The 66,806-nt window shown below is 35.5% G+C and overlaps 2 protein-coding genes and 2 long non-coding RNA genes across 7 annotated transcripts; 2 read left to right on the forward strand and 2 right to left on the reverse strand.

Moving 5' to 3' along the window:
* Positions 1 to 4,468: 4,468 nt before the first annotated feature.
* On the forward strand, positions 4,469 to 20,016 carry LOC132603987 (uncharacterized). Its single transcript, XR_009568605.1, has 2 exons — positions 4,469 to 4,852; positions 19,482 to 20,016. It is a non-coding gene; the product is annotated as an uncharacterized LOC132603987 (long non-coding RNA).
* LOC132603986 (agamous-like MADS-box protein AGL27) lies at positions 5,345 to 24,315 on the reverse strand. Of its 4 annotated transcripts, none has more exons than XM_060317289.1 (7): positions 23,978 to 24,315; positions 8,002 to 8,080; positions 7,338 to 7,393; positions 7,169 to 7,268; positions 6,791 to 6,832; positions 5,782 to 5,883; positions 5,345 to 5,689 (listed from the first exon to the last, which is right to left on the reverse strand). In XM_060317289.1, exons 1-7 carry the CDS (start codon positions 24,160 to 24,162, stop codon positions 5,588 to 5,590), a joined length of 666 nt encoding a protein of 221 aa, XP_060173272.1. In that variant the 5' UTR covers positions 24,163 to 24,315; the 3' UTR covers positions 5,345 to 5,587. The 4 variants fall into 4 exon arrangements, with proteins under 4 accessions (XP_060173272.1, XP_060173273.1, XP_060173275.1 ...); XM_060317290.1 differs by having other exon boundaries at positions 5,782 to 5,823; positions 23,978 to 24,311; XM_060317292.1 differs by lacking the exon at positions 6,791 to 6,832 and having other exon boundaries at positions 5,782 to 5,823; positions 23,978 to 24,313.
* Positions 24,316 to 40,775: 16,460 nt separating this feature from the next.
* LOC132603988 (agamous-like MADS-box protein AGL70) lies at positions 40,776 to 59,227 on the reverse strand. Its single transcript, XM_060317294.1, has 7 exons — positions 58,881 to 59,227; positions 43,741 to 43,819; positions 42,858 to 42,913; positions 42,686 to 42,785; positions 42,134 to 42,175; positions 41,329 to 41,370; positions 40,776 to 41,255 (listed from the first exon to the last, which is right to left on the reverse strand). Exons 1-7 carry the CDS (start codon positions 59,063 to 59,065, stop codon positions 41,145 to 41,147), a joined length of 615 nt encoding a protein of 204 aa, XP_060173277.1. The 5' UTR covers positions 59,066 to 59,227; the 3' UTR covers positions 40,776 to 41,144.
* On the forward strand, positions 53,165 to 56,304 carry LOC132603990 (uncharacterized). Its single transcript, XR_009568606.1, has 3 exons — positions 53,165 to 53,927; positions 54,833 to 54,883; positions 55,950 to 56,304. It is a non-coding gene; the product is annotated as an uncharacterized LOC132603990 (long non-coding RNA).
* Positions 59,228 to 66,806: the final 7,579 nt, after the last annotated feature.

A 66,806-nucleotide genomic window follows, 5' to 3' on the forward strand; every position in this document is an offset into this window, starting at 1 on the left:
GGTAAAAGCTTGTGCAGCCCATTCCTCCGGAACCGGAGGGAGCTCCATTCGTTCCCTTTAAAATCGATTGACAAATTCACGCAATAGCTCGTCATCCCTTTGGGCTATACAGAAAATATCCGCCTTACGAGCCTGCACCTTTTTGGCTCCAGCGTGTGCTTTTAAGAACGCATCGGCGAGCATTTTGAAAGAAGTGATTGAATGCTCGGGCAGATGATCGTACCACGTCAATGCTCCTTTTGACAGAGTTTCCCCGAACTCTTTCAGCAACACGGATTCAATTTCATCTTCCTTCATATCATTGCCTTTTATAGCGCAGGTGTATGAGGTCATGTGTTCGTGAAGTTCCGTTATGCCGTCATATTTCTGGATGTCCGGCATTTTGAACCTCTTCGGGATCAATTTTGAAGCCGCACTCGGAGGAAAAGGCCTTTGGATGTACCTCTTCGAATCCGGCCCTTTCAGAATAGGCGGAGCCCCCGGGATTTGGTCCACCCGAGAGTTGTATGTTTCCACCCTCTTTTCGGTCGAGTCTACCCGCTTTGCCAAAGTTTCGAGCATTCTCAGAACTTCGGTGGATGAGCCAGCTCCAGACCCATTGCTCTCAACCATCTGCGGCTTGTCCCTTCGGGGTTCAACAACACCTTTAGCCCTCTCCGGGGTTGCTTTATCACTTTTATTCTGCAGTCGGGCTATCGCAATTCCTTGTTCGGCAATCGCTGCTCTCTGTTCCTGCAACATTTCAAAAATTAAACGTAAGTCAATATTATCATCCGGTATATCCTGTTCTTTCCGGCCCTGTGTCCGAGACAAAGTAATTGAATTGTGAGTGTTTAAAGGATCGATGGTCGGCAGAGCGGCATTCTCCTGATTCACGGTGTTTTGCTGGTTAAGGCCCTCCCTCGAATTAACGGGGTTCGGGTCAGCAAGATTTGGTAATCCTCGTGGCCTGCTGTCTTCATTTTCGGCCACGATCTCGTTGTTGTTGACGTGACCAGATTGTTCACTATTAGCCATTTGGTCCGTTTTTACAGAGACGAACAAAAGATATTTTTTATTTTGACGGGTAAGATAGAGATCAAGATCAAAGACCACTATTATCCTACCCCCACGGTGGGCGCCAAACTGTTTACCCCAAATTTGGATAATCAATTAAATTTATGAGTGAGGTATAAGATATGTGGTTGAATTTTAATCTATTTAGTAGAAAAAGATTTATAAGGATATGCTATGAAAAAGCTAATAATAATCGATGATTTACTATAGATATATGTATATAATAATATATGAATATTGCTTGATTGAACAGATCTAAAAGATGAACACAATAATCTGGACCAAAATCAGATGTTGAGAGGGAGAGATTTATATATATGCTATTACAAATGTTCCAGAACTCAATTAGCCAACCCCTAAAAGTAGGGTAATGACCCCTATTTATAGTTTTGCCTCATGGGCTTCATACAATATAAGGCCCTAAAGAATAAAGAAAAACCCTAAAATGGATAAGGTTGGTCGTACGGTCTGACACCCGTACGATTGGCAGTACAATATGGCAGAACGGTATTGACGCGTGACAATTGTGTAACGGATCACCCAGACCAACGGCCACGATCAACTCGGCTATGGAGAAACCGGACCAAATGATATTCTTCCCTTTATTCGGTCTAAGCATTCCTCCGGTCCAGAAAGAAAGTCTTCGTGCACGTGCTTGTCCCTTTCTTCCTTCGGTCTCCGGTCTTACCGGTTTAACATATATCCGATTTTTACCGTATACACATAATATCAAATAATCATTTTAGTCTTTGATAAACTTGCCAAAAGCTATAGTCATGGCGATCCTCTTATTCAACTACTTCGACCATTCCTAGCACCTTATATCTTTTTCGGGGCGTGTTATTTTTCCTCCTATTTTTTCCTTCTATCTTATTTTAAAAAATTCCAAGAGACATTGCTTTTTTGTTATAGCTTTTTTGTTATAACGTATGGTGCCTTTTGAATTCCAAATTAATGTTATCATTTTCTTTTTATTTATTATTACATATATATTATGACCCAAGAGTTATAAGAGATATCCATACATTTCCTTTCTCCACTTAAATAGTATGCCTTCTCAACTTCCTTGTGAGTTATATAAAATAGGGGAGCATTCATACAAACGAGTCTTTGAAATGATCATCACTTACACTAGGGGTTTACAAAGTAAACCGACAAACCGCATCAAACCGATAAACCGAGTCAAACCGAGAAAAAAAACCCGACTAGTGGTTTGGTTTGACTTGGTTTGGTGTTGAAAAAAAAAACCCGACCATAATTGGTTTGGTTTGGTTTTAGCTAAAAAAAATCAAACCGAACCAAACCAAACCAACCCGACATTACATTTATTCAATTTTTAAAATATTTATTTGTAATGTAATTTATAAATATTTCTTAAATTTTTTCGTAGTTTTTAATCTATTATCATATTATTAAAGCTTGAACTTAGAATTTTGAATGCGAATCCTATGGATGTTAGTACCTCATATAAAGTCTAAACCAAAACCAAGTCAACACTAATAATAACAAAAGAAATTCAATTTACCACTAGGAATGACAATAATGTTGGATATCTATTCTTTAGTTTTGCATAATTGGTTTAGAGGGTGAAAATACATAACTTAAGTTTTTTTTTCTTGTCATGTAAATAATACTTATTAGCCGTACTTATTTTAGTATGACTTAGTATTTTTGGATTATGGTCATTTTCTTTATGGTTTATTAATTAGCAATATTTATTTTAACCGATTTTATTATCTTTTGTTGAATATTTTAATACAACGTCATCACTCTTCTCACATTTTGTGTTATTTTCTTATGAAACACCTTAATTACATAGTTGTATCTTACTAGGACTAAAGAAATATTTGAAGTAAAAGTTATATGTTTTATATCAAGAATATTCCGGAAAAAAAAACCCGAATAACCCGAGACAACCCGAGGTTGAAAAACCCGAATCTTATTGGTTTGATTTGGTGTATAAATTAAAAAACCCGACGCAATTGGTTTGGTTTGGTTTTTAAAAAATCTGAACCAACCCGATTCATATACACCCCTAACTTACACATAGGACGGTGTATAGAAAAAATCGTGGATCCTTAGTGACGAATACAAAATTTGTTTCGTGGTTCATACAATACTATGCATGAAACATATTTTAATTTTTCTTCATAATTAGTGTTACCGTTAGGAGAAATAATTTTAGATTTTGTTAACCGGTCTTTCTTAATTAGGTACCAACAGTTACACTTAAATTGAAGGTTTGTGACATCTTAAAATGGGAGAAAAGCTATAAAACAAAAAACAAATTCAAGGAAACAAAATCAAATGTCAAATAATTAATTGTAAGAGAAACAAAACAATCTAATTTTTTGGTAACTTTTAATATTCACAAATTCGATAAAACTATTTTACAGATTTAATGAGATCTTTCTCTACCGCGTGAATAGCGGTTAAAATCACTAGTTTAAAATAAAAAAGATCCATTAATTTCCTACTTAATTGCTGACCTTTAGTCTTCATCAGTTTCTTGACAAACTAATTAAAGATCTTAAATAAGGGTGGAAAAGTTTTAATTGTTGAAGATTCGTATGAAGAAGAACTGGAGAAGCCAAAGGGCTGATCATAATTATGAGCTTCTTATCTACTCACCCATTATGTAATTTAAATGTTATTTTTTAATTGGATATTTAGTTAGCATTTCATTAAATGCAGAAATTCCATTAATGGTCCTGAACGTGTATTGAGCTTTCATGTATTTGAATTATTACTATTTAATATTATTAAGATGTTTTATGTTTTATTACATTTTAATTTAGGACAAAATGATAATCTAACTTTGAAAGTTGAAGTTTTCCACCTTTAATATAATATGATGAAACTATATTAAACTATAATTTGTCAAGACTAATAAGGATGAACCCTCATCCCTCATGGAAAACGTGAATGATAGTATCAGTATGTTCGGTCAAATTGAGGTCAAAAACGAAAATGGTATATATAGTTGTCCTCCAGGGACAAAATTGATCGTATTTTTCAGAGCTGACAAAATTAGCCCATAAAAAATATGACTCGCCTAATTCTTGCAAGTTTGAGAGGTTAATGACCTTCATTTATTAACTCAGTCTATTTTGATTTGTCCAATTCAGTGCATCTAAAAGTTTAGCTAACCTATATTGACTACCTATGAAAAATCTTATCAAAATAATATTGAAAAGACATTTTTTCTTTAATGTATGTCATATATAGCCATTATTAAGAAAATAATTATAATCATTTAAATAAATAATTAAAAAAATTAAAGCTTAGTAAGAATTGAACGGACGAATTTCAACTCATGTCAACCAAATAAGTTTTGGATGAGTTAATATTTATTTATTAATTCAGTTCATTTCAATTTTAAAACTAAAAATTAAGGAACGAAAGGTGGACATATCCACATTGTGAACCAACATAATCGAGTTTCAAAAATTTTTGCCTTTCGTCCACGTAGTAATTAGGTGGCTTGTACGTAGCAGCTTTATCTCTATGTGAGTTGTTTTTTGCGGCCATTGGTCATTTAACACTTGTTTCTTTCTCAACATTCCCTCCACATGCAACTGGGGCTTAAAATTAAAAAAAAAAAAAATGCAACTGGGGCCCATATACACACCATCTGAGTATATCGCTTAAACTAACAGAATGGTTTCCACTTAAATACCAATATTGGAGTAGTATTCTCTTTGAGTTGCATATACAGAACCAAAACTTAAATATGTGGAAAGCTTCAGTGAGAGGAAAGTTAGCAGCTGCCTTATATTAATTTCTTCATCAATCTGTAAGTACCACTAGCACAATACTTTCTGTTTTCTGGATTTTTTGTTTGGATTTTGGTTTTGTGTGTTCAAATATATTTGATCTCATATTGATTCTACTGTTCTTAAAAATGTGATTTTCATCTGTTTAATCTTCTCCGTCTTTTTTTGTTCCTCCTACCCCACTGGTCTAATAGGACATTCTTCAACCATTGTTAGCTCTGACATGAATATATATTTCAAAGCAAGATATGTATAGATCAAATTCCCAACAATGAATGTTAATTCTTAGCATCAGAATTTCAAATAATTAAGCAGCTATAGCATATAGTGTCAAGAGTATTTCACAGGAATGAATTGTTATTCTTAAAAACTTCAAGAGAAAGTAGTTATAAGTTAGTAATGTTCAAATAATTGAGTTTTTGAGCATTGTACAACTTCAGAAAAAATAAAAGCATAAGCTCATATAACTCACCCTGTTTCTTCTGTCAAGTACAAAATAAATTAATAAGGGAGGCAATGAAAACGCTGAATATATAAAACACAAACCTGAGGATCAAAGCTCATTTTCACCTTTTATATTACACGATGAACAATTAATTTTACTGAAACTGCACAATATTGTTAATTATTTTTTCAAGACACCTTGACTTTGCTAATTTCATGTAAAACATGATACTAAACACAGGAACCACATAACCTTTGCAGGTTATTCCCTGGTGCCTCTTGCAAGGCTATTTGACAGATACAAACGATAATCACCAGAGAAAATTGAGGGTCACTCTCTGTTGTCCACAAATTTTGTGGGGTGGTGACATCTCATTCACTGTTCCGTTTTTCTTGATCCTAGCTATCTGTATCTGTATGGGCATAATGGATATTAATTAGTTAGTTAGAAGAACATAAAAGAGGTCTAATTTGTGATAGCAGATTTTGTGAGGTGAAGATTTACGTTGTCCTCCAAAAGTTTGTTTTCCTCTCGCAGCAGTTTTTGCTGCAAAAACGGGCTTGTCATGTGCAGTCTAATGGAAAATTTAAATGATCTTAATTCATCCTAAAACAATTAAGGATATCTGAGAACTGTTGATTATAAAGCTACACACAGCTGTAGAAAGCAGGGATGGCTATTAACTCCGCCGACTTAAAAGAGCAAAAACAATTCTATGAGGTTTGATCAAATGAGAAGTGTAGAGTATTAAATCTGGTAATCAATTAAGTCATACCACTTTTACCAGCCTATCAAGAAACTGACAAGGACAAGTGGATGTTTTATGCCTCTTTATACTCCTTTTCCACCATCTATATTGTTCAGACTTGCCAAAAAAGTTGTTGCACCCGTGGTGGATCCTCGAAAAGTGTTCTACTTTTGGAGAGGTCCAACCTGCACCTAACGGTATGTCTGAAGACTCAAAGCAACATAGTCCCCAATAAGCTACTGCCAGGATTTGATTGACTTTATTAAGCTTATGCATTTTTTTGACATTAACATAGCACTCAAGCACTAGTCCTCAGTTGAAACCAATGATGATTTGTTCAACCCCGGAAAAGAGGATCAGTTCAACCAGAATTGTACAGCTCTAGGAGATGAAAAGATGTTACTCCATGTGTTTCAATTTGTTTGTTTTACTTTCCTTTATAGTCCATTTTTTAAAAAGAATATCTCTTTTCTTTTTTACACCTCTTTAAATCCAACTTTCTACATGACATATTTAAGACCACGAGATTAAAGAGCATTTGGGTGCATTCTACATATCTTTAATTTAAGACCATAAGATTCAAAAGTCTTCTTTACTTTCTTAAATTCCGTACCAAGTCAAACTAGACAAGTGAATTGAAATGGAGGGAGTAGTTTTTTCTTACATATGAATGTTTGAATAAGCTAAAACCTAAATGAAACCCCTGTTGGTAGACAGATAGACTAAACTCGTGATTTCAGGATGCAATGGGAAATGAAAACCTACCTTCTCATGAAGACCCTTAACAGATTCAAGCATCAAATGTGTCTGCACAAAACAAAACTACTTAGATTTGCTTCGTTCTGAGGTACTAACTGGAAGGGAAACATCATTTAAAAAATAAATGCAAATGCTTATAACAAGCAAAGCAAAAGTAAACAAGAATAAAAGGTATAGCTGGAGGAATTCACTAACAACTACGGTTTCTCACCATTTGGAATGAGCAAGTAAATCATGAAACAAAGCATTAGAACGTATAGAGTTACGAGAGAGGTGAATGAAAACAACATTGAGGTACTCTGGAAAACGCATGACTTTGTGACAGCTTCTAGTATTAGTAAAGCAATTCCGAGAGGGCAAGGTTACAAAGGAGTATAGAAAGACCTTTCTAGATCTGGCTTGTATTAGAGCAGTTTGAAGTTCGTTTTCCAAATGGACAAGATCAGTCACTGCGAGACCATCAGCATTAGTTTCCTCCAGTTGCCTGTCGAATTGAGACGAGGATCAGTGGTATAAGCTTTAAGAAATGAAAATGAAAATATAAAATCAGTACCTTTCTGTTGTTTGTAACAGTTCTCCCATTTTCATGAACCTTGAGCATTTAGAGTGCTACAAAAAATGTTGGTATGATTATTCCAGATAACATTGAATAACACCCAAAAACGCAATGAGTAGATGATGAGTTACTAATCAACTGTATTAGCTACATGAATGAACAACTACTCAGAGCATGCTTCCAGGAGCTGATGAAAATATTATGTGTCTACATTACTCATTTTAGTAGAGCAACAAGAAGATTTTTTAGATAGGTACATTTTCGTGGAATAGCAACATGACTTTGATGCACTATGATGAAAGAGTAAGCATCATTAATAATCTTGACCTCAAAGCCCGGGAGGTGGCACACCAAAGCTATGTGGCACAACAAAGCTAACATGTATATTTAGTATCTTCGGACCTATTAAAAATGCAGGAAGTTTCATGTATTTCACAGTTCATCTAGAAATAGTTCCGGCTAGATATTGATCTCTGAGTAGTTCAGGGGGATTTTTTTTTTTTCTTGAAGGATGCAAGTTCGGAGTTACTTAATACTGAAGCAAAGAGTATCCAAACTCATTGAGAACCTAAATATATGCACAGACAGTCCACTTATTTCAAGTATCCACAGTGGATTCTAATTCACTATATAACTAGTTAGCAGTTAACTAATCCAATACCTCTTCGAGCAGGATTTCTGCAGAGATCTCTTTTTCTGCTTCGATGTGGCTTTCATATTGTTGAAGGATCCCTGTTAGACTGAAACATATAATGTCAGATATGATTGTTGTTGCTTTCACTAGATATGATTGTTGGTGGGCAAATCAGTTTGTGTAGGTTTAAACTTAAGAGTGCTTCAGAAAATTCTCAACATATTTGATGATGGTCAATCTCTTTGGGCATTAGGCACTAAACCATGGAAAATATCCACTGCATGGATAACAAAAGGGATGCCCCCTTTTAATTATTAAGGTATAGTTTGTTGTCGTGGTGGAGGAGGGAGGGGGTGCTCCAAAACTAGGGGTCCTAAAAGCAAACCCTATATTATAGACAGGTTTGAGAAAAGGGCAACCCCACTATACCGCTAGACTACATGTTAGCGCATCGACTGAAGAGCCGTTGTTGCTTGCAGGTCAAAAGTCTTTCTTTTGCTTCTCCGACCTGTCTCAATTCTGATTGACTGGTATCTCCCTTTGAGCAAGCTCTTGGTTTGCAGTTGTTTGTGTTGTATCTCACACTTCAGTTTGCATTTTCCAGATAGCTGAAACTATTGATTTTTTATTTAAATGTCGGCTCCTATTTATTCATTCATATGAGATAACTTTGTGAGCAATAGTTTGGCATGCATTGCAGTAAAGTTGATCACTATGTTTTTCTTTTTCTTTTTTTAAATATATTTATAGTGACAAACGGATATTCTTGATTGCTATGTTGATGACATTGATATAACAACTGATGATGATGGGAGAGACATTCGTCATCTATTAAGTGTTAATTAATGACTTTAGGAGCGTTAAAATAGATCGGGGCTTCACATTCCCCCCCCCTCCCCCCTCTCTCTCTCTCTAGGCACATTCGTCCTTGAATATAGAATCTAGTCATCTTTGATATAAGAGAAAGATCTTGAGCCTTGTACTACTCTCCCTTATTCCTTTGGACCCCAAAATTTAACCAAGTGCAAAAATTCCTAAAATTTTTGGAAGAGTTTCCTTTGTAACTGGAGCTATCCAAAAAATTTCAATATGTCCAAATATCACAATAGCAACATTTTGCATATCCAGATACTCAATGCAACAACACACAACATCACGATAATCCAACATCAATGCAACAACACACAACATCACGATAATCCAACATACACAATAAAGCTACTTCATATTATTATCAATACAAATATCATATAAATTCACAAACTATATTTTTTAAAGCATAAAATGAGCTATGTACCTTGAATCTCCAATATATGTGGATACTATGTCATCATGTCCTTCTCGGGCTGATAAGTAGCTTCCTCAATTGAATAATGGCTCCAACATACCTTTACCGAAATATTGTTCTTGGTTCAAACGAAACCTCCAAACCTGTTTGTCACGTATAGCTATAGGCACCTCATTATAGGATAGAGCGTTATCAACCACTACCTCCCAAACTGGTATCACATGCCTCGAGTCATGTGGGTACTTCCTCAACATGAAAATATGAAGTACTAGATGCATAGCCTTGAGTTCTGGTGGCAGAGGTAGTGCATAATTACGAGCCCAATTCTCTTATTGATATCACCAGGCCCAATATATCTCGGACTGAGTTTATATTTCTTTCCAAAACATATAACCCATTTCATGGGTGGCAATTCTAAAAATACATTGTCCCTACATTAAACTCGAGCTCCCGGTATCGCTTATTTGAATACTTTGAGCTGTTTTGAGCTTTTCCTGAATTAACCTTACCTTTTTCACAGCATCCTAAACTCATTCTGGACCGGTGAGTTTTATCTCATAACCAATATGCAAGCGACACCGCCTACCATATAAAGCTTCAAAGGGTGCCTTTTGAATACTTGTCTGATAACTACTTGATCAAAGATAATTGCTCACCCTAATTTTCTTTAAACTTAAGCACACAAGCTCGTAGCATATCTTCTAAAGTCTAAATCGTCCTCTTGGCCGTCCCGTCTATCTGTGGGTGAAAAGTCGTGCTCAACTTGAGTACCAAGACCTTCCTGGAAACTTTTTCGAAACTTTATCGTGTTTGAGCACCTTCGTTTGAGATGATGGGTGATGGTGTTCCGTGTAGTTGGGGCTATTCCCTTTAATAAATAACAGGGTATACTGAAAACCATGTAAGTAGTCTAACTAATAATAAGTGTGTGCACTTAATAGGTCAGTTAATTATCATATCACCCAACTACGGTCATATTTTCTCAGTGTCCATTGTATCCCAATCTCGAAGTCCGTATAACTTTGTTTCCATTTGCATTGTAGAAATTCATGTGTTCTAAGCTAAACCACCAAGTGGTAGTTGCTTAAATGACTCTTCTGTGAAATTTTACTTTTGCGGCACTTAGTCTAAATTTAGCTATATCCTGTTACATAGTTTCCCAACCCTGAAAGTTATGTATATCCTCTTATGTACTTCCCCAACTACTCTTTCCGGTTCTGGTATATTTTGGTGGTTCCTGAACGTATACAATCTTGAAACTATGAAACTATGGACTATCATGATCACATCTCTAAATCAATCTTACATTTACGATAGTGAGTGAGATGGTGACATCTCTGGACTCATTTTATGAACTTAGTTGAGTACAGACCTTTATACTATTTTTCTTTCGCCCTCTCGACTAATATAGCTCATCGTTCTGTAAATACATGGAGGACTTTCCAGGCAACTCTATACTATTATGCCTTAGCGATATATTAGAACTTTGACTTGATTTAGCGCCCAAAGGCATCAATAGATATTCACTTGAATCCTAATGTACTGAAATTGCAAGTAAGTAATTGAATAACTAGGTGCTAGTAATACTGAATATCTGGAAATTGAAATCTGAAAGGTTGTATATTGGTAACTGAGGAAAACTGATAATTGTACCGCAACATGTAAAAGTTGATATATGTTTCTGGTACTTCCTACTAGGGGGTTATACTTTAGTTTGTAATAAATGCATCCAATAGCAAGGACTGTTGTGGGGGTAAACTCATAGTGTCTCATTCTAAAACTTCAATGTCATCGGCCTCATACTGGATTGCACATATGTAATGATCCATAGTGTTTTACTGCGTTTACCTTCCACATTCTTACATGACCACACATAACTTCCTTGACTTAGCTCAATTGTTTTGCTTTTCTACCTCCCCTATGGGTTGTTTACACACAATCAAGTCATGGACTTATTTAAAAATTTAGACCTTCGTTCTACATATCCAAAGTCCTCACGTGCAGTCACAACAACAACATACCCAGTGAAATCCCACAAGTGGGGTCTGGGGAGGTTAGAGTGTATCCAGACCTTACTCCTATCTTGGGAGGTAGAGAGGATGTTTTGGATAGACCCTCGGCTCAAAATACAGCAAGAACACATCAGGTCAAATACGAAAAAGGAGCAGTGGCTATAATAAAACAGCATGCTAAGCAAAAAAAAAAAGACAATACTGAAGAAGCTTAAGTCATGTGTTCTTTAAAAGAAGCTTCAGGTTGGGTTATTGAAGTTTGGCCCAAAAAATAAAAGTTGGGCCTCTACTTGCATCTTTTGAATGTTCCGTGTCTAGCTGGAGCCACAGGATTTGTAAATTCCAGGCTGTTGTGCTCCGCTTCTTTACCCTTTATGTTTTTCTTGATATTTGTTGACCAAAACTTGGTCCCTTTTCTCTGGTCCGATATGAAATCTTATCGGAGAGCTAGTCCATATCTGAGTTGTGAAGAAAAGTCCTTCGTTCTCAATAGGTACTTCCTTCGGGATAGATGTTCCGTCTCCATGATTTTGATTCTGGCCCATTTGAGATGATTTATTAGTTGCGTCCTTCCTCTGTTTCTAACTAGCCACTGCAAAAGTCTCTTATGGCCTTGAAGTTCTTTTGTGACCAAAAATAAAGTGGGGAGCCAACATTTCTAGCCCATGTCGAATTAGCTTTTTTTCTTCAATGGCTCCAACTGTAGGGTTCCACCATTGGAACTTGATGCGCAGGTGCTTCCGGAGCCATTCACCATTATCATTTGCTCTACTACAACTTTCGAAGCAAACTAAAATAAGAACGGGCTATTTCCCATTTCATAAAATATTCAGCCAAAGGTTTGCCTCCAAAGGTTAGAAACATCTTCTAATCTCTGAGAGGTTGGTGTTTTGACAGCCTTGAAATTGACGACCAAACTCCTATTAAGAACTTCATTGTGGTTGTTAGAACCATCATTAATGCAGATTACTCCCCCCTTCAATGTGGCTGTATTAAATGAGCTCTCCTCTTTCTTAGACCATTTAATAGTGCGAAGAGCTTCAGTCTAAGGAATGTTCTTGTCAGTTAATTTAGGTTCCATTTCTCATTCTTGTGGGCGTTAATAGAGTTTTCCCATTTTTCATTCTTGTGGGCGTTAATAAAGTTTTTCACCTTTTCTGTAATGGACTTCCAGCCTGAGTTGAAGGCTATCTCAGGGATTATCATCATTGATCTCCTTGAGCCTTAAGATTACTGATGTTAATGTACCGGCCAATCTTATTGAAATTCCTTCCACAATAAGTTTGAGAGAAGCTTTCACTCATCTTCCACCTTCTCACCGAATTCCCTTTGGACAGAGAGGCTTTTTTCAGTCTTGGGACCAACCATACCATCTTCCTCCTGGTAAATTGAGTTCTTGTGATGGGGTTCCCACTCTTTTTAGTCAACTCATACTAGTCGTCGGTGCAATTGAAGCTCTTGAAACATCAATAGATTCGAAACCTATAGAAAAATAAATGATGTCTTCTTCCATCAGATTTATGGAAAATGGGTGTCAAACGAAAAAGAAGAAAGAAATAGAGAAGAGAAGCGAGGGAGAGAGAAGATAAAGAAAGGAGAGGGCTTAATTCCGATGATCAGAAGGGGGAGAAGGGATCGACAAAGGAGTTAGGTCATATTCTCGAGAATGTGCCTGGGAGCAGTGGCGGAGCCGGGATTTCCGCCAAGGGGTTCAAAATATAAAAAAGTAAAAATATGAAGAAGCCTAAGGGGGTTCAACATCTACTATATATACATGAAAAATAATTTTTACCTTGTAAAAATAGTATTTTTTTCCGCCGAAGGGGTTCGGATAAACCCTCTCGGCTATATGTGGCTCCGCCACTGCCTGGGAGAATTTTGGATCACTTTTTTGTTTTATTGTGTTTTATGTCCTCATGCAAAACCTAGCCTCATAACCTCTATATTCTCATTTAAAATATAGTGCTCATGGCTCAGTGTCCATCGGCTTTAAGCATGCCTGCTATTGGCCTTAACACATGCAAGACATCTCATTTAATATAAGTCTTAGGATACTCACCACAACCTTGAATGATTTTCTTGTATTTGGCCAATTGGTCCTTGTTCATTCTTGAAATCCCATTTTAGAACTTTGGGGGTACAAACTTTCTCATTCATCCCTTAACCTTTGTGTTCCATGGTTTATATCCTGTTTGATAATATTCGCGGTGATGCCACAATGATTATCCACCTTATGCAACCAACATTTAACATCCTATCCATCCTCATGTCGAGAGTATACCGAAAACAGCCTCTCTATCTTCCAAGGTAGGGGTAAGGTTTGCGTACACTCTACCCTTCTAGACCCCACTTTATGGGATATCATCAGGTATGTTGTTGTTCATGGTTATCAACTCTTCTTGAGTCGAGATACAATTCTTACAGAATTCGGTGATATCATCATCTCATCTTCCTTTACAACAAGCCTGTGGCATTTAACTGAGGATTTTAGGTTGTCACAACCTTATTTCAGGGCGCATATCATCTAGTTCTCATTTTGAGGTTCAATTGAGATCACTTTAATTATATTTCAAGCAGTTTACAACTTACACGTTTAGCCTTCTGATTGATTTGTGTATGCCAATATTCGTGAGACTAAAAGGAATAGGATACAGATTCACACTTTCAAGCTTTAGCGCATGATTTAAGAATTAAAAAAAAGGAGAACTTGCCCAAAAACCTCCCAAATATTAGTATGCATAACACGTAAGACTCTACTAGACATGACTTATGACTTCCTATTTATAGATATACTTCAGTACATACTACACATTTTTCATTGGACACTTAATATAATTCCATATACATGAACTATCAAACACCAGGACAAGGCATGAGATAACAAGGTCTCACTCATTAGGTTGAGATGTCAAGATAGCACCTCATGTTATGTTTTACAAATGATTTATAAATGTGATTCAAGAATGATGATCATGTCTATGTTAGAAATCATGATTTTAGCTTATGATTACAAACCCTAAGTTGCTATGTCATGTTAAATGCGCTATAATTTGGCCATAACTACCCATATTGATTTAAAAATGATGTTTGAGGGCCGCAAGGGCCAAGCTATAAGATGAAAACTATATAGCGCACACCATACATTAACTGCTTCTGTTGGATGATATAAGGCTACATAATGGTAATACACATACTTTGAAACGAAAGCTGGCACATGCCAAACATTAATTGGTTTCCCAATTATATAAGGCCAACATAACGGTAATACACATATTCTTGCACTATTGAAGTGAGGTATGACCAACTAGCTTGTTACAATTAGTTTGTCATATAAACATAAAGGATGCCATTCAATAAGCTTGGAAAATGTCAACTCAAAGGTGTGTTCATAGAATACAAAGTCCGATATGTAAACTATTGTTGATCATTCACGGGAAATTTGGTCTCTATAACTCTTATCGAGACACAAGATCTAATAGTTTGTACTAGTGAAGATTTGTGGTGCATTCAATGAAAGACTATTGTTTGCCAAGTGATGTCCCCGGACCTACACCTACACCTAGAAGGTCATTCACTAGCAGCAAAGCAAATGAGCTATAAGTAGTTGGAATACCTTTGATGAAGTGAAAAGCGTTGATCCTTTAGAGAATTCCATCTTATGCTACACATTATTGAAATAGAAGATCGGGAAACAGAGCTTGTAGTTGATCCAGGAAGCCTTGGACATCAAGCTTTAGCTGCATATTTTGTGCTTCAAGTAGATTACCATGATTGCGGGATGCAAACCGCCATCACGACGAATTGGGAGCTCGTAGGGCATCACAATTGCAATGTTACTATCGTGAATGAGGAGGACTCCTAGTTGACTTTCCTATACTAGAGCATTGCGAATGAAGAACACTAAGCACGAATGCAGAGGACCTTCCAGCAACATATCGCAATAGCGATACATTTGACCGCAATAACCCTAAATTAAAGGAATAAGTCATGTTCGTTCAGTTTGAAGGAAAATTACATGGTTAAATTTTGTAGTTTATCCTTAATAGCAGGACGTTCCTTGTGTGAAACTTAAATGTTGAAAAACGCATGCTATGGTTAAGGAATAGTGAAGATTGTGTTGCATCTAGGGGTGGCAAATGGCAAACAATGATACATTTAACCGCAATAGCCCTTAACTAAAGTAGTAGGTCAAGTTCGTTCAGCTTGAGGGCGTAGCGTCAATCAAATATCGTAGTTTATCCTTAGAGCTGGAGGTTCCTTGTGTGAAACTTAAATGTTGAAGAACGCATGCTTTGGATAAGGAATAGTGAAGATTGTGCTATATCTAAGGGTTACAAATTGGCTATTTGGACTTTATTTGAGCAGGTTAAAATAAACTGACTTAATAAATATGTCAATATCAAACCCTACGTTGAGTTTACTTGGGCTAAACTGGGTTGGGTCAAAATGAGCTAATCAATATGTTGTAACCCAACCCACCCAACTGACCCAAATATTTTCAATATTCTCAACTTTTACACAAAGCATAGATAAATATTCTCACATATATCAGTGATTTTTATTTTTAGTTTTGTAATCCTCATTCTTGGATGTTTTATGATGATGAAATTTTTTCTCCTTCTTTCCCTGTTACTTGTTGTATTATGTTTTGAAATAAATTCCAATTCATGCCTAAAGATTTCTTATGTCAATTTAGATTTAGAACTTTATCTGGTAGTTCTTTATCTCATAATACTAACAAAAATCAGGAAAATAAAAAGTAATAGAAAATTAGAACTCTTGGTAAAATTGCGTAAGAATTTTAGCTTGAAATAATTAGGCAACACGACATAGAAAAATTATCTGAACAAAATGAATAATTGGGAAGTGTCAATGAACATTTAGAAAATGTAAAAGGGCAATTGCTATTCATGAGGTTAGTTTGGGCTTAAAATATGGCCTGATTTGGGCTATTGCAAATAAACGGCTTTAGTTGGGTTTTGCACAAACTTGATCATTAATGTATACCATGCTCAACCCATTTAAACCTGAAGGATTGGGCGGATAAAATGGGTTTGGATTGATTTTGTCACCTCTAACAACAACATAACTTTTCAAAAGTGGCTAATGACACTCTGGGCCCTATCTTATGGTTATTTAACACTTTATGTAATAATTTAGCCTTAGTCTAGCTTATTTTGATCAACTTGTTATGAATTTGGAGTTTCAACTTATGAGATTTGAGAGTGATCTTAGATTTTCAAGAAGTTAGCTTTAGGTGCTTATTTGATTGTATTGTAAGTGATTCAGGTTTCTAATTCAAATTATTACTACTATTTATTAGATACTGTATCAAGCCTTCTAGCTTTTACTTGCTTTTTTAGATTAGTCGTTCAGTTTCGATCATTTATGTTCTCACTTTGGTATCAGAGCTTGGATTAGTATATATCTTTACACACGTTGTCTAGTTCGAATTCAATAATCACAAATATTAGTTGGAAACATTTGTAAGAGTTAATGTTTAGAGTTGATTAAAGTCCATCTTGAATCGAATTTGGGTTGAAAATTTGTAAATGCACTTTCCCACAACGAATTGAAGTTGATACCTGGGTGAACTTCCCCAATCGATTGCAACTGTGAAAGTTCAACCTTCAAGGGTGGTTTGAAGCATTTGCTATGAAAAATTTGTAGCCAAAACCAGTATTTAACATTGTTTTAAAAGGCAGTGTCAGGTTTCACCCCGGGCTCGCCTTGGGGCAGGGCAGTGGCAAAACGCCGTGGGCTAACGTGCGGGGCTTAGTACCTATGAGGCTTACGCCCTAAGCGCCCAACCGTACGCCCTAAACACGCCTAACACTCAACGCTCAGGGCTCGCCTAACAGTTCTTACACAAATTATATTTTAAATTCCTTAATTAAAATCATTCACCCTCATAATTGTTTAACAAAATAATGATACTTAATAGTTTTTCATCTATAGAAATAGAAGATTGGGTGTAACTCATATAACAAGTCATTGGATATTTACTATTTGAGAACGTCGTGAGGGTGAATATCACTTAATTTTAAAAAAAAAAACACATAGCGGAATTGTACATTTTCACTTGTCATTGGTCATAAGTCCTATGTATCAGAATTATCATATAATTTTATTTTTTGTTCATGAAGAAGTTATGCTTTAATTGTAATATTGATAAATTTTATTGATTATTTGCTTATAGGGAGATAAAATGAATAGTATGATAGTAATAGTGTTTTAAGAAACTCTGTTTTTTTCCGTGTTTGAAAGTTAAAATGTTAGAATTGTTTTGCATTTCATAATAGCTTTTATTTCATTGTATTGTTTATACTTGTAAAATTATGTTATATATAATTACAAGTTATAAGCGGTGTATAATGGATTGCTTTGATCATTTTTTTGTGTGGATCAAGCGCGCGCGCTCACACACACACACACACACACACATATACATGCATGCATACATCCATCCATCCATACATACATACATACATACATATATATATATATATATATATATATATATATATACAGTTTTCTTTATTTAAAACGCCCCCGCCTTTTAAAACACTGGTATTTAAGTTTGGGCAACCGAATCCAACCATGATGACGAAAATCCACTTATGGCCACGACGCAATAGAGATCCCCAATCATAACGAACATTCCACAATCATAACGAACATTCCACAATAGCAAAAAGATAACTACAACAAATTTTGTGATCACAACAGGCGAACCAGGATAGCGCAAGGCACATCAAATAACCTACACTAGAAATTTGCAATTCAACACATTGTCTTGTTTTCAAATTTAGGATTTATCGCTCCTTTTCAGTTTCTTTAGTTATTCTAAGGTAGTTAACACTTAATAATTTGTTCTAGATATCTTTTAACTAGTTCTTGAGTGTTATTGCTCTTTTTCGTATTAATTTTACTTAATATTTTTTATGTTTATTTTTGTTTGGATTTATTGTTTCAAGTCGGATTCAGCTTTAAATTTTCCATTCTTGCTTAAACGTGAACTCAATCCATCCCAAATATGGAAGGAACTTAATGTGAAGCTTGGGGCTTGGATTTGGAGGCAATTTTGAGATTTTACCATTTGAGCGGAAAAAGACTTACGTGAATGAGATCAAAAGAGTGAACAAAAGTCAAAACTTCAAGAATAATACACTAGTAATTGAGTGGTTATTGAATTGGAGTATATACACTAAGAAGAGATTGGTAAGAATTTGTTATTAATAATTTGCTTGCTCGTTTTCAAGTATAACTGAGGTGGAGAACAAAAATCAACTTCTAGTGGTGAACAATTAAGTGATGTTATGGGAGCTCTTATAAAATTGAATAGCAAATTTGACAACATGAACCAAAGGATGAACCATTTGGAGGAGAGAGAAGTTACTCCTTGGGTTGGCACCACTACTCTTCAACTAAACCAAGGAGTTGACACAAGACCCCACCAACGAGTGTTGCAACAAGGTCAAATCCCCCATGTTCAAAAAGATGACCTCTTCCAAGGCTACCTAGACCTTCATCCACCATCACCACACCATCCACAACCACAACCTACGAACAACCTACGAACAAGCTCCTTATCAAAAACCCACAACAACCACAATGCCAACAACAGTACCAACAAGGCTTCATTTGCTTCTAGGCTTACATTGACAATATCATAGAGAAGCAAAGCATGATGGAAAGATTAACCAGCATTCTCTTGTTAAAGATGAGCGAAAATTCATTCTTTTAACTTTGACTCAATTAGAATTTAGTGAGGATTACAAGAAAATAAGGGAATTAGAGAAGAGCAAAAAGTGAACAAGAGAGAAAAAAGTGAGAAAAGTGGCGCATGAGAAGAGGTAAAAAGTAAGAATATGAGGGATAATTTTCACCTTGAAGACACGATGGTGAATTTAGAGGAAAATAAAAGGTGACTTTGTTGGTTAGTCATTGACCTGAATGAGGTTGAGACAAACATTTTATTATACTTCTTATGTATAAAGTTTTTTTTTTTTTTTACTATTTTGAACCTACCCTTTCTTTGTCTTATATTTCTTTACCATTTTGCAAGAATATGAGTTTTTTTTTTCTATTTTGAACCTACCCTTTCTTTGCCTTATATTGCTTTACCATTTTGCAAGAATATGAGATTTTTTATTTTTTATTTTGAAAACTAATTACGAAGTTAACTTTCCTGGTGCGTTGCCTAGGAAGCTATCACCTTTGAGGGGAATATAGCATCAAATTGACATTGTTCCGGGCTCTAAACTTCCAAATCAAGCTACATATAGGAGCACCCCGGAAGCTACAACAAAGTTGCAAAAGCAAGTTGACGATCTACTTAAGATGGAGCTAGTGAGAGAAAGCTTAAGTCGTTGTGTCATGCTCGTGATCCTAGTGCCAAAGAAGGATGGAATTTGGCTAATGTGTGTTGATCATATAACTATAACCAAAATCATACTAAAGTATCGTCACCCTATAACTAAGATTAATAGTTTACTTGATAAGTCGAGTTGTTCTAATCTCTTCAAAAAATTGACTTGACAAGTGGAACCTCGTGATGAGTGGAAAATTGCCTTCAAAATAAAATTTGATATGTATAAAAAGTTGGTGATGTATTTTTGACTTTGTAGTGTACCTTGCACTTTTATTCGTCTTATGAACCATGTGATGAAACTTTTTATTGGCTAGTTTGTTATTGTGCACCTTGATGATATTTTGATGTATTCTAGATCAATTGCAGAACATGTTGAGCATAATAGGTATTTTTTTTATGTTCTTAGGAATGAGAAGTTTTATGCTAATTTGAAAAAAGAGTACCTTTTGTATGGATAAAGTGATATTTCTTGTGGCTTTATTGTTACTGCTACAAGGTCAAAAATGGATGAACCCAAGATTAAAGCTATTTGGGTTTGGCCTACACCTAAGTCCATAGGTGACATAAGGATTCATAGTTTAGCAAGTTTCTATAGGAGATTTATAAAGAATTCTAATACTATTACTCTCCTTTGACTCAAGTGATAAAAAAGAATAAACCTTTTTATTAGTATGAAATGAAAGAACAAGCTTTTAAGGCTTTGAAGGGTAAGCTAAGTAAAACACCACTTCAATTACAAATACCATACTTGGAGAATGTGGTATATAGACTTAATTTCTTAATAAACTTCTAATTTTATCAATTCCAATAAATTAATCAAATTCAAAGTCTTTGAATTGAGTGTGATGCTAGTGAAGTAGGCATATGACCTGTATTAATTCAAGAAGAAAAGCTTTTAGCCTACTTTAGTGAGAAGCCTAAAGGGATCCGTTGGAAATATACTAATCATGATAAAAAAAAATTATTTGCTTTGGTGAGGCTATATATAATTGGCAAGATTATCTTTGGTATAGGAAGTTTATTGTAAAAATTGATCATGATGCTTTGGAGTTTCTTAGAAGCCAAGCTAAGTTGAACCATAGGCAAAGTCGATTGGGTTGAATTTTGAGAACAAGTTCCTTATATACAAGAAGGACAAGGAAAATGTAGTTGGCAATGCTCTTTATAGAAGATATGCTTTGATGTTGATTTCAAGGTTGGTGGGATCTAATAGTTTAAAGGAACTTTATCCCAATGATATCAATTTTGGAGAACAATATACCAAATAGGTAATGATGAAAAAGGTTATTTTTTCTCTGCGACCCCATCTCGTTATGCACTGCAGGGACAAAATGTCTGATGAATAATTTCAAGGAAGACATAAATTGTTGAAATTGAGATGATAAATATTCAGGTGCATTATCACTATACAAAATGAATAGAAACACCAATTGCTTTTTTTTTTCTTTTTTTTTTTTTACATAAAAAGTAGTCTGATTGTGCTTCCCAAATTGACACGGCTCACAAATCTAACTTAGACGTAAAAATTTTAACGATGGAATTTTCTCTTCCTATCATTGTTGGCTTTACCAGAATCTGATACCACGTGAAACGGAAACTAAGAGAAAGCTCAGTTTGATTATTCCTCAAGCAATTGAGATTTAAATAACTATATTTTGCATGATCTAAAAAGAAAGGAAATAACCACCTAATTAAATATGAACAAATTAAGCCACCTATATTTACATATATTCTAGAATATTCACAAGAATTCTAATAGTTTGTTTACTCTCGTTCTTATTCCCAATGCATCTTGGTTTTGACATTTTCATGCTTTATTGCTTATCTACCTAGAACAAAATGGGAAGAGAGAAAAATTTTGTGTTAGTTGATATATTTTTCAAGATAGCTCATTTCATACCATGTCATAAATGTGATGATATAACCAATGCTCTTGATTTATTCGATAAGTTTGTGCTTAAATTGCATAGCGACTACCAAAGCAAATAAAGAAAGATGTTGGACTCGGAGATTGAGTTTGAATTCACTTAAGGAAGAAAAGTTCCTATAAAGAAGAAAAAAAAGGATATTTTAATGTTAAACTATTAAAAAAAAACAAGCTTCTACCAAGGGAAGAAGGCCTCTTCCAAATTCTTGAGCACATTAATTACAAGGCTTAAAGGATTGATCGTCCTAATGATTTTCTCGTACATGATATGTTAAATGTCAATGATTTGTCTACTTTTGTTGTAAATAATAAGAAATTTAAGAATGAATTTCTAATGAAGGGAGGATGATGACCCCAAACCTACACCCACAACGCCATTCACTTGTACCTAAGCAAAGGAGCTACAATTTATTGGAACGGTAGGAAGATCGAGAAATAAAGCTTGGAGCTAATTGGGAAGCCTTGGACAACAAGCTTCAACTGCAGAGTTTGTGCTTCAGTTACTACTGCGTCATGGGACACGGGTCGTGATCGCAAGCAACTGGGAGCTTTGAGGCATCGGAGCATTACAGCCGCGGACGCGGAGAAGGACTTTCGGGTTAACTTTCTAGCACAACAACATTGCGAATGTGAAACACTGAGTGTGAACGTGGAGGACCTTCCTACACCATCTCGCGATAAAGGTGAAGACTGGCCAGCAATTGAACTTTCCAACAGTGGATAATGACACTTTGGTATTTTTAGAGTTACTTTGGGTACAACAAGAAAATACCCAGTGTATCTCACAAATGGGGTCTGGGAAGAGTAGAGTCTGCGCTGAGCTTACCCTACTTTGGGAGGTAGAGTTGTTTTCAAAAGACCCTTGGCTCAAGAAAAAACATGAAAAAAAAATATCAGATAATAATACTTTTAATACGAAAGTAAAGAAGCCACGATAAAATACTACATATAAGCATTATGAAGAAAAGTAATAGCTACAGCAGAAAACTAATATGATAATCGAAGTATAAGAGACAATATATAGTAACAGAAAATCGAAGGACCAGAAACTACAAAGATAGTATTACACCTACTAGAATGGAAGGATACACGAGACGACGCTCTACTACCTATTAACCTTCTATGATAATCCGCATCTTCGATAACCTCCTATCTAATGTTATGTCCTCGGTAAACTGCAACTGTCATGTCCTATTTAATCACTCCTTCCAAATACTTCTTCGCCTTACCTCTACTCTCCTGAAACCATTAATAGCAAACCTCTCACACTTCTATACTGGAGCCTCCGCCATCTCCTCTGTACACGCTCTTAATATTTTAACCTCGCTTCCCGCATCTTGTCCTCCATTGATGTCATTCCCACCTTGTCCCGGACAACTTCGTTTCCAATTCTATCTTTCCTAGTGTACCCACACATATATCGCAACATCTTTATTTCCTCAACCTTCATCTTCTGGACGTTCTTGACTGGCCTAACACTTCGCACCATACAACATAATAGGTCTAACTACCGCTCTATAGAGCTTGCCTTTGTTTTGGCAGCACCTTCTTATCACATAGGATTCCATAGGCGAGCTTTCATTTCACCCACCCTGCTCCAATACGGTGTGTGACATCATCATCGATCACCAATTTCCTTGGATAATGGATCTAAGGTACTTAAAACTTCCTCGCTTTTGTATGTCCTGTGTCTGAAGCCCCACTTTCACGCCCACCTCATGCTCTACATCACTAGATTTGCACTCCAAGCATTCCATCTTGGTTCTGCTCAACTTAAATCATTTGGTCGCCAAACCTCCAGCTTAGCATTAACTCCGCCGTGGATCTATTTATGTAATAACTTAGCCTTAGTATAAATACTTTAAACCCTAGCTTGTCTTAATTAGCTTGTTATGAACTTGGAGATTGAATTGCGAGATTTGAAGTTAGACCTTGGAGTTGCTTTTGAATTTGGCTTAAATGTAAGTATGTATTCAAAATTGATTTAACTTTCAAATTAGTCGGATGCGTGTATATATTCCCAATCGTATTGTGTAGTAGATCCTTGCATATCACATACATTTAAAAAAAAAAAAAAAAAAGTGAACTCCGTTATGCATATCAGTAAGATCAACTCAAGAGATAAATACAAAAACCTGCACCGCTAAAAATCATTTAGTCAATTAACGTGTTAGCCTACAAACTAGTCTTCCTAACGACTCAACAGTACGTCTCAGATAAGTTATATAATCTAGCTGCTGAATAGGAAATTATTATATAGTAATCACCCATATTCAAATAAAGTATAGTTCATAAATGCAATGAAATGGAAAAAAAAGCTGCTGAATAGGAAATTATTATACAATAATCACTCAGATTCAAATAAAGTATAGTTCATAAAAATGCAATGAAATGAAAAAAACCTGTTAGTGTTGGAGAATTCATAGAGCTTGCCACTATTGGAGAAGATAACAACAGCAACATCAACATCGCACAGAGTTGAGAGTGCTTTGGCTTTCTTCAATAGACCTTTTCTCCGTTTAGAAAAAGCAACTTGCCTACAGCTTTTCTCTTGGATTCTCTTTATTTCTACCTTCCTTCGCCCCATTTTTTTTTCTCCCAAGCAAATGTCTCACTGAATATGAAGCCCTAATTTTTCTTATGGTTTATAGTTTGCATTTTTGTTGTTTTACTCGTATGCTCTCCCCACATCTCTTGGGACCCTTTTCCATTTTTATTTTTTTATTTTCAATTTCAGATGCTCTCTGTTTTTACTTATGTAGGTAATAATTGGGTCGAAGTCCAATGGCAATGGTCGACTCAAAAGGGAGAAAATAAGATGACTATCTGCCAAGTTGGCTGAATACGTGGCAATGAATTGAGAGAGCAACACTAGGCCATTGACGGGTTGTTTGGCACGTGGATAATGTTATTCCAGAATTATTATTCCCGGACTAATTTATCCAACCTGAAAGATGGGATAAAATAATACTCCTTTCGTCTCAAAAAAATTATTTTAGTTTGACTTAACATGAAATTTAAGAAATAAAAGAAAACTTTTGAAATGTGTGATTCAGATAAGTCTTAGATATTTGTGTGGTCGTAAATCATATCATAAAGTTAAACTATTTTTAAATATAGGAATGTACTAATCTTTTTGGGATAAAATAATAAAGAAAGTAAGATAATTTTTTTGGGACGAAGAGAATACCAAATTTGATGGGATTGGTAGGTTTTCGCGATTAAGTTTGAGATTAATTTTATATTTTATTTGATATAAAATATAAATTTATCATATGAATTAAGTTTGACATTAATTTTATGCTCTATTTAATAAAACTATCTCTACCAAATAGAGTATAAAATTACTTTTATCTTATCCCACTAACAAACGTCCACAAAAGTTATGATGGCCTGACGGCTGACGCTAGTAGTGTTGTACTCGCCTATTTTAAAAGCTTCTGCTGATTGGCTGGAAATTGGGAGTGCGGACGAAGACGATGGTACTTTCCAAAATTAGTATCATTACAAAAAGGACAGTTGAATTTTCCATACAAAAATTAAAAATAGAGAGAGCAACACTAGGCCTATTCTATTGGGAGTACGGAGGTAGCCGATTGTATTTTCTTAAATTAGAATCATTGTCCTTTAATAGTTTCTCTTTTTCTTTGGTCCAATGAAAAAAATGGATAGTTGAATTACGTACCTACATAGAAAAGTAAACGCTCATCAAAACCAAAAAATCTTCTATATTAAACTCTCTCTTTCCTTTTACGTAATCTCAGTCTGCGACTGTCTCGTCGAGATGGGAATTTGAATTAGTTCAGATTCAACTTATTAGTATAGAGGATTTTACTTACACATAATTATAATAATTCCTCCATAACAATTTATATAAAACTTTTTTTTTAATTAATCCAAAAAAAATGACACATCTTCAATCTTTTTATCTTTAATGAAGTGATTTCTAACTACACAAATTTCTATAATTTTTTTTCGATCACAAATTTTAAAAGTCTTCATTTATCTCTTAAACTTCATGCATGCCCACTCAAACACTCTTATGTAAAATATGACGGAGGGTGTATATAATAATATTTTACTAGTCATAGCAAAATAAGAGAACAAGTAAAGGATTAAACTTCAATCTTCCTCATTTTATCCTCCAATGTTTTTCATCTCCTCTTTCCCGCCGCCCTCTCTCTTTCTCACCAAACACACCTAAAGTTGTAAACTCCATAAAAGCTCTATCGACCGCTATTAAAGCTTTGAATTTGAAAATCGAGTTTTTTTGCGAAATTGTTATTTGTTTGGGTTGGAAGTTGTTAGAAACTACTGGCATAGCCTTTACATCAATTTTGAGGTAGTTTGGTGAAGATTAAAGCTGGTTATGATTCGAAATTCATATTGAATCTCACAAAGGAAATGAAAAATCGATATCTGCTTTGTTCTACCCAGTGGCGGATGTAGCATGAATTGAACCCCTAACTTTTGACGCGAAGCATAAATTTGTCTAAAACTTTATTAAAAGTAGCATAATTAGTAGACATGAACCCATAATTTTAAAAATACAGTGGGTTCAAACTAAAATTCTTAAAAGATTGGACCCATAAAGTAAATTTAAATCCTGGATCCGCCTTTGGTTCTACCCTGTTTTGATAACGATTTCTGATTGAACATAAAGTTTAATTAAAAATAAAAATATTAACATTTGAAATTTGGAATAAATCATACATATTTGTGTGGTTATAGACAAAATGAAAAATTTTAAAATTAAATTATTTTTAAACGTAACATTCTATTTAGTAGGCTAAAAACGAAAATATGCCACATGAAATGGAACAGAGAAAGTAATATGATATCTGCAATTTGGAATGGTACATTACTGTTGGAGCATGTCATTTTAATGTTAAAATTATAATATTAAAATACACTATTTCGATGGGTATAATATAAAAGATTGTTACACAAAAGTGTAATTAAAAAAAAATGCACACTTAAAACAAAGATTAAGGAGCAGTTTGATATTTTCTTTCTAAACTGAAAATACTATTTTATAGCACTCAAATTAAGTTTCCAAAATATAGTTGTTAATTTTTCACGTGTTATCTATTCTTTGTTTCCTTTGGTGTTCAATTTCTCAAGTTGCCTTCGAGCATTCTCATAGCTAAACGATCAGAATCACGTGTTAGATATTTTCTTCATCGCCATTACATATAAACAATTAGATTGATTTCAAATAAAAACATTCTTTTGCTATAATACCGCTTTATTAATGTTCACCCCGCTACAAATGCAAGACTATTGGATGTCGTAAGAATTAAGGAGGATATTGACACTTTCAAGTATTTGGGAAATTTAAAATAATTCTTGTCTTTTCCAGAGAGAGGGAAAAAAAAAAGGAAAACATGCTGCATATTGTATAGCTAAAATCTTTTACTGTACCAAAAAGTAGGGAAAACTTTCAAGTGAAATACAGAGCGTAATCAATCAAAAGATTCTTATGCAACATGAAACTTACCTAGAACATCGTTAACCTTGAAAGTCTTTCCGTTGAGCCATAACTGAAGGTTCAATTCTAGGCTCCAACCAGCTGAGGCGCCAACCTCATATTCAGTAGCCAAGCTAGGGGCAGCAAGGCCCAAAATAAGGAACAAGCACGTCAACTTTGTAGCAACACCTGCCATTGTCGTGCTGAATTGTGAAGGATGTTTATGAGTAAAGCTATTGTAGAATATATGAGGAGATGTAGAGATCTTGGGATGATTGTATTGAAGGAAAAGGAGGGCTAGCATTATATAGATGTAAAAGGATTATATTACATTATTTTACCAACAATTTATTCCACTTGATCAATATTAAAATTCATACACAGCGTCACAACTTACCAGGTGCACCATTGACCACGGATATCAACCAAAAGAAATCTTACATACGGCAAAGGGGGTAACCATCGACCTAATAACTTCTCTTCTTTTTTTTTCTTTTTTTTTTAATAAAATAAAATAAAATAAAAAGTAGTTAATGAACAGTCTGAAATGAATAAGAATGCAGATGTATCTCCTAAACAAAATTCCAAATAAACATAACTTGCAAATTGAAGTACATAGAGGAATGATCAAAGACTTCAACGCTTACAAATTAAATTGTCAAACCAAACACAAAATAAAGCGTCGACACCAATATGTAAAATTTCATAACCAAATCCTTAAAACGTCGGGGATTGCAAGTCATCTCCTACATTTGTTCCAATCGCCTTATTTGAACAAGAGATTATTGACTTGATTAACTCGAAATCACGTTCTGGTGGCTTCACTTAATTTATTAAAATACAACAGAACGGAAATCATTGTGCATAATATTACCAACAATTCAAATGACTAAAGTACAGGAGGGTTCACATACGATAAAAGCAAATGGAGAATTATGTAGGATTTAAGTAAGAATGTTTTACACCGATGTAACGTAACTTAACCTATTACATCATATTACTAATATTTATTATAGGATACATGTTAAATAGAAATACTGCAATTATTTTTAAGTGATCTAATTATATAAATATTATATATATACACTATAAAACTTAAGTACATGAGGGTTTAACTAGGAAAAGCAAATGGAGACTTTAACCCATCTAATTCTATTGTGACTTTAACACTTTGGGTGTGTTCGGTATGGAGGAAAATGTTTTTCTAGAAAATAAGAGAATTTCCACTTATTTTCTCATGTTCGTTTGGGTAGTGGAAAATAAGTGAATTTCATACTTATTTTCTCATGCTCGTTTGGTTGATAGAAAACGCTTTCCGGAAAAATACTCATCCAAGCCTAAACAACTCCAACCCACCCCCACCCACATCCCACTCCTTATAACAGCCCAACCCACTAGTGATATTGTCCGCTTTGGGCCTAGGCCCGCACGGCTTTAAAACGTGTCACTAGGAGGTAAGGCATGCTTACTTATATACCCAGCACCTCTCCTGTGTTATGCCGATGTGGGACTTTCCTCCTAAGCTAGGGTGTCACATACACCCCCTCTTATGGACTCAGCGTCCTCGCTGAGGTTTGCCCCACCGCATGGGATTTGCCTAAACTCATTTGAACTCTAGCCCTCCATCGACAAGGCTGACACAGGAGTGGCTCTGATACCATCTATAACAGCCCAGCCCACTAGTGATATTGTCCGCTTTGGTCCTAGGCCTGCACTACTTTAAAACGCGTCACTAGGAGGTAAGGCATGCTTACTTATATACCCAGCACCTCTCCTGTGTTATGCCGATGTGGGACTTTCCTCCTAAGCTGGGGTGTCACATATTGGGCACCAGGGTGAACCTCAGCACAGCTTTTCATCCTCAGACAGATGGCCAGGCAGAGCGTACTATTCAGACTCTTGAGGACATGTTGAGAGCATGTGTCCTAGATTTCAAACGTAATTGGGATGAACATTTGCCTCTCATTGAGTTTTCTTATAATAACAGTTACCACTCTAGTATTCATATGGCACCGTTTGAGGCCTTGTATGGGCGGAGATGTAGCTCGCCAATTGGTTGGTTTGAGGTTGGTGAAGCAGAGTTGTCTGGGCCAGACTTGGTCTATCAGGCTATGGAGAAAGTTAAGTTGATTCAAGAGCGTTTGAAGACGGCTCAGAGTCGCCAAAAGTCCTATTCGAACATGCGGCGCAGAGACTTGGAGTTCCAAGTTGATGATTGGGTGTTCCTAAAAGTTTCACCTATGAAAGGCATTATGAGATTTGGGAAGAAGGGGAAGCTTAGCCCCCGCTATATTGGGCCATATAGAATCCTGCAAAGGATCGGGCAAGTGCCTTATGAGTTAGAATTGCCACAACATTTGGCTGCTGTACACCTACTATTTCATGTATCTATGCTGAAGAAGTTCATAGGAGACCCGTCTCTAGTTGTTCCTACAGAAATCCTAGGGGTTAAAGATAGCCTGTCTTATGAAGAAGTACCAGTGGCTATTCATGAGCATCAAATCAGCAAGTTGAGAACTAAAGAGATTGCTTCAGTGAAAGTACTACAGAGAAATCAAAAAGTTGAAGAGGCTACGCGGGAGGCCGAAGAGGACATGAAGTCTAGATATCCCCATCTCTTTGAAGAGCAAGCAGAAAATACTAAAGGTAACTAACCTTTTCATTTAGATCCTTATAGTATAATCTCCATGTTTTCAGTATTCAAACAGTTCAGTAGACATTCAGTTCAGGAATCATGTATTCATTCAGTCAGTTCAGCGATCATGTGGCTCAGTCAGTTAGTTTTAGGTATCTTAGTTACAGAATAAACGCTGCAAAACTTCCATAGTCTCAAATTTAATCACGATTATAACCAAAACCATCATTCGAGGACGAATGATCCCAAGGGGGAGATAATGTAATACCCCATATCTTGGAACTAAGTTTAGAGTCATATCATTAGAGTTTTAGTGGAAAAACTGAAGGTTTGAACGTTTTGCGAAAATGGTTGATAGGCCTACTTCGGGCAGCGATAACTCCTTGATTAGTTGGGAATTTGGGAAAGTACCCTTAATGAAAGTTGTAGTGTAGAAATACCTTTCTAACGATATAAGGACCAGGCCAATCAGAGATCGGAGCAAGGATATATGATCGTCTCAATATGGCTAATAGTAAGGCACTTACAATTCTATAGAATCGGCTAAGTCTTCGATACGTCTGCCTTCCAGTCAAATTTGGTGAGCGTCCGTTGGGAATTTGAGGAAACTTAAAACATGAAAGTTGTAGCCCTTTGAAATAGATTTCCAACGGTATTTTGTGGACCCCAAACAGAGCTCTGTACAAGAAGGTATGTCCATTTTACCGAACGATGTGCAGAATCGATACCCGTCGCTTCTCGGGGCGCGTGAGGGCGCGTAGGAGAGCGCGCTACGGCCCCGCTTCGCGGAATGATCGCGAAACTCTGAGTTTTTAGCTGCAGACTGTTGCGTGATGCACCCGCATCGCGGAATGATCGCGAATCGGGTCAGATTCGGGTCAAAAAGTCGGTTACACGTTTTTAGTTATATCTAAGGTTTGGGGTTTATTTCCCCAGCACCCTATTCACGAAAAATTACCCTAAAGTCAATAAGAACAAGTCCCAAGCCTCAAGAACCCTCCAAGGTAAGTTTTATCATGATTCTAGGTTGTATTCAAGTCCCTAATCTTTCTAACTTGAGTAAACCCTTTTAATCAATAGGGTTGTGAGTGGAACATTATTGTTGGGCGTGGAAACCCTAGAACTTGAATTCAAGAGGATTGAACGTCAAAAAAGTAATGTTTCTACACTCTAATCATTCATAATAGTGAATTGATGAGTTCTTGGGAGAATAGTAAATGGGTTTAGTAAAGAGAATTACACGAACTATAGTAGGGTTTTGAATTGTTGACTTGAGATTGTTATAATGATATGCGTGATGGAGAATGATGTTAATTACATCTAATTGAGATTGTAGAATCATCTAGAAGTAATAGAATGGGAATTGGGTGAAGAAACACCATTAATGGAGATTGTGGAGTTTTATGCCCACTAAGTGTTTGATAAAATGCTTAGATCACCAAAGCATGAATATTATTGCTAATATAGAATCCCTTTGGCTTGTATTGATATAGATCAAAGTTGAAAGGAGTGACGAACATTGTATTACGCTCAAAGGCTGGAATTAAGGTATGTGAGGCTAACTATCTACGTTAGGGAATGTTCATGATTCTCCCTACGCCTCATTCTTCATACTTGTCAGTAATATGACTCAGAATACAGTTTAGCCCTAGTTTCGTGATATGTTGTAGAACTGTTATCTTCTAGGGTTGCAGTTACAGAATTCGTTCATGGTTGTCACTTTGAATATCATGAACTCAGTACGTAACTTTTATAGACTTATGTATTGTTACCACATGAGTCTCAGTCTAGAAATTCAGTATGCTCAGAAACAGTCAGTGTTTTCAATTCAGTCCAGCATGTCTATTTCAGTTCAGCATTGTTCATTGTTGTTATGGTCTCAGTCCTTATTAATTAACCATAATTATACATATGTGATTTTGCCCGAGGGCACAGCACAGTCTTGTGTATACGTATACATGGCCGAGGCCATTGACTGACGCACTACTAGGTTAAGGCCATAGCGTGCATTTATTATTAGGCTGAGGCCCCACATATACAAACACAGATAATACAGATGATTCAGTTACAGAGCAGGGAGTATTCATATCTCTACTTCCTTGCTATTACAGTTGCAGTTATCAGTTTCAGTTTCAGTATTTTATTGCTTCAGTTGCTTTACATACCAGTACAATTCAAATGTGCTGATGTCCCTTTTTATTGCTTTGGGGCCTGCATCTCGCGATGCAGGCAACGATATACAGGTTGACGACTCAGCTATTTAGGAGCACATATCAGCTACTGGTGAGCCCCAAATTCCTTCGGGGCGTTGTCAGCTATCCAGTCATTTCAGTTTATAGATAGCTTTATTATTCAGTGCTCTTAGAGGCTTCATAGGCACAGTTCAGACAGTTAGATATTTATTATGTTAGCCTTGATGGTAGTTGTTCAGTCATTTTGGTTTAGCCATGTTGGCTACTTTTAGATATATTTCAGATTGTCTATGTATTTCCGCATTATGATTTCAGTCAGACCTTTAGTATATCAGCATGTGTTTAGTTGTTTCCACATTCAGTTATGTTTTGATATCGCATGTTGATTCAGTCAGCCAGTGGGTTCGCTCGGTCACATGCAGTCAGGCACCGGGTGTCGTGTTACGTCCAGGCCCAGGTTCGGGGCGTGACAAAGCTAAATGTAACACCCCGTATCTTGGAACTAAGTTTAGACTCATATCATTAGAGTTTTAGTGGAAAAAATGAAGGTTTGAACGTTTTGCGAAAATGGTTGATAGGCCTACTTCGGGCTGCGATAACTCCTTGATTAGTTGGGAATTTGGGAAAGTACCCTTAAGGAAAGTTGTAGTATGTAGAAATACCTTTCTAACGATATAAGGACCAGGCCAATCAGAGATCGGAGCAAGGAGATATGATCGTCTCAATATGGCTAATAGTAAGGCACTTAAAATTCTATAGAATCGGCTAAGTTTTCGATACGTCTGCCTTCCAGTCAAATTTGGTTGAACTCCGTTGGGAATTTGAGGAAACTTAAAACATGAAAGTTGTAGCCCCTTGAACTATCTTTCCAATGGTATATTGTGTAGCCTAAACAGAGCTCTGTACAAGACATTATGTCCATTTTACCAAACACTGTGCAGAATCGACACCCGTCGCTTCTCGGAGCGCGTGAGGGCACGTAGAAGAGTGCGCGATGGCCCCGCTTCGTGGAACGATCGCGAAACGCTGAGTTTTTAGCTGTAGACTGTTGCGTGATGCACCCGCATCGCGGAACGATCGCGAATAGGGTCAGATTCGGGTCAAAAAGTCGGGTTACGCGTTTTTAGTTATATCTAAGGTTTGGGGTTTATTTCCCCAGCACCCCATTCACGAAAAATTACCCTAAAGTCAATAAGAACAAGTCCCAAGCCTCAAGAACCATACAAGGTAAGTGTTATCATGATTCTAGGTTGAATGCAAGTCCCTAATCTCTTTCTAACTTGAGTAAACCCTTCTAATCAATAGAGTTGTGAGTGGAACATTATTGTTGGGCGTGGAAACCCTAGACCTCGTATTCAAGAGGATTGGACGTCAAAAAGGTAATGCTTCTACACTCTAATCATTCATAATAGTGAATTGATGAGTTCTTGGGAGAATAGTAAATGGGTTTAGTAAAGAGAATTACACGAACTATAGTAGGGTTTTGGATTGTTGACTTGAGATTGTTATAATGATATGGGTGATGGAGAATGATGTTAATTACACCTAATTAAGATTGTAGAATCACCTAGAAGTAATAGAATGGGAATTGGGTGAAGAAATCACCATTAATGGAGATTGTGGAGCTTCATGCCCACTAAGTGTTTGATAAAATGCTTAGATGACCAAAGCATGAATATTATTGCTAATATAGAATCCCTTTGACTTGTATTGACATAGATCAAAGCTGAAAGGGTTGACGAACATTGTATTACGCTCAAAGGCTGGAATTAAGGTATGTGAGGCTAACTATCTACGTTAGGGAATATTCATGATTCTCCCTACGCCTCGTTCTTCATACTTGTCAGCAATTTGACTCTGAATATAGTTTAGCCCTAGTTTCATGATATGATATAGAACTGTTATCTTCTAGGGTTGCAGTTACAGAATTTGTTCATGGTTGTCACTTTGAGCATCATGAACTCAGCACGTAATCTTTATAGACTTATGCATTGTTATCACATGAGTCTCAGTCAGTGTATAACCCGTTATTTGCATGAGTCCCATAATCAGAAACAATTATTATGCTATCAGCTATAGCCAGTCTCAGTCTTGTAAATTGTTAATGTTGAACACCGGTATCTGTATTTTTGAGCCCTAGGCCACAGTTTATGCATACGTATTGCTTGGGCCTGAGGCCACAGTTTTTGTGCACATTATTTGGGCCCTAGGCCACAGTTTTATTTACAGTTTTACAGGTGATTCTTCATCCAGAACAGGGAGTACTTCAGCTTCTTGCTTTCCTATTTAGTTCAGTTTCAGTTTCAGTTCCAGTATTTTATTGCTTCAGTTGCTTTACATACCAATACAATTCAAATGTGTTGATGTCCCTTTTTATTGCTGATGTACAATTCAAACGATACACAGGTTGACGACTCAGTTATTTAGGAGCACGTATCAGCTACTGGTGAGCCCCAATTTCCTTCGGGGCGTTGTCAGCTATCCAGTCATTTCAGTTTATAGATATCTTTATTATTCAGTGCTCTTAGAGGCTTCATAGACACAGTTCAGACAGTCAGATATTTATTATGTTAGCCTTGATGGCAGTTGTTCAGTCGTTTTGGTTTAGCCATGTTGGCTACTTTTAGATATATTTCAGATTGTCTATGTATTTCCGCATTATGATTTCAGTCATACCTTTAGTATATCAGCTTGTGTTTAGTTGTTTCCACATTCAGTTATGTTTTGATATCACATGTTGATTCAGTCAGCCAGTGGGTTCGCTCGGTCACATGCAGTCAGGCACCGGGTGCCGTGTTACGTCCAGGCCCAGGTTCGGGGCGTGACAAAGCTTGGTATCAGAGCCCTAGGTTCAAGTGTCTTAGGGAGTCTATGAAGCCGTGTCCAGTGGGGTCTCTTTTATATGTGTGAGGGACCCACACATATAAACAGTTGACCACCAAGACATTCAGGATTTGTCTCATTTCTTTCTACTCTAGATCGTGCTATGAAGCTTAGAGCAATAAGTAACTTCTCTTCTTATCGAATTACGTACGTTTCGAATGCGCAGGCGACGAACAGGTAATTCAAGGCCCAACTGAGGTTGATTATCCATAGGGGTACAGTTGTGAAGTACTTGCTGGTAACAAATGATACTTGAGGTGTTATTGAAAGGTGAATAAAGTGTAAGTTTCCCGAGAAAGGGTGTTGTGTAATGAATGGGAAGTTAAATGATAATGATGTTCTTGAGAAAGGAGAATGGGACACAATAGGGAGAGGATATCAGAGAAATTAGAAAAGGAGCTAAGTCTACAGGAAACGTAAATCATGGAGGATCTCAAGGAGGTGGTGGCAGACAGTTTTCTACCGGACGTCATCAGGACCCACTCCATCTGCAGCTAGTGCACTAGACTTGAGGTCTAGATATGATAAAAAAGGCTAGTTCAGCTAGAAATAGATTTTAAGTGCACTAGCCTCACGGTGACATACCAGTGTGAGCCACAGAAGTTTTGAAATCTTATGTGCAACAAGTGTTATAGGGACACAAAGAGGTGAAAGTTTGTTAAGTGTGATCCATAATTCAGAAAAGATAGTATACAACCATAGAATAACGTCAGATGATGAGAGAGAGTTAGAAATAACTTAGGTTATTCAGAGCAAATAAGAAAATATGAAGCTAGCGGGTGATTAACAGAGAAATAGTAAGTAAGTTTTGAGTAGATACAATGTATTAGAAATTTCAGCAAAACTATTAGAAGTATGATTTGATTCCCTTATTCAGATGAACATCTTAAGTGGGTGATTATTCGGATACATCCGAATGTGTGTTAGAAACCAAAGGATTAAGTTAAGCTCGGAGTAGAGTGATTAGTGGAAGAAAAAAATCAGCTAAGCCGTAAGAGAGCAAACTACAGAAGAATAACCTTTTGAGTTTTTTATTGTCTTTTGTGGGTTTCTACACCACCCAGACACCCCTACCCAAAAAAAAAAATCTTTTCACCACCCACCCCCACCCCAATACCCCATCACCCCCTCCAAAAGTTTTAATTTTTAACCACGCAAACATTCAATTTTTATAATTGTCAACTTTTGTTTTTCAATTTTTTTTTGGAGTGGGGGGAGGGGTGGGGTGGGGTGCAAAAAACCAAAACAAATGTCAAAACTTTTTTTTTTCAAAAAATATATTTGGGGGGGGGGGGGAGGGGGTAGGGTGCGGGGTGGGGTGGGGGTGCAAAAAACCAAAACAAATGTCAAAACTTTTTTTTCAAAAATATTAATTTTTTTGCGGGGGGGGGGGGGGGGGGGGGGGGGGCGGCGGTGTAGGGTGGGGGTAAAAAAAAGTTTTGACTAGTGGGGTGCAAAAAACCAAAAATAATGCAAAAACTATATTTGGGGGGGGAGGGGTGGGGGTGGTGGGGTGCAAAAACCCAAAAATAATGTCAAAACCTTTTTTTTCAAAAAAAATTATTTTAGGCGTGGAGGGGGGGGGGGGGAGGGGAGGGATGAGTGGGGGGTTGCGAGTGGTTGGGGTTGGGTTGGGTGGTGGTAGGGTGGTTGGTTGAATGAACTTGTGAACTTGTTTTCCCTACTTTTATTAGGGAAGTCATTTTCCTTAATTTTGAGGAAAATATTTTTCAAAAATTTTGACCAAACGAACATGAGAAAATTGGAAAACATCCATACCAGACACACCCTTTGTGTACTGTATAAAAAATAGGTTTATGTGGTGAGATTTACATAGCCAAAGAGGTGAATGTTGCTAGTAAAGCTTAATTTTTCGTAGATGTGCTAACTTTGTGACTGTAGTCGTACTCGAATAATGAGAGAGAAGAAGGACTTTCACGTTTTATAATCTGAAATTCTGAATGCAACAAAACATTCAGTTTTTGAACTTCAAACCTTGGAAGCTTTTGAAGTTTCGCTTTTATATCTATGATATTCTTAATTAGAATAGAGTTAGAAAAATATGAATCTTGGTCTTCTCAATTAGATAAGAGTTCTATCTTGGCCTAATGGAATTAATATAAAAATTAAATAAAATTAGTAAATTGAGATATGAAAGAAGGCCCAAGTACCACTGCACATGAACCTTTTATTCAGTGCACAATTAAATTACTAGGTATTTGGTAGCGTACACCCTAATGGATGACATCAACTTAAGGAGATCCGCACTGCCACGTTGATAGTTTTTGTGGCAATTTTTAATAATAATAATATATACTCTCTTTATTTCAATTTATGTGAACCTTTGATTATTTGGAGAGTCTACGATATGGTTCTTTGATCATACTTTCCTTACATTTTTTCTAAATTATTTTCATTATAAATTATTATGACTTATAGTGCTTTTAATGTAGTTTCTAAATATACAAATTTTATTTTTACAAACTTGAAAAATATATGTCAAAATCTAAGGTCAAAGTTATAAAGTTTGACTCTCGTACTCCGAAAAGGTTCACATAAATTAAAATGGAGGGAATATATTTTTTTGAATTTATATTTTTTTGGGATCATATTTCCAGGCTTAAGTTGTAAAGCATGTTTGGAACTCGGTTATTGAGGCAATCTTTTCTATCTAAACACGGTGAGGTTTCACCTAAGTTTAATAATTATTATTTACATTTTTATACATTAGGCCCGAAAAGATGAAATACAAAATTGAAACAAAACGAATTACATCTAAAGATCATATAAAAAGAAATGCACAGTTGAAAATCTATTACTTTGGCTAAACAAATTATTTGAATAAAAACAATGGAGTTTCAGGAATCTTTTTAATAGATTTTTCCAGATTAAGGAAAATATACAGTTAGAATAAATTATCGTTGCATTTAAATAAGAAATAAAAAGAAAATTCATAGTTGTAAGTTTATTATTTTGGCTAACATTATTTTATTTGGTTGAAAATAGTGAACATCTAGCCGTTTTTTTTTTTTCACAGAATTCCCTCGAAGAAGAAAAACACGATTAGAATAATTATCAATTGCATCTAAAAACGGAATACACAGTTGTAACTCTATTATTTTGGCTAAAACATTTTATCTAGATTGAGATCATGGAGTTTCATTAATGTTATTTTTTATAGATTTGACCCTAAAAATATACAGTTGGTTCTACAAATAACCATACACCTAATTATCAATAGTTATGATATTTTTTTAAAATTATTTATTATTTGATATATTATACAAAGTCATAATAAAGATTTTTTTTATTAGTTACTTCCAATTTATAAGAGAACAAACAAAGAAATTAAACTTTAGTAAGAGCTAGGCGGGTTGCGTTATGACCCATTGTGTAGTTCATTTTGACTCAATCCAAGTAACCTATGAGCGGGTTAATGAACTCAACCGATTTTGACCCGTTCAAATTTAACCTATTTAGATCTGTTCAAATTTAGTCCAACCTAATTGTTTAACACCATGATTATTTTAACTTGTTTTAAAAATGTTAATTTGACCTGAATGTCCGTTTGCGAGGAGAGGCAAAAGGCAGCTTTAGTCCGTTAACAATGTGAGCAATTTTGGGTTCAAACGGGTAGAATTTATTTTTTTTCCATTCAAATAATAAATTTTAGTATTTGTAAATAGTAATACTTAGTAATTTATCTTTAATTTGCAAATAACTATTTCAGTATTTTTCTAGTGAAATCATGACCTATTACTATAATTTATTTATTTTTAAAAGGGAACTACTATGTCAGATGGACAAACCCACGTTATGAGCAGGGGTGTCAAATGAACGCATTGAGCTGAATTTGGGCCAATCAAAATGGGCTGAGTTAGTAAATAGGCGGGTCAATATTTATTTGGGCTAAAAAGTGGGTCATAACACAACTCGCTAAATTCTTACCAGGTTTTAATTTCTTTGTTTGTTCTTTTATAATGTAAAGGGTCAAATATACCATCTACTTTATTTTATTGGCTAACTTTGCTCTCCGTTAGCCAAAGTAGTCAAATATAGCTCTCCCGTTACAAGTTGGGGTCAATTATACCCCTACCATTAGCAAAGTTTCAAAAATACCCCTCATTTCTAATATATTTCCACATAATCAAGTTTAGTCATTGGAATTGGGTGACATGGACTCCACATGACATATAACTTATTCTATGTGGTGCCTACTTGGCAATTTTTTAAAAGACAATCTAGAAAATTGCTTTTTCTTAAAACAAATATGTTAAAAATGGCTTTTATTAAAAATCTTATTTTTTTTCATTTTATAAAACACGCTTGTTAAAAAAAAATCTGGAAAATTAGATATTTTTATTAAAATCAATTTTTCAGATTTTGTAAAATTAATCCTGATTTTTTTAAAAAAAAATAGGACACTTTTTAAAAAATAAAAAAAAATACTTTACAGTTTTCTAGATTTTAAAAAAAAAATCATTTTCCAAAACTTTTAACTAAAATATCCAATTTTCGAGAATATATTTTTAAAAAGTAGGGTTTTATTAAAACAAAAAAGTTTCAGATTTTTAATAAAAGCCTTTTTTTTCATATTTGTTTTAGAAAATCAAATTTCCAGATTGTTTTTTACAAATTGCCACGTAGGCACCAGATAGAATAAATTAAATGTCATGTGTCGTCCATCTCACCCAATTCCTATGACTAGACTTGCTTATGTGGAATATGTTAGAAATGAGGGGTTTTCGAAACTTTGTTAACTCTAGGGGTATATTTGGCCCCAACTTGTAAAGATAGAGGTATATTTGACTACTTTGGCTAACGGAGGACAAAGTTAAACAATAAACTGAAGTAGAGGGGTATATTTGACCCTTTTCCCTCTTTTTAATACGTAATAAAATAATATTTGACCCTTTTCCCTATTTTTAATACGTAATAAAATTAGTTTCATTCTTTATTATGGTTGTATATAACATATCAAATACAAATTACGTATTTTTCCAAACTCTTATGGGCTGAAATGTACTAATAAGCTAGTAATTGAGCGGGTCAGCATCCCAAACTCGAACAGGTTAGGCGGATCATATCTTTCATAACCCTAATTATGAACCAATAGAATCGAGTTGCAGAGGTTGATGTTGGGGGCTTGGAGCCACAGTAGTCCAAGTCGGTTCTATTAATTTGTCGACGTAGTCGTCAGGTGTCTGATACTATAGTCGTAAATTCCTCTATGTACATATATAGCAGCTTTATAGATGTTAGATCATAGTCTACGTATTATGTGTGGTTTTTTTACGTTTTAGGGCATTATTAGTGCACCGAACACTTGTGTTTCTTTATAACCATTCCCTGGTTCATTTCCACGTGTAGTTGGGACCCATATTGCCATCTGAGTTTCCAGTTAAATAGTAGCAATATATTTTCTCTGAGTTGCATATGAAGAACTGTAATATGGTTTTTCCTTGCAGTGAGAGGAAAGTTAGCAGTTGCCTTACATTTATTTCTTCATCAATCTGTAAGTTCCACTAGCACAATACTTTTTGTTTTCTTGATTTTTTGTTAGTCTTTTGGTTTTGAGTGTTCAAATCTATTTGATCTCATATTGATGATGAGATTCTACTCTTTTTAAAATGCAAATTTCCTCTGTTTAATCCTTTTTTTTTTCAAGTTACCCAACTGGTCTGATAGGAGGATCTTCATCCGTTGTTAGCTCTGACATGAATTCTTCAAAGTAATAGTATATAATAGAGCAAGTTCCCAAGAATATTGAATGAAAATTAATAGCATAAGAATTTCAAACTATATGTGAACAGCCATAGCATATATAGTGTGTAGAGTATTTCTCAAGAATGAATTTAATTCTTAAAAATAGCTTCAAGTACGTTATACATCTTCAGAAAAATAAAAGCATAAGCCCATATAACTTACCCTCTTGTATATGTCAAGTACAGAAATAAATTAATCATCATCCAAGAGAAAAAAGAATAAGGTCATGACATGCAACAAAAACACTGAACATGTAAAACACAAACCGGAGGGCCAAAGTTCATCTTCACCTTTTCAATTACACGGTCATACAGATGAACAATTAGTTCTACTGAAACTGCACAATAACAACAACAACAACAACAACAACAAACCCAGTGAAATCCACAAGTAGGGTCTGGGGAGGTCATGTGTACGCAAACCTTACCCCTACCTTGAAAAGGTAGAGAGGCTGTTTCCGAGACATCCTCGGCTCAAAGAATTTTACTGAAATTGCACAATATTGTTAGTTATTTCTGAAGACACCTTACTTTTGCTTATTTCATGTACGACGTGATAGTAAATACAGGAACCATCCTTTGCAGGTTATTCGCCTGGAGCCACAGCAAGGGAATTTGACAAAATCACCAGATGAAATTGAGGGTCACTCTCTGTTGTCCACAAATTATGTGGGGTGGTGGAAGGTCAGTGAAATCCGTAGCCATCTTTTTTCTGTTTTTCTTGATCCTAGCTATCTGTATGAGCATATGCATATCAGTTAGTTAGAAAAAAACATAAAAGAGGTCTAATTTGTGATAGCAGATTTACATTGCCCTCCAGAAGTTTGTTCTCCTCTAGCAGCTGTTTTTCCTGCAAAAAGGGATATCATATGTGCGGTCCAATGGAAAATTTTAACATGATATTAATTCATCCTAAAACAATTAAAGATATCTGATGATGACTGTTGATTACAAAGCCACATAGAGCTGTAGAAACCATGAATGCTATTAACTCCGTGACTTGAAGGAGTATAGACAATTCTATGAGATTTGATAAAAAGAGAAGCCTAGAGTATGAAGTCTTAACATACTTCTAGACCAGCCTATCAAGAAACTTACGAGGACAAGTGGATGTTTTGTGCCTCTTTATACTCCTTCCAACAATAAGCTTACACAATATTAGACATTAACACAGCATGCAAGCACTAGTGACTAGTCCTCGATTGAAATCAAGGATGGTCTGTTCTATAACCCCGGAAAAGAAGAAGAGTTCAACACCAAAATTGTATAGTTCAGTAAAGGAGTCACTCGGACCCTCAAAAATTTCTGCCGCACTCTTGTCGGATCCTCCAAAATGCATAGCTTTTGAAGGATCCAGACACACACCTGGCGTATTTTTGAAGAGTCCGAGCAACATAAGGATGAAAGATGCTAGTTTTTTTGATATACGAAGGTTTGAATAAGCTAAACCTAAACCAAATGCACCTTGATCTTAGATTCCAATTTCAGGGAAGCAACGCCAGATAGACCAATCTCAGGACTTAGGAAATGCTGACGAGTGGTGAAGGAAAAAACTACTTAGGATGGCTTATCAGAAAATAAACAATGATGTGCCAATGGAAATGAAAACTTACCTTCTCATGAAGACCCTTAACAGATTCAAGCATCATATTTGTCTGCACAAACCAAAACTATTCAGATTTGCTTTGTTCTGAGGTACTAACTCATAGGGAACCATACTATAATACTGAAATTATGATACTAAACTCAAACATTGTTTAAAAAAAAAATGCAAAAAAGACAAAGTGAAGGTAAACAAAATAAAAATAAATATCTGGATGAGTTCACTAACAAATATGGTTTCTTGCCATTTAATTTGGTTGAGAAAGTAAATCATGGAAAAAGCATTAGAACATATGGAGTTACGAGAGGTGAATGGAAACAACATTGAGGTACTCTAGCAAGGGTTCTCATGTCTGAAAAACACATTGACATTGTGACAACTTCTAATATTACTAAATCCAAAGGCAGTAAGAAGGGAAACTGGTAGATTTTATGTATATTTCAGCACCAGAGTTCCAATTGATGCAATTCCAATAGGGCAAGAAAAATCTAGTAAAGCAACTACTAGAACCAAATAGGCTTTTCTGCATATGCATCGTTAAAACAGAGGAATGTAGAAAGACCTTTCTGGCTCTGATTTGTATTATAGCTGTTTGAAGTTCGTTTTCCAAATGGATAAGGTCAGTCACAGTGAGACCATCAGCATTAGTTTCCTCAAGTTGCCTGTGAAATTGGGACAGACCATCAGTGGTATAATAAGCTTTAAGAAACAACTATGAAGTATAAGGTCAGTACCTTTCTGTTGTTTGTAACAGTTCTCCCACTGTCATAAACCTTGAGTATTTTGAGTGCTATTTCCACCTCAGAATGATTAGAAAACTTTTCAGCACAAAAATCTGAGTATGATTTTTAAGATAAACAGTGAATTAAACTCAAATGATTACTGAGCATACATTGCAAAGTACGCAATGAAATCCATGATAAGTTACTAATCAACTGTATTAGCTACACAAATGAACAACTAGTCAGAGCATGCTTCCAGGATTTGATGAAATACTATGCGTGTCTAGCATAACTTATATTAGTCGAGCAACAGCAAGACTTCTTTTGATAGTAAATTTAGTTGAACAGAAGCATGATCTTTGATGCACTATGATTAAGAGTAGGCATCATTTATAATTTGGATCTTCCAGTCCGGGAGTTGGCACACCAAAGCTAACGTGTATATGTAGTATCTCCTGACCTATTAAAAATGCAGGAAGTCGCATGTATTTCACAGTTCCATAGTTCAGATAGATATTGATCTCTGAGCATTTCAAGGCTGCTCTTCTTTTTTTTTTTTTTTTTTTTGACGGGTGCACACCAAAGCTAACGTGTATATGTAGTATCTCCGGACCTATTAAAAATGTAGGAAGTCACATGTATTTCACAGTTCCATAGTTCAGATAGATATTGATCTCTGAGCAGTTCAAGGCTGCTCTTTTTTTTCTTTTTTTTTTTTTTTTTTTTTGGAAGGGTGCAACTTCAGAGTTACTTAATCCTCATCAGACCGAGGCAAGAGTAACCAAATTAATTGAGAATTTAAATATATGCACACACAGTGCACTTATTTTCAAGTATCCAGAGAGGGTTCTAATTCACCAGGATATAAGTTGATAGCAGTCAACTAATCAAATACCTCTGCGACCTGGATTTCTGCTGAGATCTCTTTTTCTGCTTCGACGTGGCTTTTGTATCGTTGAAGTATCCCTGTCACACTGGAACATATAATATCAGATATGCTTTTGGTGCGTAAGTACAATTATGGTAAGTTTTAACACGTACTTAAACAAAAATAAGGAAACTTACGGAAACAAACAAAGAAATCAAAACTTAGTAGGGCAGGCTTCATTTATTTGCTCGGTCCATTTTAATTTGTTCAAATTCAGCCCAACCCGCTCATTTAACACCTCTAGTGACAATAATTAGAATGCGGCGATTTGTATTCTAAGTTACATCAAAGGTCATTTTGACAAGAGACATCCAAATATTAATGGATACTCGGATGCAACCTGAATAAGATCTCCATGGCACAAATGATTCTCTTCAGGGCACTGTGTTGTAATTGGAGGAAATCTAGTATGTTAGAAAAGTTAAAAAGAAAGAAGATGTAGTAACTTTATCAAGTGCAAACACGGAATATTGAGCAACAACAGAATATCGAGCACTAACTTCGACTACATGGAAGTTCATATGGCCAAAGAAATTTCTCAAATAGTTAAGATGAGGATGCAAAAATGCAATTAATCTATTATGTCAATCATGTTGTATTTACATCAAATCAATGGACCTAATGAAGCTCAAGCTATCAACTGTGGAGTTCAGTTATTTTTGCTAGATAATGGTTTCTGTGGTTCAAATCCTTAAATTTATTGGATGTAATAATAGCAAACATATTATAAGTTATGATACCAAATGATGACAAACAAATAACGATAAAGTGAAAGTTGAAAGGAAAATAAAATAGAGAAAGAATATATATTGATAGATAGAGATCAACGACCCAAAGATGAGTAAATAGGCAACAACTAGTTTAGTTATGGACTATGGTATGAATTAAAGGTGGGTTGAAGTGGCAAAGTGATCAAAAGAAGCAAAAAATACAAGCTGGAAATCAAGGGAACGTTCAGGGCCATCCCGCGAAGGGCTTACAGAGCAAGGGAGGTAGCCTTGGCAATGGAACAGAAAGTGCATAAGAGACCAAGTCCTGGCCATCGCCCGCCATTCGACGTAGCTCACATGGGCAAGGCTAAGGAGCTCATGATGTAAGTTCTCCAAGAGGGAGGCATCAGGTGTCAAGCTTGGTATGAGAAATAAGGGCATGGGAAAAATATTATTGAGATAAGTTAAAATTATTGTGTTACACTATACCCTATTAATACCTATATTTTACACGGTACGCACTACATGTTTTCCAATGCATACTACATGCATGAACTATCTAATACTCTCGTTCAAGCCTGTGCATATATGTCATATGTACCGAGCTTACTAATAGTATCAGTGGGGGACTTGATGAAAATATCTGATCATTTGACTTTACAAATTTTATAGCAATATCTCCTGAGAGTTCTTTTTGATTGACGAAATGACGGTCAATTACAATGCATTTAGTCCTGTTATGGAACACATCTTGGAAGATTCACAAGGAGATCAAGACATCGACTACATCGTCTTTCTCAAAGTTTTCTAGCCAGGGTGAAGTGATCAAGATAAGCTCTTCCTCAAGATCAACCCGATACAATATGAAGGGCTGCTTAATTATTACACACAAGTTTCATCTTTGCTGATTTCTTCAAATTTCAATTAAGCAAATGTTTGAGCCGGACTAAATCAAAAGTTGCTACAGTCATTGCTCGATATTCACTTCTACACTACATCGAACAGCCACGTCCAGTTTCTTGCTCTTCCAAGACACCATTGTTTCTCATACTAAAACAAAATATCACAATGTAGAACATGTATCAGAAGGCAAACCAACCCACGTCTACATATCCAATGATCTGAGTAATCCTTTGCCTGGGGCTGTTTTAATATATCGTAATGAGATATAACTATACCTCAATGACTATCATAGGAGAGTCCATCAATTGACATACAACACCCACAGGAAAGGAAATGTCAGGTCTAGGCACTGTGAGTTAATTCAACTTACTAAACCAACTGCCTATATTTTGCAGGATCGCTACGAGGCTCCCTCTGTCCCGAGTAAGTTTAGAATTCGGATCCATACGAGTATCAATAGGTCTACAACCTATCGCTCATGTCTTCTCAAGAATGTTTAAGGCATACTTTTGTTGTTTATGGCATACTTTTGTTGTGAAATAATAATACTGGATCTAGACTGATCAACCTCAATACCTAAGAAATACTTCAATCTACTTAGATCCTTAGTCTGGAAGTGTTGAAAGAGATGTTGAAGATGTTGGAGAAGAAAGTGAAGGTGAACATGGAGAGCGGGAACTAGATGGACCAAAGCGCTATTTGGTAGTAAGGAGACTTGCGAGAGCCTTAGCTAAGAATGTACAAGATAAAGGTCAAAGAGAGAATCTTCGTGCTAGATGCAATATTATCAGATATATTTGCTCAACTATCATTGATATTGGTAGTTATGCATATGAAAAGTGCAATTTGGTAGAACAATTGAACTTGCGTGCAAAGAAACGTCCTACATCATAAAGACTCCAATGGTTGAACGATTATGGGGAACTCAAAGTTTCCAAGATAGTAATGATCCAGTGCAATATTGGTAAGTATTATGATAAGGTTTGGTGTGATATAGTTCCAATGCAAGATTGTCATTTGCTTCTAGGCCGATATAGACAATATCATAGAGAAGCAAGGCATGATGCGAAGATTAACAAATATTCTCTTGTTAAAGATGGGTGTAGATTTACATGTTTACCTTTGACTCCATTAAAAGTTAGTAAGGATTACAAGAAATAAGAGAGTTGAGGGAAAAGGAAAAAAGTGAAGCAAGAGATAGAAAATGGGAATAATGGCACCTTAAGAGAGGTAAGAAGTGAGAGTATGCGGGAAACTGAGGGAAAGTTTTCACATTTATAACATGATGGTAAATTGAGCGGATAAGAAAAAGTGAGTTATTAGTTAGTCATCATAGTGCTTTGAAAGAGGTTGAGGATACCCATTTATTATACTTATTACGCATAAAGATTATTTTGACTTTTAATGAATTCATCCCTTTTTTGTCTAGTGTTGTTTCTACTCTTTTGCAAGATTATAAAGATGTCGAGTTGCCAAGGAGCTACCACATTTGAGGGGAATCGAGCATCAAATTAACTTTGTTCCATATCAACTTTTAAATCAAGCAGAATATAGGAGCAACCCAAAGACTGCAAAAAAATTGTGAAATCATGTTGATGTTCTTCTTGAGATGGGGGCCAGTGAGAGAGAGCTTTAGTCCTAGTGTCATGCCCATGATCCTAGTGTCAACGAAGGATGGAAGTTAGTGAATATATATTGACTGTGGAGTTATCAACAAAATCATGGTAAAGTATCATCACCTTATACCTAGGCTTGATGACTTACTTCATGAGTGAAATGGTTCCAACCTTTTTAAAAAAAAACTGACTTGAGATTTGGATACCACCGGATCAAGATGAAACCCGCTGATAGAATGAAAAATCGTCTTCAAAAGAAAATTTTATTTGTATGAATAGTTCGTAATGTCTAATTTGGATGTCCAAACGCACATAGTACTTTTATGCGCCTTATGAATCATGTCATGAAACCTTTCATTTGCAAGTTTATAATTGTGTACTTTGATGATATTTTGATGTATTCTAGATTAGATGAGAAGTTTTATGCTAGTTTGAAAAAGTGTATCTTGTATGTGGATAAAGTGATATTTCTTGGCTTTGTTGTTGGTGCTAGAAGGGTGGAAATGGATGAGTCCAAGTTTGAAGTTATTAGAGATTGACCTACACCTCAGTCTATAGGCGACATAAGGAATTTTCATAGTTTAGCGAGTTTCTATACGAGATTTGTTAAAAATTTAGTCTATTGCTTCTTCTTTGACTCATCAAATGATACAAAAGAACAAATTTGTTTATTAGGGTGAAGAGCAGAAATGAGCTTTTAAGGATGGCACACCACTTTTATTATAATTACCAAACTTTGAGAAAGTCTTTGAGATTGAGTGTGTTTATAGTAAAGTTGGCACAGAGGTCGTATTAATGCAAGAAGGAAAGTGTTTAGCCTACTTTAGTTAGAAGCTTAAAGGGGGAAATTTGAAATATAATATATAGGAAATCTTTTGCTTTGGCGCGGACTATAGATAATTGGCAACATTATTTTTGACATAGAGAGTTTATTGTAAAAACCAATCACAATTCTTTGAAGTTTCTTAGAAGCCAAGATAAGTTGGACAATAGTCATGCCAAGTGGGTTGGAGTTTTAGAATAATTTTTTATATAGTTCAATATAGGAAGTATAAGGAAAATGCAGTTGTCGATGCCTTTTTTAGGAGATATGCTTTGATTAATCTTTCACTTCAAGGTTGGTGGGATTTGAGAGTGCGAAGGAACTCCTAATGATGTTGATCTTGGGGAGGACTACACCAAATGTGAGCAAGTTGAGGCATATAAAAATGTAAGCAAGCTTGATGATAGTTACCGTGATGATGAGAGACTAAAAAAAGAGAGAAATTAAAAAGGTTAGCGAACAAAGAAGTGTTTTAAGATTGATAGTTATTTGCTCAGAAATGGTAAAGTGTGCGTGCCTTAATCTTATCGGAGAGAGTTACTTATTAGAGAGCCACATAGTGGGGTTTGATGTCCATTTAGGTGTACCTACAACTTTAGCTATATTTTAAGAATATTTCTTTTGACTTAAGGTGAAACATGATGTTGAAAGGATTTGTTGTGATTGTGAGTTGATTATAACCATACTAAGTCTGAGGTGCAACCTTATACTTTGTATGATACTGTTTCTATTTTCAACGCACCTTGGTTTGACATTTTCATGGATTTTGTGCTCGATTTATCTTAGAATAAAATAGAAAAGAGATAACATTTTTGTGGTAATTGATAGATATTCTTCAAATAACTTATTTCATACCATATCATAAAAGTGATGATGCTACTGATGTTGTTGACTTGTTCATTAACTTTGTGCATAAATTGCATAGGGTTTATAGAACCAATATTTTAGTGATAGAGATTCTTAGTTTCTTAGCTCTTTTTGGAAGGTTTATAGGCAAAGCTTGACACCTAAGTGAAGTCTACTTCTTTATCACCCTCAAATCGATGGCCAAACCGAAGTGGTTAATAGCACATTAGGTAACACTTCAGAGTCATAGTCAAGGGTAAGCCTAACTCATGTGAGGACCACTTACCTTTAGCTGAGTTTCCTTAAAACCGTACTATTCAATTCTTCTATCGATATGTCTCCATTTGAATGTGTTTATCCTTTTGGATCTAACTTCGTTGTCTCAAGAAGTTGTGAGTTTAGATGGCAGGAAGAGAGTGAAGCTATGAAAACAATTCATGAGAATGCTAGAAGGCAACTTGAGAAAATGAATACCAAAGCGATTAGTAAAGCAAGAAAGAAAAGAGGATGATTTTTTAACCCAAAAGATTGAATTTTGGGTTCACTTGAAAGAAAGGTTCCATAAAGAAGAAAACAAGTTTCTACCTAAGGGGGAAGGCCCCTTTTAAGTTCTTGTGCATGATAAGTCCAATGTTAGTGATTTGTCTCTTTTGATGAGAAAAATGAATATTTGAGAATAAATTTCTTTCAAGAAGGGGTGGATTATGACCCTAGATCTACTCCTACAACAAAATTCACTCATATCCAAGCAAAGGAGATACAAACACTTGAATTACTTTTTATAAAGTGGAAAGCATTAAATGATCCTTTGGAGGATTCCATCTTATGCCACACACTATTGGAATGGTAGGAAGATCGGGAAACGGAGTTTGGAACTAATTTGGGAAGCCTTGGATGATAGGCTTAGTTGTAAAGTTTGTGATTCATTTAGATTATTGTGATCGCGCGGACACATATCGCGATCACAAGGAACTAAGAGCTTGGAGGGTATCGTGATCACAGGAGTACAAGTGCAAACATGAAAGATCTGCCAGCTTACTTTCTAGCACAAGAGAATGGCAACATGACACTGAGCGTGAGCGCAGAGAAAGACCTTTCAACACCATATCGCGAGCGATGAAGAGCGGGCAATAGTTGTATTTTCCAAAAGTGTCTAATGGCACTCTATGGCCTATATTAGGATTATTATAGGCATTTTCTAATAATTTTTCCTTATTATAAATACCTTGGACCTAACTTATTTTGATTAACTCGTTATGAATTAGGAGATTGAACTAATTGTAAGATTTGGAGCTGATCTTGGAGTTGCCTCTTGGGGATGTTAATGATGGAAGAGGCGATGAAATTATAAAAAATTAAATTAAATTTCATGGAGTTTGATAACTCTAAGAGTGTGGGAGAGAAACCTCATTACATAGGGGAACATGAATGCTAATTCTTTGTTGTTGAACAACCTTCTATCTTTTCCTTATTTGCATGTATGTATCTGATATGAATTTGAACAATACTTTTTAATTTAGAGCCACCACATTGAAGAATACTAGGTGATGAAATCCTATTGGTAAATCAGTCTAAGTACGATATGTATAACTGGCCCATTATAATGCTTGGGTTTCCTAGAACACCTAAGGTATTTTTAGAGGTAATGACCATATTCGTATGTCGTATTTACGATGAATTATTATGCTAGATAATGATTATATCTGGAAATTGATTGACCGTAAATATCTAAATTCAAGTGTAAAAAGCTTTTTGTGTATAATTTCGTGTTATTTCAACCAAAGGAACCTGGTGTGGCCTTTATTGTGATTTGACTAATACGTTGGTTCTTTTCTTTTAAAGTAGATGGGCTGAGCTCGAGGACAAATCCTTTTCATGAGTAAAAATGATATGAGTTCAAAAGGTTAAAAGTAGTCAAGAAGAACCTTGACCCATGCTAAAATTAAAAGATTCGCGGATTGCATGTTGAAGAGACTTCAAGATAAGGTCAAAAGGTGCTTTGAGAGCCATTTTTAACATTTTCACGATCTCAAGGAGCTAGATGGAGATATTGTGCGAGGAGGTTTGGGGGGGGGGGGGGGGGGTACTGCTCCCATTCAATTGTTTGAGCTTTGGATAGAAACTCAAGTCCAGTACATTGCACTGGCTTTGGTTGTGTCCCTCTGCAATGCTAGCGAAGCATTGAGGAGCCACTTGAAAAACCAACGTTCGGAATATGAGGCACATACTCAAGTTACCTAGAATTAACAATCCAAACTTGACGCTCTAGTGAAATTTATTGAGCAAGTGCAATGTGTTGGGATGGTGGTGAAGCGTTATGGAGTAGCTTGAACTAATGTGGACATTGAGGCACATAAATTGAAGCTTCTAAAAATTATCAACCCAGCTCGATGCGTTGGGATAATTTTGGCATGCTGGTCTAGCAAAGAAAGGAGGATTTTAGTTTGGACAATTTCATATTTTCTTAGAATAATTTGGGTTTTATATATACCTAAGTAGGGCTGTTCACGGTTTTGGTTAAAACCAAAATCAAACCGAAAATTTAACCAAACCGAATAAAAAAACCGACATTTGGTTTGGTTTGGTTTGATTTGGTTTTAAATTTTAAAAACCGATAATATTTGGTTTGGTTATGGTTATATTAAAAAATAACCGAATAAATAACCGAACCAAACCGATAAATTATATACATAAATTTTATAATTATTTAAATGTATAATATTAGTTTTTCATAAATAATTATAAATATTTTATACCTTTTAATCATTAATTTGATTTTTGGTCTACTTATTTCACATGATTGTTTAAGGCCCATGTTTTTAAGAATATGTCTAAGCCCATGTCTTTAAGTCTTTTAACTCTTTAAGTGTTAAGTGTAAACCTACTAACAAAAGCTCACGTTAGAGTCTATTGTCTTTAACTTAAATTTTTAGTCTTTCTTTGTCAGCCATTTGATTTTAGGTTGTTTTTTTTTTTTCCGAATTTATACCTTTATTTTTTCTTGTCTGAATGGGTCCTAAACTTTTAATATTTTTCATATGAAAAGGACAGAGGTTGTAGATTTGGAGGTTCCTATAGAAGATACTTCAGTAACATCAACATTTGCTGCAACTCAAGCACATGGTAATGCCCTAATACTTCTTCCGTGGGTAATCCTCCTAAAAGGCAGAAAAGAACAACTATTTGTAGTCGAGACCCTAGCCCTGGGGATAATGATAGAAAAGCATCTGAAGTTTGCGATCATTACACAAAGTGTTTTATAAAATGGGAGAATTGAGGACAAAATGCAAGTATTGCCCCCCCAAAGTTTGGGATCATTACACAAAGTTTTTTATTTCATATATTTTCATTTTAATTTTAGGTAGTCTTTATGTTTAATTAATATGTATAATTGTAACAACAACTAAAAGCTCCTATGCTTTACTTTATTTCTAGGTATGTGTATTAAGATGACAAAAATGGTGCAACCACTACTTAGTTAGTTTTTAGCTCTATATGTAATAGTTTAGCAACTTTGGGTAACTTGAGTATGACACTATCACTAATAGTGAAAATATTTCTATGATGTATGTTCTACCTTAAACGATAAATAAAAGTTATCGTTTGAACAAAAAAAAAGACATGTCTTTTTCAACTTTTTAATGTTTTACTGACAAGTCTCATGGCTGCTAGTCATAAACCGAAAAATCCAACCAAACCGAACCAAACCGACAATAACCAAACCGGTGGTTATTATTTTATTTAATTTGGTTATGGTTTTAGACATTTAAAAACCGACTAAATTGGTTTGGTTATGGTTTTAATCAATAACTGACCCAAACCGAACCATGAATACCCCTATACCTAAGGAGTTTGAGAGTATAAGCAAAACTTGAATGAATTTTATTCAATGATAACTATTCCTTAAATACAAGAGAGTATACCTAACTCTCCCAAAATTTGAGGAACTAACTTAATCTAGTCTTGTAGAAAAACAATTCAAATGGTGAAAAAAACTAAATTTAATCCTAATAACTTAATAATAACTAAGTAACGACATGATAAGAGTGTCTACAACTTGGTCAACAGTGGGCAAGTATTTCATAGTCTCTTAGTCAGATCTCACATTCTTGCGGAGATGATGAAAATCCACTTCAATGTGCTTCATCTTGCTTTGGAGAACTTGATTTCTACGTGTATGAGATGCCGTATTGTCACAAAATATAATTGGCGTCTATGAGATGTGGAACCTTACTTCATCCAGTAAATTTTGGACTCATGTGATCTCAGCAGTATTAGCTACTAACTTGCAATAATATGCTTTGATGGAAGAATGGGCAACTAATCATTGCTTCTTGGATGTCCATTAAATAGGGGGTTTTCCCAAGAAAAATATATATCAAAAAGTGGAGATTCTGTCAACCGGATCGTCGGCCCAGTCAGCACCGACATACATATATAAGTCCATGTCAGGATGACTAGGAATTTGTAGGCAAGAGGTTACAGACGATTTGAGATGTCGAAGAACCCTTTTTACCACCTTCCAATACTACAAGCTCAGGGCATGCATGACTTGTGATAGTTTGTTTCTGTAAATAAAATATCAAGACATATTGAAACACAAGTATTTCAACTTACCAACTGTGCGGGGATACTGTTATGACCCGTGTTTTCACACGTTTGGAAAGACTTGAATTACATTGGATTCTTGAGATATAAGATCGATTTGATATTTTGTTGAACATAGGAGTTATGCACGAAAGAATAGAGTCATGAAGTGTGGGACAAGACTAAGGGTAATTTTGGAATTTTGGAAATTTGTTCCGGGAATTACAAAATGCAATCCACAAATTATTGGGCTTGTAAAATAAGAAGCAAATTTAAGGCCCAATGCATTGTAGTGGCCGGCCATGGTGGCCCAAGCCCAAAACTTTGTATTAAATTTCCATAAGATTAATTGGCATAATGGCCTTGATCCAAGTCCATTAAGTGGTCATGTGCTTGGTCATGTGACCAAGTCATTATAAGATATACATTAGAAGGTTCAAGACTTAGAAGCAAGATCAAAAAAATCAAGAACAACACAAAGAAAAAAAGAGGCTCTCGGGTTTGGCCATGGAAAAATAGCTATCCAAAATCTTGTTCCAAAAATTTTTCTTTTGTGATTTTCCTACTAAGTTAAGGTTCCTTTGTAACTTGGTATAGTTGGTTTGGAGTGGGGAGCATCCAATTCACCAAAGTGATCATATATCCAAGTGAAGAAAACTTGAAGAAAAGGTAAGAATTTCTACCTTTTATTTGTGTTATGAAGTTTTGATTGTGTTGTAGTTTATGGAAATGTGTTGATTGTATGAAGAAATGGAAGTTTGCAATGTGGGTTTGGTATATGACTTGTAGTCGTGTGTATATGCATGTTGTATAGCAAAAAATGTATAGAATTCATGTTGTATTCTAGTTGTGAATGTGATGGAATTTATGTTGAGAATGAAAGTGGAATAAATTTGATTGAATGGAGAAAAATAGCATATGGCCGTGTGGTGTATTTGACTTGGGAATGAAATGGATTAAGTTTGTTTAGAGTATTGGAGTGTTGTTGTAATGCTTGATATGTAAATGAAGTTAGAATGATATAAGTTTGTATTGAATTGGAATGTAGAAACTTATGTCGTTTTAGTATGATTTTCCGACGTTAAGGAAATGAAGTTGTTTGGTTGCTAATAGTAATGATCAGTGATGAATTTGGAAGTTGGAAACTTGTTATGAAGTTGTATGCCAAAGATTTGATGTTTTGCATAAGTTATGATTTTGGCGGAAGATTGTATATCATGTATATCGAGTGTATATCTTAAGGAAAATGATATGAAATGTTTCTAGAACTACATGGTGATGATCATGATGGTTGTTGAATATGAAATTATTGATCTTAGTTGAAAGTTGGGTTGAATTGAAGATTATGTCAACTTGTGAGAAAAATGACTAGTTGAAGGATATTTGTGTTTTTAATGTTCATTGTTGATATTGTTGTTGTCGTTTGGGTTGTTGTTGATGATTTATAGCCGAGTTGAATTCTCGGGGTGTCATATGTATAGGGGAAGTGCTGCCGAAATTTCGGTAGCCAAATATGCTTAAAGTTGAAATAATGGCATTAATAATTCACAATTGGTAAACTTGACCAATTGCAGTTTTTCGACGAAACGGGAAGCGAGATTGGAAAGGCTTAAGGAGCGTGAAAGGTATGTAAAGCAAACCCAATTCTTCCCTTGGCATGCCCTTAGTGTATTAGGGTCGGATCCGGGCCTCGAAGGACCTCTTGGCCCTCGGAATCCGCAAGACAAAATTTCAGTTTTTCCTTCAGTAGAATTGAACCATTTTGATACGCTTTTTCTGAAATTATGCAATTGTGCTCTAAATTACTCAGAAAGTCATAGGATGTCTGTATAACCTTCGTAGATGATATTATATGTTTAGAGGGCACAATTTGAGCCCGCCGCCTTATTTGTTCTGAGGCGGGCCCACTATTTACGTTTTTGCCCCTAATGTGTTAAAGCTTCCTTTTTAAGCGATTTTTGAAAGAAATGTTTTAATTACCCTACTAGTCGCTTAACGAATATTATTTTAAATATTCTGTTAAATATTATAAATTATTTTGACACTCGGAATGACTTCGGGAAAGTTATACTTCTGTAATTTATTATGATATCCGAAATACATTTATTATGATTTCGTCCGACCCCATTGGATTTGTTTGTCTTTGATACGCTTCATCGAGTCTTTGAAAACATTTATTATATTTTTAAATTGCATTAGTCTCTCACTACTCCATTCGTGGATGTCCCAATGTTTCCCACACTGAGCCCGGGCCAGGATATGTTGTCAAGCGTAATTCTCTGCATTGTTCGCCGCGCCCCGATGTGAGGGGGCAGGTATACGCGTACATGGGTCTGTGGAGTATGATGTGCCATGTCCGCCTATTCTGATCTGATCTGTTATGGCCATTCTGATATGACATTTTATGATACGGGGCCACGCCCCCTTTTCTGATTCCTCTGTATTGTGGCACCAGTGTCGAGAGGGTGACCACGTTCTGTCTGCCGAGTCCCATGGCAGGGATCAGATATGATATGACATATGTTTCTGTACACATTCTGTCTGATTTGGAAATATGCATTTGACACTCTGGATTTTGTACCCATTTTCTGTAATCATTATGATTTGACTTCTGTGATTCCGCTTTACATATTCAGTACATATTTCGTACTGACCCCCTTTCTTCGGGGGCTGCGTTTTCATGCCGCGCAGGTACGGACGACAGGTTTGCTGATCCGCACGTTTAGGATCCCATTCCTGCTATTTTGGGGCGCTCTCTTCTACAGAGCCCATCTTTTGGTACAGTCTGTCACTGCTATCTGGATATGTACTTTGTTCAGGGTATGACGGGGCCCTGTCCCGTCTTATGATTATGATATGTTCTGTAGAGGTCTGTGGATACATCTGTGTGGGTTCTGTACATATGTTTGGGATGTTTTGTTTTATGATAGCCTTATCGGCTTCTGTGTGCCAAGTCTGCTCTTCGGCTAAATTCTGTAGCATCCACTAATGTTATTATTATATTATTATTCTGATAATATGCTAATTTGGGTATCGGGTACGTATAGGTGCCCAGCTAGGGCACTGGTCGCGGCCCACGGGGTGGGGTCGTGACAGATACAAGGTTGCATCGACAAAGGGTGAACCATCAATTGCTTTCAGTGCTCAAAAGCTCTTGGCAACTTAAAGATGAACTCAAGCAAATCTCGACCATGAGATCCCAAGGTCAATTCCAATTCATCCACACACTTCATGAAGGCAACACCACAGCTGATCTTCTTGCAAACTTGGCAGAGAGCACTAAAAGAGATTCTTTCTTCAACGAGGCTATACACTTGCCCACTCAAATTATATCTACTTTGAAGATTGGCATCAAAGACTCCAAAATTCAGAATTCGAGTCAAGAAGGACTCCTTCATCTTTGATCCGGGCTGAATAATTAGTCTGCTACTAAGGGTCCTTAGTAGCCCTCTTTTGTGAGCTTCATTGTTAAAGGAGAGACCCTCCTGGTTTATTTTGTGCTTAGATCGAATTGTACGAGTGGTTTACACTCAAGCGTAATTCTGGAGGTTTAAGGATATATCCACCTCTATGTACCCCTTTTGATCTATCATGAAATAAACTCCCATATGGGAACGTTTAAAAAAAAAAAATTGCTTTTAGTGGTGAACTATGGGTGAGGTGACCCTTTTGCTATTCATATCTAGCTCTAAGAGTATCTCAAGTATGTACATCGACTAAGACAATCCTATTAGAACATACTTAACTTCAATCTCTATAAAGTAGTTAATTCTGCCACAATTGACCAGAGACTTTGCTGAATATAAAGTTGGTTGTGGCAGTATAGAATCTGGGTGTGGCCACTCATCCAAATTCTGTACTACCCTTAGCCAACATTACCTCAACCAAATACTACTATATATAAACCAACTTTACCTCAACCAGTCTCTCGGCAATTGTGACAAACTTAACTACTTTTTGGTGATTAAAGTTAAGTATGTTCGCAATGGGATTGTCTTATCACAGTCCTGTAGGTATATCCTTGAGATACTATTAGAACTGGATATGACCGAGTGAAAAGGGGTCACCGCACCCATTCACCATCGAAAGCAGTTGATAATTTACCCCCGCTGATGCAACCCTTAATCGGCGCATATAAGTTGCAACACATCTTCATATTTCATTTGCACTAAACAAACTATCCCTGTTTATGCATGTCTTGAGTTGTGTCGTTGGAAGGCGGTAAGAAGGGTTTTCCAATATCTCAAATCGTCCACAGCCTCTTAACTACAAATTCTTCGTCATTTTGACATGAACTTATATATGTATGTCGATGCTTTCTTTGCGGGGTTTTGGGGGGGGGGGGGATCTAGTTGATAGAATCTCCACTTTTAGGTATGTGATTTTCTAGGGAAAACTCCCCATTCGTGGGGTCCTCCACGAAGCAACGATCAGTTGCTTGTTCTTCCATTGAAGCATAATACAAATCAGTGACTAATGTTGTTGAGAGCACGTGAGTCCAAAATTTACTCGATGAACTAAGATATTATATCTCACATAAGCCAATTTTTTTTTTTTGTGTGACAATATTGGCATCTCATATCTACGCAAAATTCAAGTTCTCCACAATAAGATGAGACACACTGAAGTGAATTTTCATTATCTCCGCAACAATGTAAGATCCGACGGAATGACTATGAAATACTTGTTTACCATTGACCAAACTGTTACAGACACTCTAAACAAGTCAATGCCTAAGCTAATTTTTCTTTGATGCTTTAGCCAACTTGAGGTGTTATCAAGTTATTAGGATTAGATTTAGTTTGTTATATTATTTGAATTATTTATCTAATCTTATCCACGAGACCAAGTTAGGTTAATTCCTTAACTTTAGGAGAGTTTACTACACGCTCTTGTATTTAAGGATAGAAGTAATCATTGAACAAAATTCATTAAAGTTTCGCTTATACTGTTAAACTCTTTGGGCTCATCTATCAATTATTACCACACACATTCAATTGAGGTATTACCTTATTTTTGTTCAGTAATATTGGTTGGAATACTATCTCATTATTTTTATTACTCTCTCCATTCCAATTTATACGAGAGTTAACCTATTTAGGGAGTTAAACTTCGGCTATGATTTTCTTCAACTCTTTTTATATATTGTGAATTATTAATTATGCAGACGTATATCACTTTTTATGTAGTTTTCAAATATAAATTTTATTATAAAATACTCGAATAATTTATGTTTGAAATTGAGCCCAAGAAAGAGTTGTTTGACTACAAAAATAGATCAACCCTCGTATAAATTGGGACAAAGGGATCAATTGATTAGCTAGCTTTCAAATTAGTTGGATTCGCTTATTCCCAATCGTATATTATGTTAACATCCTTGCATTTCACATGCAAAAAATGTAAACTCTCTTAGGCATCAGTAAGATCAACTCAAATAGAAATACCAAAACCTGCACCGCTAAAAATCATTTAGTTAATTAACGTGTCAGGTAGAAACTAGTCTTCCTAACATCTCAACACGTATCAGTATAATGATCCACGATAATAATCTAGGGAAAATTATACAAATACTTAATCAGACCCTTTCAGATAAGTATAATAAGAGCATTAAAATGAATAAACCTGTTAGTGTTGGAGAATTCATAGAGCTTGCCGCTATTGGAGAAGATAACAACAGCCACATCAACATCGCACAGAGCTGAGAGTGCTTTGGCTTTCTTCAATAGACCTTTTCTCCGTTTAGAAAAAGCAACTTGCCTACAGCTTTTCTCTTGGATTCTCTTTATTTCTACCTTCTTTCGCCCCATTTTTGTTTTCTCCTAAGCAAAAGTCTCACTGACTATGAAGCCCTAATTTTTCTTATAGTTTATAGTTGGCATTTTTGTTGTTTTACTCTATGCTCTGCCCACATCTCTTGGGTCCCTTTTCCTTTTTTTTTTTTTTTTTTTTAATTTTCCATTTCAGATGCTCTCTGTTTTTACCTATGTAGGTAATAATTGGGTCGAAGTTCAATGGCAATGGACAACTCAAAAGGGCGAAAATAAGATGTCTATCTGGCAAGTTGGCTGAATACGTGGCAATGAATTGAGAGAGCAACACCAGGCCATTGACGAGTCGTTTGGCACTTGGATAATGTTATTTTAGGATTATTATTCCTAGACTAATTTATCCAACCTGAACGGTGGGATAAAATAATACTCCCTTCGTCTCAAAAAAATTATTTTAGTTTGAATTGACACGAAATTTAAGAAATAAAAGAAAACTTTTAAAATGTGTAATTCAAACGAGTCTTAGATATTTGTGTAGTCATAAATCATCTCATAAAGTAATTATTTTTAACTATAGTAATGTGCTAATCTTTTTGGGACAAACCAATAAAGAAAGTACGATAATCTTTTTCGGATAAAGGGAATACCAAATTTGATGGGATTGGTAGGTTTCCACGATTAAATTTGAGATTAATTTTATGGAAAAGGGCCAAATATACCCCTGTACTATTGGAAAAGGGCTAAATATACCCCTCGTTATACTTTGGGTCCAAATATACCCCTACCGTTATACTATTGGTTCAAATATACCCCTCCTCCGTTAAGTTTGTCCAAGGTGGACATCCAATCCTACATGGCACTGATATTTGATGAGGTGGATGTCACGTGGCATGCCACGCCCCTAACCCATTTTACCCTTTCTTTCTATTTATTCTTCCACCACTAAAATTTTCTTCCTCTCCACGACCATTGCCGCCACTACAACCATCTCTATATAAAAAAATAAAATAAAATGAGTTCGTACAACTAAGACAAAGGAAAATTTAGTGCTACCTAAGATATCCACTCTGAACAAGCTTTAACCCGTACCCCTCAATCATAATTGCAAGCTATTAACGAGTTCAATTTTAGTTTCTATTGAATCCATACTTTTAAGAGTTTGAATTTAGAATTTAATTGTATCAAAAAATTATTAGATTTAACTGGATCCAATCAATAAGGCTGCATCCATCCTCCACTGAATGTAAACAGAATAGGAAAAAACATGAATGCACAGAACTTCCGTTTTATCATTTCCTCTAGTTTCCTTTTTCTTTTGGTCCATGCTTTCCCCATCGGCCAGTTGTTGTTTTCCCCTTTATCCATTCCTATATCTTGATGAAATTCCTATATCTTGATGAAATTTCATAAACATGGTGCTTAACCTCAATCGGATAAAACTTCTACAAAAATAGTTCACAATGTTTAGCTAAGCTATTCACAATAGCAAGTAAATGTTACTAGGCTTAGATAAATAAATAGAGGTGGTCATGGTTGCGGCCGGCGGTAATGGTGATGGAGGGGAAGAGAATCTTAGTGGTGGAAGAATAAATAGAGGGGAGGGGTAAAATGGGTTAGGGGCGATGAGATGGCATCCATCTCATCAAATGTCAGTGTCATGTAGGATCGGATGTCCACCTTGGACAAACATAACGGAAGAGGGGTATATTTGAACCAATAGTATAACGGTAGAGGTATATTTAGATCCAAAATATAACGAGAGATATATTTGACCCTTTTTCAATAGTACAAGGGTATATTTAACCTTTTTCCGTTAATTCTCTATTTGATATAAGATATAAATTTATCATACTAAAAATTAAGTTTGAGATTAATTTTATATTCTATTTGATAAAACTATCTTTACCAAATAGAGTATAAAATTATTTTTATCTTATCCCACTAACAAACGTCCACAAAAGTTATGATGGCATGACGGCTGACGCTAGTAGTGTTGTACTCGCCTATTTTAAAAGCTAATATGCTGATTGGCTGGAAACTTGGAGTACGGACGAAGACGATTGAACTTTCCTAATTTAGAATCATTACAAAAAGGACAGTTGAATTTTCCATACAAAAACTAATGGGCTCTAATTTATTTAAAAATAGAGAGAGCAACACTAAGCCTATTCTATTGGGACTACGAAGGTAGACAATTGTACTTTCTTAAATTAGAATCATTATCCTTTAATTGTTTCTCTTTTTCTTTGGTCAAAATGGATAGTTGAATTACGTACTTCCATAGAAAAGTAAACGCTCATCAAAACCAAAAAATCTTCTATATTAAACTCTCTCTTTCCTTTTACGTAATCTCAGTCTGCGACTGTCTCGTCGAAATGGGAATTTGAATTAGTTCAAGTTTCAACTTATTAGTATAGAAGATTTTATTAGGTTTTTGGGTTTTTTCTTTCTATGTGAAATTGAATTAATAAAACTTAATCTAATTTGAACCAGGTCAATTTTTGTCCAAAATTTCTTTTATATATAGGATCAATTTAGGTCTTATTTTGACAACACAAGAGTGAATTCATAGCAGCCATATAGAGAGGGAAAACAGAAAATTTCTGCTTACACATAATTATAATAATTCCTCCATCACAATTTATATGAAACTCTCTTTTTTTAATTAGTCCAAAAAAATGACACATCTCCAATCTTTTTATCCTTAATGAAGTGATTTGTAGCCACACAAATTTCTATAATTTATTTTCGATAATAAGTTTTAAAAGTCTTCATTTATCTCTTAAACTTCATGCATGCCCACTCAAACACCCTTATGTAAAATATGACGGAGGGTGTATATAATAATATTTTACTAGTCATAGCAAAATAATAGAACAAGTCAAGGATTAAACTTCAATTTTCCTCATTTTATCCTCCAACGTTTTTCATCTCCCCTTTCCCGCCGCCCTCTCTCTTTCTCACCAAACACACCTCAAGTTGTAAACTCCATAAAAGCTCTATCGACCGCTATTAAAGCTTTGAATTTGAAAATCGAGTTTTTTTGCGAAATTGTTATTTGTTTGGGTTGGAAGTTGTTAGAAACTATTGGCATAGCATTTACATCAATTTTGAGGTAGTTTTGTGAAGATTAAAGCTGGTTATGATTCGAAATTCATATTGAATCTCACAAAAGAAATGGAAAATCGATATATGCTTCGTTCTACCCAGTAGCGGATGTAGCATGATATGTGGGGGTTCAATTGAACCCCTAACTTTTGAGCGGAGCATAAATTTGTCTAAAACTTTATTAAAAGTAGCATAATTAGTAGACATGAACCCATAATTATATTTTTAAAATACAGCCGGTTCAAACTAAAATTCTTAAAAGGTTGAACTCATAAAGTTAATTTAAATCTTGGATCCGCCTTTGGTTCTACCCTGTTTTGATAACGATATCTGATTGAACATAAAGTTTTAATTAAAAATAAAAATATTAACATTTGAAATTTGGAATAAATCATACATATTTGTGTGGTTATAGATAAAATGAAAAATTTAAAAATTAAATTATTTTTAAACGTAACATTCTATTTATTAGGCTAAAAACGAAAATATGCCACGTGAAATGGAACTGAGAAAGTAATATGATATCCGCAATTTGGAATGGTACATTACTGTTGGAGCATGTCATTTTAATGTTAAAATTATAATATTAAAATACACTATTTCGATGGGTATAATATAAAATATTGTTACACAAAAGTGTAATTAAAAAAAATGCATACTTAAATCAAAGATTAAGGAGCAGTTTGATATTTTCTTTCTAAACTGAAAATAGTATTTTATAGCACTCAAATTAAGTTTCCAAAATATAGTTGTTAATTTTTCACGTGTTATCTATTCTTTGTTTGCTTTGGTGTTCAATTTCTCAAGTTGCCTAAGAGCATTCTCATAGCTAAACGATCAGAATCACGTGTTAGATATTTTCTTCATCGCCATTACATATAAACAATTAGATTGATTTCAAATACAAACATTCTTTTGCTATAATACCGCTTTATTAATGTTCACCCCGGTACAAATGCAAGACTATTGGATGTCGTAAGAATTAAGGAGGATATTGACACCTTCACGTATTTGGGAGACTTAAAATAATTCTTGTCATTAACAAAGAGAGAGAAAAAAAAAAAAAAAAAAAAAAGGAAAACATGCTGCATATTGTATAGCTAAAATCTTTTACTGTACCAAATATGTAGGGAAAACTTTCAAGTGAAATACAGACGGACTTGAAACCCACACATATATCAATCATTTTGAGAGACAAACATTCTTTAATTTTTCACAAGAGACAAGTCTGCATGGTTGCAGTTATTCACGGCAATACTTATTCAAAAGATAAACGTACACGCATGATTTGTAACAATGCATGCTGACCAAAATGGCATTATTGGTACAACCTCTATGAACAAAATAAGAAGCTTGATCGCTACCACTGAAAGCAACAGCAGGAAATCATTTTCCTTTACTTGTTCTCAAAGTACAGTGATAGTTATCTTGAGACCGTCGAGACATTAATCGTTGAAGAGAGAAGAAATGTAGTAGAAAACTCCTGGTTTGGAAAGAGTGATAGTGGTCTTCCCGCTGTCATCAATGCTCAATATATTTGTTGGAAAGCAAGTGCTATAGCCTGTGACGTCCACTTGAACCAAGTGATTATTAAGTTTTGGGTCATAGATGAAAACTGCACAAAAGAAAGTTTCATTGCGTACTAAAAAGTTAGTCACAAAACATATATATAGAGCAATAATCAATCAAAAGATTCTTATGCAACATGAAACTTACCTAGAACATCGCCAACCTTGAAAGTCTTTCCGTTGAGCCATGACTGAAGGTTCGCTTCTAGGCTCCAGCCAGCTGAGGCACCAACCACATAGTCAGTAGCCAAGCTAGGGGCAGCAAGGCTCAAAATGAGGAACAATTAAGCGCGTCAACTTTGTAGCAACTCCTGTCATTTTCGTGTTGAATCGAAGAATTAATGTTAATGAGTAAGGGGTCGTTTGGTTCGAAAACAAGTTATGGTGGGATTAGTTATGCTGAGATTAAATTACTCTGAGATTAGTTATCCTGTATTATTTCTTATTGACTGTTTGGTATGTTGTAACATATATATATTGCATAATTTCTAAGAAAAAATTATTTGTCTACAAAAATACCCTTCACCTTGCTTAGCTTTTTATATTTTCTTTGTAGTTTCATTCTTAAAAACAATGCCTCCACCTTTAGCTTTTTTATTTTCTTTAAAAATAACATGAATTGAACTCATATTTGTTACGTATATTTTTTGCATCATTAATATTTACCTGATATTTCAAAATGGATTTTAATTACTTGTCTAGTGATTTGGCATCGACTTTTCTTTATGAGTTACAACACCGCATAAAATTTTGTTCATTATAAACACACATGGTTATTATCGGAAAACGAAGACAAAATAAATGAGAGAAAATTTTCTGTCTGTATTTCCAATTGTTTATCCGTGTATATATACAAATAAGAATGAAAGAAGATTCTATTCCTATAACTAATTTGTACAACTGTCATATACACTTGTCCTATTTATGATAGGTGTTCCTATACACTTGTCCTATTCATGATTGGTGGTCCAACAATAAATATTCCTCAACAAAGTATGAGGATATAAAAGGAAATCCAAATACAAATATACTAGTTACATAAATCTGATGTAGAAAATGTCTTGCTTCTGGAAAATGGGCTGTTGGGAAACAAATAGTTGGGCTTGTCTTGTCCAGCAAAACATTTCCTCATTTGTGGCCCAATACTTTGTATTAGCCCAATTAAGGCTAAGGAAGTCTTCACACGATCCATTTGTTTCCCTCGGCTATTCGATACAAACGAAGCTTCTTCAATGGCTTCATCAGATGTGAAATGTGAGCTTAAGTTCGAGTAACCAACACCCTCCCCTCAAGTTGGAAGAGTGTGAAGTAACCCCCAACTCGCCAATTAAAGTCCGATGAGGTTAACCCGGTAAGGGTTTTGTGAATACATCAGCAAGTTGACAAGATGACGAAACAAAGTGTAGAGAAATTAATCCGGCCATAAATTGCTGACGAACAAAGTGGCAATCAAGTTCCACATGTTTCATCTATTCATGGAAGACGAGATTTTTTGCGATATGAATCGCAGCTTAGCTGTCGGAGTGAAGAGGGATTGGAAGAGTCGGTGTGATGGTTAGATCGGAGAGAAGACGAACCAGCCAAGTCAATTCTGCTACAACACGACTCATTGAACGATATTCTGCTTCGGCTGATGAAAGAGAAATCAAAGATTGCTTCTTTGATTTCAAGAAATTGGAGATCCACCGAGACTGGTGAAGAAGGCACTGACGGACCGCTGTGTATCGATACAAGAACCCCAGTAGGAATCACAATAGGCAGCAAGTTGAAAGGATGAATGTGATTGAAAGAAAAGCCCCACACCTGGATATCCAACGAGGTATCGTAGACAATGAATAGCTGCTTGATAATGAGGTATTCTAGGAGATTGCATATATTGACTTAAATGTTGTACTGCAAAACTCAAATCTGGACGTGTGTGAGTTAAGAAGTTTAATTTCCCTACTAATCTACAATATATTTTAGGATCTGGCAACAACTCTCCAACGTCTGAACTGAGCTTGGTTGAAGGTTCAAGAGGAGAAGGTGCAGATTTCTTATCCATACAGTCAAATTCAGTCAACAACTCCAAGGTAAACTTTCTCTGAGTTATTATCAAGCTTTGTTCTTCTCTAATCAGTTCCATGCCTTGAAAATAACTTGCCAAGCCCAAGTCTTTGATTTGGAATTTAGAATGTAGGAAAACCTTAAGTGAATTAATTTAAGCAACATCATCCCCCGTCATGATTATATCATCCACATAGACTGCAAGAATGCAAACACCAGTAGTAGTTTTCTTATAGAAGAGGGAGTAATCATAGAATGAATGTGAGTACCCTTTAAAAGTAAGAGCACCAGTAAGCTTTTCATACCATTGTCTTGAGGCTTGCTTAAGCCCATGCAATGATTTCTTCAGCTTACAAACCTAATTGGGTTGAGTGTTAGACATACCAGATGGAATTTTCATATAAACCTCCTCTTGTAAATCACCATGAAGAAAAGCGTTGTTAACGTCTAATTGAAAAATGGGCCAATCTCTTTTGATAGCAACTGCCAAAAGACATCTCACAGTTGTCATCTTAACAACTGGTGAAAATGTCTCATTATAATCTATGCCTTCCCTTTGAATGTCACCTCTAATAACCAATCTTGCCTTATACCTTTCAATTGAACCATCTGCCTTATACTTTATTTTATAAACCCACTTAGAAGGTAATGCCCTTTGACCTTGAGTTAAAGTAACAATTTCCCAGGTTTGATTGGCTTGCAAAGCATCAAACTCTTTTGCCATAGCATCCTGCCAACAAGGGAATAGAGAGGCTTGGGAAAAACTAGAAGGTTCATGGACAAGACAAACTGAGTTGAGAAGAGACTGATTTGAGTGAGATAAAGCAGAAAAAGGCAAAATGTTAGGTGAAATAGATGCAGTAAAACATGAAAAAGTAAGATCAGTTAGATAAACAACATTGCATATATAATCATCCAAATACTTAGGTGTGTTAGTTACTCTAGAGAAAGTTCTAGTCTGAGGTGGAACAAGGGCAGGAGCAGGTGCAGGTACAGGTAGATTAAGTGTATTAGGAGAAGTATGTGGTGATTGAATAGGAGATTGAGGTGGAGAAACA

This window comes from Lycium barbarum, chromosome 7, assembly GCF_019175385.1.
Source record: "Lycium barbarum isolate Lr01 chromosome 7, ASM1917538v2, whole genome shotgun sequence".
NCBI classification, from domain to species: Eukaryota; Viridiplantae; Streptophyta; class Magnoliopsida; order Solanales; family Solanaceae; genus Lycium; species Lycium barbarum.

Bases quoted from the DNA above. Each gene is read 5' to 3' on its own strand.
- LOC132603986 (XM_060317289.1), bottom strand. From the start codon at position 24,162: ATGGGGCGAAGGAAGGTAGAAATAAAGAGAATCCAAGAGAAAAGCTGT. The intron at 7,394-8,001 runs GTATTGGATTAG...CATTTTTTGTAG, and splicing joins CAGAAATCCTGCTCGAAGAG to CACTCTAAATGCTCAAGGTT. The intron at 5,690-5,781 runs GTAAATCTTCAC...ATGCCCATACAG, and splicing joins ACAAACTTTTGGAGGACAAC to ATACAGATAGCTAGGATCAA.
- LOC132603988 (XM_060317294.1), bottom strand. From the start codon at position 59,065: ATGGGGCGAAAGAAGGTAGAAATAAAGAGAATCCAAGAGAAAAGCTGT. The intron at 42,914-43,740 runs GTATTTGATTAG...AGGTGGAAATAG, and splicing joins CAGAAATCCAGGTCGCAGAG to CACTCAAAATACTCAAGGTT. The intron at 42,176-42,685 runs GTCTTTCTACAT...TGGTTTGTGCAG, and splicing joins TACAAATCAGAGCCAGAAAG to ACAAATATGATGCTTGAATC.